We start from the raw sequence: 72,089 nt of genomic DNA, 5'->3' as shown, positions 1-72,089 counted from the left end.
GCAAAGACCACCGCTCTTGACAGAACATCGTTAAATCGCCCCTTTGCCGATGTAGGTCCTGAAATCTCTCCCCATGCGGATGCATTGGTCGTCACTATGGTGGTGGAAGGCTGGGAGATGAAAAGAGTGATGATTGATACTGGAAGTTCGTGCAATGTCATCACTAGAGGAGCTTTCGCCAAACTCATGATTGATCCAGTCCAGGTAGAGCCAACTGTGGTTGATATCCTAGGAGTGACGGGACACACTATCCAAACAAAAGGCCAAGTCACTCTGGATTGTGAGCTTACAGACGATGATCAGGTCTGGAAAGGCGATCTAGAATTTTCTATCTTGGATGGTCAGTTAGCCTACAATATCATCCTCGGACGACCCTTTATCTCAGAAGTAGCAGCTCTTATCTCCATACGCCACTTAACGCTTTACATCCCCACGGCCAAGGGAGGTGTAATGATTAGAGGTAGCCAAAAGGTGGCCCAGGAGACATATTCGGCATCACTAATGATTCGCCCCCAATCTAAAGAAGAGGATGAAGAGGAGCTCGTCACAATGGCCTCGGGCGAGACAGAAATGTACCTTATGGCGGATGAAAAGCAGGTGTGAATGGCTAAAGGGCTCAAAGGAGAAATTAAAGACGCAATCACCAAGGTACTCCGTGAAGCGGAGGATGTCTTCGCATGGAAGGATGAGATTCTCCCCGGAATTAGTCCAGACGTGATCACTCACAAGCTCAACATTGATAAAAATGCAGTTCTTGTAGCTCAGAAGCGGAGAAACCATGGCCTCGAAAGGCAGAAGGTGATAGAAGAAGAGATCACCAAGCTCCAACGGGCGGACGCCATTGAGGAGGTGCTTTATACTCAATGGTTGGCGAACGTCGTTCTGGTAAAGAAGGCGGGCGGATCCTACCGCATGTGTATTGACTTTACGGATCTCAATAAAGCTTGTCCCAAAGACAACTATCCTCTACCATGTATTGACATGCTCGTGGATGGAACCGCCGATCACGCCATGTACTCCTTTACGGATGTGAAGTCAAGTTATCATCAGATCCCTATGGAGCCCTCAGATAGAATCAAGACCTCGTTCGTAACACATCAGGCCACTTATTGCTTCAAAGTCATGCCCTTTGGGCTTAAGAACGCAGGTGCCACTTATCAGAGGATGATGAACAAGATATTCGCAGATAGTAAAAGTGATAACTATTCTGTCTATGTGGATGACATGATCATTAAAAGCACAACCGTGGAAAAGCATGCAGATGATGTGAAGGAGGTACTGGACGTACTCCGACGCCACAATATTAAGCTGAACCCGGAGAAGTGTACTTTTGGTGCGACGTATGGAAAATGCTTAGGGTTCATGATCAGCGAAAAAGGAGTTAGCCCAAATCCTGACAAGGTTAAGGTTGTCCTAGAAATGCAAGCACCACGGAACATCAGAGAAGTACAACGCCTTAATGGGCGGATCGTAGGCTTGGGCAGGTTTATCTCATGTTCAGCTCGCAGATGTCAGCCCTTTTATGAGGTCATCAAGAAGCAAAAGACGTTCGAGTGGAATGAGGATTGTGAAAAGGCCTTCGAAGGAATCAAGCGATTCCTCACGGAGCCGCCCCATGATGAGTTGACCAATGAAAGGTGAGGACCTTTACATGTATGTATCGGTTACGGATAAAGCTGTGTGCACGGTCATGATACGTGAGGAGGATGGCCAGCAGTTTTCGATTTACTATGTGAGCAAGGTTCTGAAAGATGCCGAAACCAGATATTCTAAGCTTGATAAAATGGCACTGGCTGTTGTCACCACGGCAATCCGCCTTAGGCCATATTTTCAGGCTCATACTGTGGTGGTTCGAACGAATATACCGATGAGAAAGGTGTTGCAGAAGCCGGACACTTCTGGAAGGTTGATGGAATGGGCAATCCGCCTTGGTGAGTTCGATGTGAGATATGAAAGCAGGTCAGCTTTGAAGAGTCAGGTCTTGGCAGACTTTGTGAATGAATTCACTGAAGAGGGGATTGATCATCATAAGCCTCCAATGGAAGAGTGGACAATGTACACCGACGCGGATGGAGCTGGCATAGGCGTTGTGATCAAGGGTCCTCAATACATAAAGTTACGGTACGCAGCAAAATTAAATTTTCATGCAACTAATAATGCTGCTGAATATGAAGCTTTGGTATTGGGATTGCGCCTACTCAAAGAAATCACTCCCGAGCGGATTGTGATCTATAGTGACTCCAAACTAATGGTCAATCAAGTAATCAAGAATTATGAGGCTAAAGAAACCAAATGGGAACTGATTCATGTACCCAGGGAGTCCAACACTGAGGCGGATCATTTGGCCAAAATGGCCTCTAGTGAGGAGAACTGGACAGATCCAGACTGTCCCTTCGAAGTTAAAATAGCTCCAGCCTTCGCTTCAGAGGAAGTATCCCTACTCACAACAGTAGAAGATGATTGGAGATCGTTCATTCGCCAATATCTGCTATGTGGAACTTTACCTGAGGATAAGGAAGAGGCACGACGGATAGTTAGAAGGGCGGCTTATTTCTCCATAATCAACGATGGCCTTTATAGAAAATCTTTCAGCCACCCTTGGTTAAAGTGCATTCTGCCGGAAGAGGGACAACAAGTCCTCAAGGAGCTACATGAGGGATCATGTGGGGCCCATGAAGCATCCGCCACCATCTTAAAGAAATCCAGGTTAGCAGGTTTCTACTGGCCCACAACCGAACTGGATGCACAAAAATTGGTAGAATCTTGTCATAGTTGCCAGATTCATGTGAATGAATCACATACTGCCAAACATCTCCAGAGGCCCATCATAGAAGGACGGCCATTCGCCCTCTGGGGAATAGACATCGTCGGACCATTCCCTCCAACTCGCCGGCAGAGGAAGTACGTGGTAGTGGTAGTAGATCATTTCACCAAGTGGGTGGAAGCCGAAGCTGTCTCCTCCATCACTGCAGAACGAATGGTGGAATTCGTCAAGGACAACATCGTAGGAAGATACGGTGTTCCGCATACCATTATCACCGATAATGGAACACAGTTCAACTGTAGCGAGTTCAAAACTTTCTGTGAAGAGTTGGGCATTCTAAACAGATTTGCCTCCGTTTATTATCCCCAATCCAACGAAATGACTGAAGTCACAAACCGGACGATCGTAAAAGGGATAAAGAAGAGATTGGGAGAGCATGATAAGAAGTGGGCGGATCAGCTGACGAGCGTTTTATGGGCTTATCGCACCACTCCTAGGACGACCACAGGAGAAACACCATTCGCCCTCTCTCATGGTGTAGAGGCTGTGATCCCAGTCGAAATACAGGTCCCAAGCGATAGAGTGGCCTTTTATTGTGAGGAGGACAACGGCAAAAGGCTAAGGGAAAGTCTGGATCAGGTAGGAGATCGAAGAGACCAAGCCTATGTACGCATGGCGGCGTATAAACAACGGCCGCCGTTTACCATGATAAAAATGCCAAGCTTGTGGATCTAAATGTGGGTGATCTTGTGCTCCGAAAGGCCGACAAAATCCAGTCTCGAGAAGGCAAGGGCAAGTTAGGGCTCAACTGGACGTGTCCGTATCAGATAGTGGACAAGATTGGATCCGCCATATTTAAAATTCAGGACATGGAGGGCAACACATTGCCGCGCACATGGAACCTCCAAAATCTCCGCAAATATTTTGTCAGAAAATGAGGTGTACACACGGTCTTGAGTACTCTTTTTCCTTTAGTAAGCTTTTTCCCATGTGGTTTTTCTTACTAAAGGTTTTAACGAGGCTCACCTATAAGACCTGCTTGCTGTAATAAAGCATTTCTCCCATTAATAAACATCATTTGTTCTATTATCTGTGTTCTTTTTAAAGTTTATTGCAGCAATATCAATATTCCAGTCTTAAAAAGAAGGGGGGCATCCAACGCTCTCCGCATTAACAAACTGTCGCTATCTCATAGCTACTTTTTCTCCTTAGACATAAGAAAATCTATCTTATGGGCGGATCCATCTCTGAGAGGATCCCAATCTCCGATAGAGTTAAAACGATCCTTGGACGTAAGGTCTTTACACTCTCTTACATATCCTTCCCAAAAAAGGATTCACAAGTCCTACGGGCGGATCACTTCACCTCAAAGACAGGTAGCAAATTGATCCCCTAGGCAACTTTACTTCCTTCAATGGAATAAAACAGCTTCTAACCTTCACAAAGGTTCATGCAATGGAGTACGGCTGGCCACCTACTCCAAAATAAATCCTAGATGCCTATATATTTACTTACGCTAACGTAATGGTAAAATAAATAGCTGCCATAAATGATTAAAACAAATTGTACTTAACGATTTTTTACAAATCATAAGTAAACAACTAAGTAATAATGGGAGCATCCTCCTTTACATTATCCTTGCTTACGGTGCTTGCCTGGGAAGCCTCCTTCTCCACAGCCTCAGATACGCCAACCAAAGGTATTCCACAAAAGATGTGGGACCAAGAGCAAGGGCGTTATCAGTGATCGGTTCTTCACCCGCCTTGGGGGGGCACTTCCTCAAGCTCCACTAGAGTGACATTAGTGGAAGGTTTGCTTTCTTCCATGGGTCCCTTCATCCATCTCCGAACATATTCGCGGAGGTATTCCTTAGCGTCTGACATTTTTTCATATTTGGCTACGTCTTTTGGTTTGGGGACGGCGAACTGCGGATCTATAAAATCAATCTCGGGATGCGCTAGGGAAAAGTACGCCATGAGCAGTTCGCCATAATAGAAGGCTTGCTCACCCGCCGTATATTCAGCTTCGCCTAGGGCGTCCTCATGGTTCTTGGCGTCTGTCACAATCTTTTCTTTTAGCTTCGCGATCTCTACGTCTCTAAGGACTAAGGCGGCTGTGGCAGAGGCAAGGTTCGCATTAGCAGAAGCAATGTTCGCATTGGCATCCGCTACCTCTTTCTCCAATTTTTCAATGGTTGCCTTATCCGCCACACCTTGAAGGAGCTCGGCCTCCATAGCACGTATGCGAGTATACATCTGTCAAAAACAAACAGTTTCGTTAAAAGAAAAGAGCAAAGGAACAACTTTCTCTACAAAAAGAAATCCTTTCTAGGGACTCACCATAAGGAGCTCCGTTTTCCCCTTTTGCGCATGAATGGAACCAGGAATTTGGTTCTGATTCCTTTGCACTTCGCCCACCTGACCCAGGGCCTCATCCAAGTCGTTTATGATGGATTCATTCTCAAAAGATCCTTGAGCGCCATATTTAGCGGACCAGTATCCGCCCATATCAGGCTTCGCCATCTGCACAAACATTCAAGGGTCAAAACTCAAGTCCAAAACTTGATGAACAGATAAAAATAAAAGGCAACTTACCTGTTCCTTCTCCCCTACAGGCATGGCGGACTTCATGGCATCCGCCATAAGCTTAAAACCTCCAGAAGCTGCAGGTTTCCTCCTTTTCAGTGGCGGCTCAACCACTATTTCCGCAGGACGTTTTCCAGTATCCTTTTGAGGATTCGCCACTTGATCTTTCTTACGCGCCTCAGCCTCTAAGAACTTTCTACGCTTCTCTGCAATAGCGTGATTGGCCTTAGATAAACCCCTGCCAAAGAAAACATTAAAGTAATCAAAGTTCAAGAAGAAATAACAGTTACCTTTGTCAAATTGCGCAATCTTGGAGTAAATGAACTGCTCCCCCTCTCGGCGAATCAACGGAATATCACTCATCATGAAGGCTAAAGCGTCTGCGTATGTCCATGCATCCGCCTTGATCTTCTTCATGAGCTCCGCCACCACTTCATCACTATCGGTCAATATTCGCATATCGCCCGCCATGTGTAAAGGCTTGGGATTCCAAAACGAGGGAAAACCCAGTGATTCGCCCTCTTTTATCTTCACATAGAAGAATTTCTCATCCCAGCAATGGACATTGGACATTTTGTCACTAAATGGCGAATATACTCCGAATTTGGCGAAAGTGAGATAGGATTCGTACTTCCGTTTCGAGGGTTTATGGAAAGCTCTAAAAACACGACCCGTATATACCACTCCTAAATTTGAGGCGAGGTAGCAGTCTAAAGCAATATCTAACCAACCGTTGGGATTAAGTTGGCTGGCCGTAATATCAAAGTAGGAGAGGATGTCCGCCATCATCTTTGGAAGAGGAAGTCGGAACCCTCTCTCCACATGACTGCAAGATACTGTTAGAAAACTGCTAAGCGGACAGGAGGGTCGTTGATGGGCTGTGGCTAACTGAGTCTCATAATTATTGATCCAAGGAAAGCGATTCGCCAGATCCATTAGATCCGCGGCACTCATACGCGACGGAGTAGACTCTGCTCGAGGGTTCTTTTTCCTAGGTTGGATTGAAGAAGAGTCCATTGTCCCCGGAAAACACCTAGACTTAACGGCCGGAGCGGTACCGGAGACAGAAGTAGAAAGAACTGGATTCCTAGTGGAACGAGTTTGGTAACGATTACACGCCGAGTTACTAAACCCAGCTAAATTGGAGCTAACCGTGTCCTCGGAGAAAGAGGAGTTCTCCGATGACGAAGTGGTCCAACTAAAATCAACTACTATTTCAGGGGAGGAGGTCGAATTAAAAAGCTCCGAAGTTGATCTAGAAGATGAAGAAGAACTCCTAAACATTCAGAACAAATCAAGTAAGAAAAGATGAACTTACATGAAATCGAAAAGCTTTGAACTCTGAAATTCCCAGGAAAAGCTTCGAGCAGTAGAGAAGAAAGTGAAGACGAAATGAAGAAGAGAGAGAAAGTAAGGGAGAAAGAAGGACGTCTTCTCTTTCCTAGGACAGTGCGCCCATTACACATGTCACTCCTCGATTGGCATCGAATAGAGTGCGCATTAATACCGGTGTTCATGACGGCGCGCGGAAGCTCAAAAGCCCTAAAGGACTTTAAGGGACTTTGGGGGGGGGGGGGGGGGCTTCTGATAACATTGAGATATTATCCCAAGGACCGAAAGGGATATTCACCTGGAGAAACGCCGTGTACAGATCCCTAAAGAAGATCCGGCGGGCGGATCTCCTTGATCCAGTTTGAAGGGATCCGTTGGCGAACCTAGGAGGCGAATCTCCTCATTCACCTGATTCGCCACTGTAACGGCTGAACGCCGACTCGGCCATAAAGACCATTAATGAGCTATCAATTAGCTAACCGCCAGGTTAAAGGTAACTTGTAACCGCCATTAATGGAGCATTAATGGAGACTTTCTAGTTGCTGAAGGTTACGACTTCCTAGCTATATATAGCTTACATCCCTAGGCTATCAAGGTACACATTCTCACATCCTTTGTCAATTCAGTTTGTTCCCTTGATTCACCTTACTGACTTTGGCATCGGAGCTTCCCCCCGTCGAACCCAACGACGCCCCCACAGGGACGGAAGTTGATCAGAATTTCTCTGCTTGTTATCACGGCGCGTGCAGGAGCATTTAATGAAGGGGCAATCAATTGCGCGCTAAAACCCAAAAGCGCATGCAGCGATCTAAAGGGTCTCTATGAGAAAATCGGGCACCTTTCATACAGCTGTCAACCACTCGTTGAGAAGAGCATGATCCGCTGAAATTCTCGTCTCCTCGCATGCAATACTCGGCTAATCTAGCCAGGGGGGACTACTTGATTCGAAATATCACTTCGGCCCAAGAGGCCCAACGGAGCCCGACCAGCGAAAGGGCCAGGGCAACAGAAGGCCCAAGATAATTCACTATAAATATACCAATGAAGGAAGGAAAGGGGATCGGGTAACTATTTTCTACCTCACTCTCATTTGATTAGAATACACTCTCGAACTACTAACTGTCTTGACCGTCGGAGCATCCGCAGGGACCGTTCCCCGCGCAGAGACGACCCCCGAAGAAGCCAGACCTTCCCAACGAGGATCCAGATCACTGTTCCGCATTCCCTAATTAGTTAATATAATAAAAAACCCACAGCAAGTTAAAAAAATATAACCCATAGCCAAGTAAAATCCGAAGCAATTGCTGCAAATAAAGCTTGCAGCAATTGCTGCAAGTCACTTGCATTGCAGCAAACCAGCTTGCAACGATTGCTGCAAACTGGGTTGCAGCAATTGCTGCAAAAAAAATTGCAGCAATCAGTTTGTATCAATCGTTTCAAATTGATAAATTTGACAACAAAATCAATAATAATGTAAAACAATTACCTTTGCCCATCCCATAAAAGTTTCTTTGTCGCCTGTTACCATTTTCTGTTCATCGTCCCAGCCAAAACCACTTCCAAATTTTTGAATCTCCAAAATATATGTAAGATGTTTCTTCATGACTTTGACTTTGGACTTGATATGTGGATCAACTCGAATATTCAAATGAGGCAATTTTTTGACCATTTCTTTCTCAATGTATGATAGATAACCTGTTTTGTGTCCTATGTCTACTTTCCAACCAGTGTTATTCATCTCATAGAGTGTATCAACTAGTAAATTCTCTTCTTCAGCAGACCAAACTCGTCTGTCTCTCTTCTTAGCAGCTAGTGTACTCATTTTTTTTTGTCATTTATCTTCAGGCATAAACACAAATCACAATACAAATAAAACATTATGACAAACTCAAAAGTTGCAAACAGAAACACATATCATAATACAAATAATCACTTCAAGCAGATATCAATTTTAAATATAAGTAACCAATTCAAACATATATCAATTCTCAACCAAGTCAGTCAATAGAATATGAAAACTTCCTAACAAAGTAAATAGTTCAATAATAATCAACTAGAAAAATCAAAAGTTGCATAAACAATCATCGAGACACCCAATCATTCCACATTTCTTGAGCAAGCTGGTCTCTCCATCCAGTCCATTGGCTTGATGTTTCTATAGCATCAATATTGCCTACATTCTGTTCCTGGGTTTGCATAAATTCATTTAACTGTTCTTCTAATGGTTCATAACTCATTTGTTGTCTTATGAGGTTGTGAATATAACAGCATGCTAATATTATGTCGGTATGTGTTTCAACTGAATAATACGATGGATTTCTTAGTATAGCCCATCGTATTTTCAGCAAACCAAAAGTACGTTCGATCACATTCCTTGCAGATCAATGCTTCATATTAAACAATTCCTCCTTCTTAGTTGGTGGATTTTTCCATTCTTGTAAATGGTAACGTTGCCCTCTATATGGAGCAAGAAATCCTTCACAATTCTTATATCCGACATCAACAAGATAGTAACAACCTATAGAAAAATGCATACAATGAATCAGAATATATTGATATATATAAATAATTATGATAGCAAATTACATTTCTTACCACGAGGAACCTTAAGTCCATTTGGTCTTGAAATAGCATCTCGAAGTATCCGACCATCTGCAGCCAAACCTTCCCAACCGGCTAATACGTAGATAAATTGCATGTCTGATCCACAGACACCAAGAACGTTTGTTGCAATATCATTTTTTCTAATTCGATAACGCGGCTTATCTATAGCACGCACATTTACCTTTACGCATGTTCCATCTAAAGCACCAATGCAATTCTGTAATTACAAAGAGAGTCATTAAAAATTTGTTAAGTTTCTATATCATTAATAAATTGATTAGTTCTAATTATTTTTACCTTGAACCATTTCTATCTTCCTTCTGTACAATTGTTGGAGATTAGTTGTGGGGTCTTTAGTAACACTCTCCAAAGCTTTAAGACTGCTCTTAAAACATTATGGAACTGCCTACTTATGGTCTCTTGTGATCGTTGAAAGTCAAATTTTATTTCTCGATTTTTCTCATCATAAGCAATTATATGCAAGAAAATGGCAACCATTTCTTCTACACTCATATTCTTAGTATCTTTTAAGCCACCAATGTCTCTCACCAAAGAGCATAAAACTCTAAAACAACGCCTATCCATACGAAGTTGCTCAATACATAAGGTGTCATTTCTCTCTATCATATTACTTAAATGTTTTGATCGAGATATTGGATTATACCAACAAGGCTCCCTAAACATCCTACGTCTACGTCTCTTAATCAAATTCCTCAAGATAAACATAACCAAACATAATGTAAGTAATATTTTCACTCTACGTCGTCTCATTAAATTCCACAAGATTAGAATTTCTCGTTTAGCCGGTGGGCGTGCCATTGCTGCCAACAAAATTATAAAATAGCTAATATTACTATATACCACATAAAAAGAATAGAAATTGGCACTACAACAAATACCACATAACATATAAACATTATAGCACATAACACATATCACATAACATATAAACACCATAACACAATCACATACTGTTTTTGTATTAAAAAAAACAAATTACTTAATACCTTATCCATATTGCCATCCTCCAATGCTTCACCAACTTTTGAATTGCCACTAACACCATGGTGATTAACATGTTGAATATAAATTTCAAGAAAGGCATCCGGCTTTGCCAACTTCAACATTCGCATTATATACTTATCATCATTATGAATTTCATCTATACCATCATCGAGACTATAACCCGGAATATTGTAAAATAACTTACAATCCTTAACAAATCCAACCTCTTTTGCCATATCAACCAACTCAAAATATAATAATCGATCCTTATCACAATTTCGAAAATAAGAAGCATGACCTCCAATATAAGTTAAAACACCTTCTTTTGAAAAGGCACCCCCATGATGAATTTTGATATTGACACGATCACTCATTCTGTGTTCAAATAATACATGGTTGATAGATAAAAAAATTTAAATGTAAGCACTTTAAAATAGAAATATAAAACAGAAAACAAACTCCATCAGAATATATTTAACTTTATGTTATCATTTTAATTGTTCATGAATTTGGAGTCTAAATATTCACATGATTATATATAAAGTAATTGTCTTATTCAATTGCATATTGTTTGAGGGTTTTTATTAGAGATAAGTTAAATCTCATTATATTTCAGCAATTTATAATGGGTTTTTATTAGAGATAAGTTAAATCTCATTATACATCAGCAATTTTGATACTTGTACAGATCTCCTTTAGATCTGATAGAAATTTTAAACAAGTTCTGTTAAATATTGTTGCTTTACTTAATTGTAGTTGTTTTGAACAAAGATATGCAAACTTGACTAACCAAATTTGGGTGGGTAAAAAATCACACATTCTACAGCACCCAACAAAATAAAAGAACAACAACACAAAAAGACATAAGAACAAAAATACCCATTATTAAAATTATTTTTACAAAAAACAGAAATTAAATGAGACTGGAGATTCTATGCAAACTCGTGGTTCTGCTTTTTATTTAATTTCTGTCTCATAAGATTTAATCAATTTTTGAATTGCTTAAACATCCATGGTGATTTTAATATGAATCTGCAGTATCATAAAAATTAAATTGATGAAAAAAGAAGATTTAGAAGGATAACATACCTGCCAGATGAGACGAAGCAGACCCGCAAACTAAAAAATTTGCAGCAACTAACAGTCTGCAGAAGCCATTGATAAAATACAGAAGCTTAATTGCAAGAACATGTGAACACAAAAGAAGTATAATGCAAAAATAACAGGGCTCAGATGAAGATGAAGAAGGAAGAATGAGAAGAATTATACATACCAGCTTGAGGAGAGGAGGTAGACAGTCGCATAAGGAGAAGAAAATGCAGCGGGAAGGAATAAAAAAATTACACGATGAAAAGGAGAAGAAAACGCAAACGCAGATCAGTTGCAATTGGCGGGAAGGAATAAAACACGATTACAGCAATTTGTAAAATGGAGGAGAGATAAATACTAATTAGGATAGGAGTGGGGAATTATAAAAATGAGCAGGGATAACTTAGTCTTTTCCATTTACCTTTTTTTTTTATCCCAGATCTAATACCAAGCCCCCCTATGTATAAGCTTGATAGGATAAAATCATTATCCCTCTACTTATCTCACTCTCTATCTCATAAACAAACAATGGATAACTCCTTTTAATTTTTTATCCCTATCCCCATTCCTTTATCCCCTCAAACAAACGGCCCGGCAAGGTACTTCTGCTTCTATTATTTTCAGTTTTTAAATTATAGTTCCCCATTGAATAATTGTTCAACAAAAATGGTAAATTACAGTGGATGATGCTAATGAAGCCATTACTGTGTTTTTTCTAAGAGAGGATGAAACAGAGAGATGGAGATGGAGATGGTGTTTAATAAGGGTAAAATAGGTATAAAATAATTGAGAAAGGGGGAAGGAGAGAGACATCCGGTTAAAAGGGGAGTCAAAGGTGGAAAAATTATGGTCAACGATGACAGTGGCATCGGTGTAACAAAGTGTAAAGTTCAATGGCCATATCGGAAGTGCAGTGACCATAATGTGAAAATGGGTATAGTTCAGTGGCCATTGGTGTAATTTACCCCAACTATAAGTAAATCAACGATAAAAGCTCTTATGTGGAACTCGAGTATGATAAAATTTCGTTGGAAAGCTCGGAATAGGTTCAATTATAGATTAATGAATAATCTTGATTAAGTACCTTCTATGCTTACTTTGTTTGTTACAAAGTAAGTCGTACTTTTTTTTTTTTACTATTGGATGATAGAATGTAAAATTCATTCAATTGTGAAAACATACAAAGTAACGCTTACTTTATAAAAAACAAAGTAAGCATAGTCTTCACCATCTCGATTATAATATTCATGAACATGTTAATGAGTAAGCTTTTTTTTTAAAAAGAAAAGAGAAGAATATACTATTTTTGTAAAACCGACAGCAAGCATTTTAGAACTTATAAAAGCGAACTGAGAATGTCGAACTATGGGCACAGATAAAGCAACATTCGCTAAATAATGTTCTACTATATTGGCTGGCCTTTTAAAAAATAAACATAAATCTCAGGATGATTAACAAGTAACATATGATAAGAGTTAATGATTGCATCAAATTCTAACAAATCTTACTTATTGGATCGAATTGTCAGAACTACTTCTTCCGCGTCCATTTTAATGATGATATCTAACCTATTAATTAATAACACCACCAATTTTGAATATTTGTAGAATTTGAAAAAGTTTATTTTTATGTCTAGAAAATAAGTAGGAAAATCTAGATACTTCAAGAGAGGGAAAATATCTAGACTTTTACGTGTAATGTGTGATTAATATTTAGAATCTAGAAAGTTTACTAGATTTTTAAGTAAATGTATGATTATTAGTTAGTTGTTTAAATGTGTGGTTAAAAGTGAATAACATGAAAAAAAATCTATACATGATTTTTTCATTTAGGAGTAGTATAAAGGCCTTTCGCCATTAGGTTTGTGGGTAACAAATACAATTAAGATTGAGATGAAATTTTTTGTGAGCGTGCGTTGTAAAAATAGCTTCTAATAAAAATAAAGTTTGTTCAAATTAAGTCATCCATATTTAACAAGTGGTATCAAAGCGAATGGTTAGGAACCAGTACGCGGTCGAGTACGAGCAGGCGGTCAGAGATTAGTTACCGAGTGCTAAAAGTTCGCGATCTGGGATCATGGTGGTACGAGATATTTTTAGCGCGTAGTTCGGAACTATGGAAATTATTGGTCGGTGACCAAACTTACTTGGTTGATTAAAGGAGATAACCAAGTCGTCATGGTAGATATATCTATCTCGGTAAGCACTCTAGAAAAACTCAATAATAATAATTATAGTACTTGGAGTACTCCTATGCAATTTTATCTGCTCGGCCAAGATTTATAGGACACTGTTAAAGGTAATGACACAACACCTCTGACGGAACAAAATAACCTTAAAAAGTGGAAGGTGAAGTGTGGTAAGCTATGTATGTTTTATCAATTTCGGTGGAGGATGATTTGTTGCAGCGCATCAAAGATGTCAAAACCCTCAAAGAAGCATAGGACACTCTTGCTGGATTATTTGCAGGACAAATAATGCCAAGCTCCAATAACTCGAGAACGAGTTACTCTCGGTCTCGCAACAAGAAATGACAGCGAATGAATATTTTGTTGGTCCCTTGTAGGGTTGCAAGTATAGTTCTAAGGGGGGGGGGGGGGGTTAGGAACTATTTAAACTTTTTCGCAATTAGGGCAGACTTCTTTTTCTAAGGAAAAAGGTTTTAACAGCGGTGCTGAGTAAATAGCAAGATACTGGCTTAGTCAACTGGTGACTGGGTCAGTTTCTTAGCTTGAGTCAGGAGATAGCACTTAGAGTCTATTCCTGAGCTCAGATATTCAACACGCACAACTCAACTTGACCTCTTTACTTGGTCAGTTTTTGGTTATTTTAAGCAAGCAATATATATAAGGAGTTAAAAGTAAGAAATACTTTACTCAGCAGATTTATCCAGGTTCGGCTTCTTCTAAGCCTACGTCCTGTCCCCGGAACACGTTTCGAGATTTCGAATCCTCTACTGAGCTCTTTAAAGGTAGAGCCTCAAACCTTTTACAATCTTAGCAACTGAGTATGACAAGAGTACCTTCCTCTATACCTCTACTCAATCCTAATCTCTCGCTGAGTACTATAACCGAGTACTCAGCCTCTCCTTCCTATCTCTAGAAATGATAAGTGTTTTGTCCTATACAATGATTTGCTAAGACACTTTAGACGATTGAAATAATCACTCTAGACTTTTACAAAAATGTATGAATTGTTGTGTAAGATTTGCTTTGCTTCTTGCTTACAGAACTTGTGTAGAAATTTGGTCAGCGTAATGGCTTGATCAAGTTCTGTATTGAATGAAGCTTCTGATGGCCCTATTTATAGAGACGTATGGGCATCGGTCATTTCGAATTTCGAAATAACCGTTGGAGGGAAACGACTTCCTGTCGTTGTCATCCTGACTTGCTCAGAGCTCTCGGCCAATCAGATTTGTGTATCTTCTGTCCTCGGTCAGCTCAGCAGACTGTCTCTCCTTTTATGGTAAAGTCAACTAGACAGCATACTGTGTCGTCTGAACTTTACCCAAAGTAGAAATACTTTGTCTGGAAGTTTTCATTAGCCAGCTGCTGTCTTGTACGCTTTGTCGAGACTACTCAGCAGCTTCATCTTGAAGTTGTTCCCGAAGGTCTTCTAGATCATTCTCTTGCTGAGTTGCGTTTTGTCCAAAGCGACAACGTTTTAACAAACGCGGGCCGAGTTGTACTGAGTTGTTTGACTTGGGCCTTGACTTCTGTATTGGGCTTGGGCCTTTTAATTCTTGTGTCTTATAAACATTTTTAACTCAACATTGAACAAACACATTAGTAGAATAAATCAAAGCATTTAAACTTAGTGTGTTTAGATTATGTATTTCAATTATACTTAAACAATTTTGTCAAATCAAAATTATGTGGAAAGGTGTTTCAACAAACTCCCCCATTTTGATGTTGGCAAAACTATTCAGCGAGGAACTTAGTATTGAGCTCCCCCATGATAGTTGACCTAGTATAACTTAGCAAACTCCCCCGTAAGGGTTGAGCTACTGACTTAGTTTTACTCTAAACATTTAACGGTTTGATCGAGTAAGTCTAAGGTCAGTTTTCAGATATAGGTCAGCTTATTCAACATATTCTATTTACTCAGTATTAAGTGGAAGGTTTAATCATTTAGAGTGCGCTGAGTAATTTGTTGGTTCAATGAGTGTTATAAGACAATGTTTTATAAACATATAGGTCAATGTCAAACATGTTATCAGCATTTGATTCAGTCAACAAGATTTATAAGTATTAAACATAGCTGATTTAATTGAAGATACATAATGACTCAGTACACAGTATAACATATATCATAACTCAGGAATAGAATTAAAGATGCAGATATGATATATTGATAGTAGTCAGTGTTTACACAACAAAACTTATAGATAAGGCATATAGATTACATTTGACTTAGTCTATACTGAGCTAGCCTATCTATTTCTTTTTCTTGTGTTGAGACTGACTTCGCTCATGCTGAGCTCTAGCTGCTTGTTCTTTCTCCCCCGTTTTGTCAGCATCAGGAGGAGGAAGTCTGAAGGCATCAGTTAAGACAGCTCGAGTCAGTTCTTAAGACAGTGCCTTGAGTTTCTCAGCGCTTTCATTGACGCCGTCAAAAATTGCAACTCCATCAGTGGATACCTCTTCGGGTATGTTGAGTTCAGCAGCACTGATCATGTTGACGTTAAACGCCTGAGCTTTGCCTTGCCAGATGAGTGCTTCAGTAAGACCAGAAAAGACTTGGTGAAAGGTCTTTAAAAGGGCGGTGTTGTAATACTGACGTTGAATATTGGTATGACGAATGTGGTTGAAGGTTTGGCGTGTGATAGATAGCATCTCATTCTGTTTCATTGCGTCAGTATCCATCTCTTGCTTATTCAGATTTAGCAAGCGAATAGCCTCACCAATTTGCTCCACTGAGCACTGATTGTAAGAAACCATTTGCTCATTTGTCTTGAGTTGCTCGGTGTGAAGCTGAGCAAAGAGCATCTTGATTTCAGATGAAGTGGCATAGTCGGTGTTCACAGCTGACAATTTCTGAACTTGTTGTTGTAAAGAGTTCAAGTGTTGCACAGTTGTCAGCTGGATCTCAGCCAGCTTGGCGATTGAATCCTGCTTAGCTTGCTGTGCTTGAAAAGAAATGATGACGTTCAGCAAGTCCTTGAGTCCCTTAACTTCGTTGAGAAGCTGAGTGACCAGGGAGAGCTGAGTAGTCTCAATAGATGAGGACCCAGCAGCAGCAGGAGTGGAATGTTGAAGGTCTCTGATCAACGTTTGCACTGAGTCAATTAGCTTTTTGCCGGACTCAGTGGCATTCAGATAGCTTTGAGAGCCTTCAGGGACATCAGTGTGACCGGAAGGAACAGGAGTGAAAGGAGTGACCTGGTCAGTGACTGGAATAGTGTTTTCAATCTGCACTTGAATTTTAGGTATAGTTGATTGATCAGCAGATAGATGAGTTGGAGAAGTAGTAATACGAATACTGTCTGTGCTAACGGGGGCAGAAGTGTGTGGAGTCAGCACCATGCTTGAAGAAATAGCATTCACAATAATCGGCTCAACCTGACTGGTTGAGGTGGCAGAAGCATTTTGGTCGGTATGTTCCTGTTGAGAAGAAACAGAGGCTTGCTTTTCTAAGGACGCTGAAGCAGTAGAGGTTTGTTGTCGTTTGAAAAATTTCAGCTTAATAGTAGAGGGGTCCTTAGTTGGCTTTGAAATAACAAAGTCAGGAAGAGTTGGTGGTGGCACAGGAGGTTCACTGACAGTCTTCTCACTGGCCTTAACCAATTTTCTTCTTCTTCGTGGTGGAGTGTTACCATGAGTAGCATCTCCTGAGTGGGAAGGAGAAGATTCGTGTTGCTCATCATTAGGCTGGTCAGCTTGCACTTGGACTTGATCAACATTGTGTTGGTCAAGTACTTGCTCTTCTTCAGCAGCATGCTCAGTCTCATGTTCGCTGGCTGTCTCCTCAGAGTCCTCAGCGTCATCCTGACCGCTGGCCTCTTCTTCTTCTTCTTCTTCTTCTTCTGTACTGTCACCATCAAGTTCTTCCTCAACTTGTGAGATGAAATGATCATCCAGTTGTACCTCATGTTCGTCATGCTCAGCTACTGTACCTTGACACTAGGTGAAGTGAGAGTCACCAGGTACAACAAAGTCTGTAGGTATGGCGTTGAGGGGAGTCAGTGTAGAAGGCTTCTGCTTCTTCTGAGGTTGCTTAGTAGTTTCCTCAGTTCCAGGCTCACCTTGCCTGCTTCGTTTCTCAGCTGACTTACCAGCTGACTTCTGCGTTTTAGCTGGAGACTCAACATTTTTGGAAGGAGTCTCAGCAGTTTTTCTTTTTCGGGAAGCTGGGGCCTTAGTCCTTTTCCCTTTCTTTGGCACAGCAGTTCCCTCAGCTTGCTGTTCAGCAGCAGCAGCTTTACCTTTCTTCAAAGGCTGTCCGAATTTTAATGCTCTCAGCGAAGCCGCTGTGATCTCAGATCCTCGAGTCTTCTCCTCTCCTTCAAGATCAACTTTGTGGTCAATTAGGATTCTGGTAATGATCGATCCTAGCCTCAGCGTACCAGAGCTGCGTAGGAAGCCAGTGACAAGAAAAACTGGCATATTGATTGGTTTATACGTCAGCATATGCCAGATGAAGCATTGTTCGAAGTTCGTTGCTGAGGTAGTACAGTTGATCTTTGGGTAGATGAAATAGGTCAGCAGATAATGAGCCATCTTCTGGTGCTGACCCATAGATGAAGCAGAGACTTCTCCTGAGTGACCCTCAGGTTTGCAGAAGTTGACCTCGTACCCAGTACCATCCTGATCTCCAGATCTTCTCAGCCTTGCTCCCTCAGTTTTTAATTTGAGCAGCTTTCCTAAGTAGAGAGGGTTGATGAAGATGGTTTTCTCTTTCACCACTGTACACAGATAGTCAGTGTTGTCATTTGCAACGCGGAGGTTGTGGTAAAACTCCCTTACCAGGTCAGGATAGGTGTCATCCCTAATTGAAAACAGCTCCCTCCAGCCATTTTGTGAAATCCACTCGCAGAAGGGTTGTTCGTTTTGTACAAAGGTTTCAGATACCCATATTGAGGGCTCAACTTTCCATTCACGGACGTTTTCGAAAACCTTTGAGTAGGTTCTGACTTTTACAGGCTTTTCCTGACCAGCTTTTCCTTTGCTGGGTGTTGGAGGATTTTTTGTAGGTTCATCGGAGCTAGGTTTAGAGTGACCAGCGCCGGAGATGTTGAGAGAAATCCTAGTCATTGTTGAAGATTTGAGAGCTTAGAGGGGTTTTTAGAGAGAAAGAATTTCTTTGCCAGAGAGTTCGATAAGTGTAAAGAATAAAAATGGGGAATTACCCATTATTTATAGAGGTGAGAAATGGATCTTATCAAATCCATGTGTCAGTTTTGCCTCGGGATTGTGAACCGACAATAATCCTGGCATTTATGACACATTCGGCGCGTACGTCATCCTAGGTGGCTATACGCGTGCTTTTGCAATTATTCTAACGGATATAACACTCAGCGTTTAGAATACTAATCGTTTGATATTTTGAGTGGTCAGTATTGCATAATGGGATGATTTCTAAGTTTAAGTTTAAACTAACTTACTCAGTGTGCAAGTTTACTCAGTATTTGCTGTTTAATTAATTTCAATGAGTACACAGCAAAAACAATCATTCAGCATGGTAATTCACTCAGCATGCATATTCATTTAGTTCAGGAATTTACTGAAGAGGATTAAACATACCAATAGCTTCTCTCAGTATGCTGAACTGCTCACGAGCCAGTGGCTTCGTGAAGATATCCGCAAGCTGTTCGTCCGTTGGGACAAAGGTCAGCTTGATCTCACCTTTGAGTACATGGTCTCTAATGAAGTGATGTCTGATGCTGACATGCTTCATTCTGCTGTGTTGAATTGGGTTCTTTGAAAGATCAATTGCACTTTTGTTGTCACATTTGACTTCAATTGTCTTCGTTTGAACACCATAGTCTTCAAGCTGTTGCTTAATCCATAGGACTTGAGCAACACAATGACCAACAGCAATGTACTCAGCTTCAGTGGTAGACAAGGCTACTGATGCCTGCTTTTTGCTGAACCAGGATACAAGACAGCTTCCTAAGAAGTGACATCCTCCAGAGGTGCTCTTACGTTCCAGCTTATCCCGTCCATAGTCAGCGTCAGTGTATCCAATGAGTGTGAAATCATGAGTATTGGGATACCATAAACCTGCGTTCACTGAGTTTTGCAAATATCTAAGGATTCTTTTTACAGCAATGTAATGAGATTCCTTAGGGTTAGATTGATATCTAGCACAGTAGCATACTGAAAACTGAATGTCCGGTCTACTGGCTGTTAAGTAAAGTAGAGAGCCTATCATACCTCGATATAATTTGCTGTGAAAAGATTGTTTGGTTTGTTTTCCAGCTTGGAAGGCGTGGCATAATTGATCTTTTTCAAATTTAAGTTCAGGCAGTTCCTCAACCAATTGCTTTCTTGCTAGTTTGGCCAGGAGGTCCATGCTTACATGACCAAGTCTCCTGTGCCATAGCCAGGAATTCTCTTCCTTTGATACTAAGCACACAGTTTTTGAAAACTTTTTCTCTAAGTCTAGCATAAAGACATTATCTATGCGAGGGGCAGTTAAGATTAACTCATTTGTTTTACCCTCGTATATTTTACATCCAGTAGCATCAAATATAACTTTTCTCCCATTGTCACATAGCTGAGCTACGCTGAGTAAGTTATATTTGAGTCCGCTGACTAGGGAGACAGATTCAATAGTAGGATTACCTCTGATGGTTCCTGACCCTACTATCTTACCCTTCTTGTTGTCTCCAAAACTTACGCTCCCTCCTCGTTTACGCTCAAACGTGATGAACTGAGTTTCATCACCCGTCATATGCCTTGAGCATACGCTGTCAACATACCACATCTTTGACTTCTCAGCACATCTCAGGCTTACCTGTATTGTAACTAGTTACTTTTAGGTACCCAATTCTTTTTGGGTCCTTGCTTGTTAGGTGTAACAGGTAAAGCATCATATTTTATTTTATGGCGGCATACATGGACAGTATGGCCATTCTTTCCACATAAGTCACAACTGACCTTCTGTTTAGGATGTTTCACTGACTTGTCAGCACCCCAGTGTTGAGCGTGCCAGCACACCTTAGTGGTGTGTCCTTTCTTCCCACAAAAGTCACACTGGACTTTTCGCTGGGGATTCCATCTCTACTGAGTACCTTGGTACTGAGTTCTCAGAGGACTGTTTCTTTTATTTGGAACCTTTAGTTGGTTCTGGATAGTTGTGACGTCCTTTCTTAGTTTCTTTGAAACTGATTGGACTTTAGAGACAGACTCATGTATGATCTTCATGTTATCATGCAGAGTTGAATTGTCCTGAAGAAGGAATCTGAGATCACTCAGTTTGACCTCTTCCACTTCGTCACAGCGCCTGCTGAGTGCTCTAACTTTCTTATTACACTTCTTGACAAGTGTGTAGAGATCACTCAGGGCATTAACCATATCATTTCTGAGCTGGGGAAGAGTAATTACCTCATTTGATTGCTCTTCGTCATCTGATGCGGCGGATAGGTCAGCATGCTCAGAGACGCATGGCTCAGCAAGTTCGTCAGCCATGAAGCATATCTTCGCTGAATCGGTGGCCTCAGTTTCTGTAGATGAAGACTCATCACTGTCGCTCCATGTAGCCACCATTGCCTTTTTGCCGTTCTTCTTGTCTTTCCTCAGTGTGGGGCAGCTTGACTTAATATGGCCGGTTTGATGGCACTCAAAGCATGTAATGGGCTTTGAGCTGTCCTTTTTGTATTTGCCGTCGCTTGAGTCAGCTTTATACTTATCAAACTTTCTATAAGGCTTCTTAGAGTATTTGTCATTCTTTCTGAATAGCCTTTTCATCTTCCTTGTGAACATGGCCATCTCCTCATCATCAGTTGAGCTCCCGTTAGTGGAGTCAGCTTTCATGACAAGGGATTTCTGCTTCTTGTCTTCAGATTTTTCCTTCACCTCAAAGTTTTTCATAGATATCTCATGGGTCAGCAATGAACCGATGAGTTCGTCATATTTGTAGGTGGTTAAATCCTGAGCTTCCTCAACAACTGTCTTCTTTGCTTGCCAGTCTTTAGGAAGACTCCTGAGTATCTTTTTGACTTGTTCTTCCTCAGTGAAGATTTTCCCAAGTCTCTTGAGCTCATTAATGATGTTGGTGAACCTTGCATTCATGTTTGAAATGCCCTCATCATTGTTCATCTCGAACAGCTCGTACAGTCTCATCTGCTGATTCACCTTGGACTCCTTTACTTTATTGGTTCCCTCGTAGGTGACTTCCAGCTTTTTCCAGATCTCTTGTGCCGAATCACAACCTGAGATTTTATTATATTCTGCAGCATCGAGCGCACAGTGAATCATATTGATAGCTGAAGTGTGATTTTGAAGCTTCTTAAGATCATCCTCTGTCCATTTTGCCTCAGCTTTTACAACTGTTTGGCCAGCCACAACTTCGACAGGTACAAATGGGCCTTGGACTATAGATAGCCAGACACTCATGTTTGTAGCCTGAATAAAATTTTTCATCCTATTCTTCCAGAAGGTATAGTTTGACCCGAAGAATAGGGGAGGCCTAGTAATGGACAGCCCCTCAGGCAGTATCTGAGTTGTTTGGTTTCCAGGGAGAAACCGAGTGCTGTTTTCGCCCATGGTAGGGATCAGCTCAAGGTTGTTAGACCTTTTACAGTGAGCTTTTAAGCTCTGATACCACTTGTTGGTCCCTTGTAGGGTTGCAAGTATAGTTCCAAGGGGGGGTTAGGAACTATTTAAACTTTTTCGCAATTAGGGCAGACTTCTTTTTCTAAGGAAAAAGGTTTTAACAACGGTGCTGAGTAAACAGCAAGATACTAGCTTAGTCAACTGGTGACTAGGTCAGTTTCTTAGCTTGAGTCAGGAGATAGCACTTAGAGTCTATTCCTGAGCTCAGATATTCAACACGCACAACTCAACTTGACCTCTTTACTTGGTCAGTTTTTGGTTATTTTAAGCAAGCAATATATATAAGGAGTTAAAAGTAAGAAATACTTTACTCAGCAGATTTATCCAGGTTCGGCTTCTTCTAAGCCTACGTCCTGTCCTCGAAACACGTTTCGAGATTTCGAATCCTCTACTGAGCTCTTTAAAGGTAGAGCCTCAAACCTTTTACAATCTTAGCAACTGAGTATGACAAGAGTACCTTCCTCTATACCTCTACTCAATCCTAATCTCTCGCTGAGTACTATAACCGAGTACTCAGCCTCTCCTTCCTATCTCTATAAATGATAAGTGTTTTGTCCTATACAATGATTTGTTAAGACACTTTAGACGATTGAAATAATCACTCTAGACTTTTACACATGTATGAATTGTAGTGTAAGATTTGCTTTGCTTCTTGCTTGCAGAACTTGTGTAGAAATTTGGTCAGCGTAATGGCTTGATCAAGTTCTGTATTGAATGAAGCTTCTGAGGCCCTATTTATAGAGACGTCTGGGCATCGGTCATTTCGAATTTCGAAATAACCGTTGGAGGGAAACAGCTTCCTGTCGTTGTCATCCTGACTTGCTTAAAGCTCTCGGCCAATCAGATTTGTGTATCTTCTGTCCTCGGTCAGCTCAGCAGACTGTCTCTCCTTTTATGGTAAAGTCAACTAGACAGCATACTGTGTCGTCTGAACTTTACCCAAAGTAGAAATACTTTGTCTGGAAGTTTTCATTAGCCAGCTGCTGTCTTGTACGCTTTGTCGAGACTACTCAGCAGCTTCATCTTGAAGTTGTTCCCGAAGGTCTTCTAGATCCTTCTCTTGCTGAGTTGCGTTTTGTCCAAAGCGATAACGTTTTAACAAATGCGGGCCGAGTTGTACTGAGTTGTTTGACTTGGGCCTTGACTTCCGTATTGGGCTTGGGCCTTTTAATTCTTGTGTCTTATAAACAATTTTAACTCAACATTGAACAAACACATTAGTAGAATAAATCAAAGCATTTAAACTTAGTGTGTTTAGAATACGTATTTCAATTATACTTAAACAATTTTGTCAAATCAAAATTATGTGGAAAGGTGTTTCAACATATTTTACTAAAGTTAAAACTTTATGTAAAGAAATTTCGAAATTGGATCCTGAAAATAAAATCACCAAAACAAGAATGAGAAGGATCATAGTCCATGGGTTTCGTCCAAAATTTAATGCGCTTGTCACAACAACCCGTGGATGGGCTTAAGAGCCAAATTAATTTAAATTAATTAGAAAATATTTTGGCTAATTAAGAGGCTTTAGATAAACAAATGTCTAAAGTCTCAGTCAATGATGAAGATAAAACTCTTTTTAGTAATAAAAATAGCAAGGATCTAGACACCGCAAGATCGAGAAATGGCATAAGGTTCAAACAACAAGGCTGGCAGCAAAAGCCACAACAGATACATCCATGTTACCACTCAGTTGTCTTTCCCGAAAATGGTTATAATCAAGTGGCATTAATCAACTCATTAAAAGCTTTAACAATCGAACCTAAATAATATATAATTAATACATTCAGTGGCATTGAATACAAAGCTGTTCGAAACACCACCTTGATGGTTACAGAATCCCATATAAATACCCCAACATTGAGGTATTCAAGGTACACTTATTGATTCCTTATTTTTGTACTTATAATTTATTCTCAGACCATTACTGACTTAAGCATCGGAATGTCTCCGACCGAACCTAACGACACCTCACAGGAAAGAGCTCCGGTCGAGGAATTTTTCACAAGTTTTCAATTTCATACTTTAACTGGTCTAAATATCATCCATAAGTATTATTGTATTTCAAAATTTTAACTTCATCGTTGTTTTTGGTTGTCACTCAAACTTATTTAATTATAAGAAGGTTATGTAAGGTTGAATGATCATGTTTAACTATCCTTTTGTTTTGACAAATTCTAGCAAGCTCCATTCCAACTATTTTCCACCAATGAAATCATCACACGTTTTAGCGAGATGAGCCCAAATTGGATTTCTGTTCAAGTTCACAAGTTTCTTTTTAGACTATAGAGGTAATTTAAATATAGATCAGTATGCTGATTAATTTTCATTTGAGGGCGCATATGTGTTTGGTTTCTGAAATTTAAATATAACGATCAATGATTGTTAATGTTTTGGCTCCTTTTGACATGTGTAGTTATATGTATGTGCTCACTTGATTTTTGGCTATTTGGCTCCACTATCTTATTTTTTATTATTGCTAAATATTTTGACACTATTTTTTCTTCTTTTTTCCGTTTTATAACGAGTGAATGTAGATTTGAATATTTGAAGAATGGTGGTGGCTGGAGGTTGATAGTATAAGGTTTTTAATGTTGTAGAATTATTCATTCTTTCTATGTTAATTTATCAAAATGAATTTCTGTATTTGGGTTGTAATTCTTTGGTGGAGAATACTATTATATGGTAGAATTTTATAATACGGTTTTCACACGAAATTATGTTTTCTTAATCTACAAAACTATTGTTTTTGCTTCTTTTTTAGGAACAAATAACAATAATTCTCAAAAAGTTCTCATTAGTATGATTAGTTTACAAAATATTGATATGTTTATATTTATCTTAAGAAAGATAGAAATGCAGATTAGTTCTTACTTTCTACATAAATCTCAGTTTTTTTGTCTTTCAAATACAGCTTTAATTTAGTTTAGGGTCTCGGCTATAAAATAATGTAATAAGTCTAGCATGAAGTTCTTATAGTTATACTTATAATGGTATACAATTTCCATGAAAACATTGAAGATGATGAAGACCTTTACCTCAACTACACATGTTGTAAAATTTGTATTACCTATACATACAAAGATTCTAGACAAAGTAAGCATACTCGGTATCTTTCATAAATTCATTAAATGATGCAAAACCTTTATAGGATGTCAAATTCATTAGATGATACAGAACCTTTATAAGTTTGATAACATGGGTTCAGAGTCGGTCCTGAAATTTTATAGGCTCTAGACGAAATAAGAGATAAGGACGCTTAATAAATAAAAATGTATATAAAAGTCTAAAATAAAAAACTGAACCCATTTTTAGACGTAAAATATCATATTATTTCGTCATTTTTAGCCATGAATTGGTATTATAACTATATTTATAATAATAAAAACTACTATATGTATATATAGTGAAAAAAAAATTGGACCTTTCTTGGCCTTGGTCCTGGGTGGCCGCACTCCTAGTTTATGCCCAGGGCTAGCCTTGCATGGGTTTCTACTTCAATCGAAACTGTTAAAAACATCTCAATACAGAGTATTTGTAAATATTTGACTTTTTTTAGTAATTAGTCAACTTCCAAGAATTGCTAAACAAATAATCTTTTTTTAGGTAAAATTATACAAATAATCTGATTGAGAATGTTTCACTTCTTGCAGAAAAGTTTTGAAGAAATTAAGAATGTGCTCAACTTTATTTTCCTTTTTGTTTTATCACAATATGATGTTACAACACTATTTCTTCCTATATATTGTATAAGAGGGTGTTTGTTTCAGCTTTTCGGAGAAGCGTTTAGCGTTTCACTCCAAACCGCAGGAAATATAGCGTTTGGTTAGGTATATATAACCGCAACGTTTAGCATTTTCTTTAGAAACTGCAACGTTTTGGAGCGTTTCGCGAAAAGCTCCTATTTGGAGCTTTTCATAAACAGCTGTTTGTAGTTATGTGTTATTGACAAAATTATCCTTTTTATTTACACAAAATATGTTTGTTTTTTTAATATTATTTATATTTCTACAACATAATTACCGGAAGAACAAGGTTTTATTGCGTTCAATAAATTTTTTATTTTTTATATAGATTATTTTTATTAATTTGTGTAACACATTTTTTTATTTTATAATAGGATAAGGTGCAAAAATACTCATAACATTTGTAGTTAGGAGACCCTTAACGTCTAAAATTGTGCAATTATACCCCTAATGTTAGCAATCAAAAGCAATTTTATGGACATTTTTTCACATTTTTCCTTTTATTCTTTCATCGCTGATTAATTTAAAACATGTCCATTTTAGACATTTTAAATCCGAACAGCAATAGTTCAATATAATTTTACCAAACACTAGTAATTAAACAGCTAATAACAAACAGCTAACAGCTTCCTGGAACTGCAAACAGCTAACAGCAACCGCAACAGCTATTAGCGAACAGCTGAACCAAACGGACCCTAAATATACTAATTACTATTATTTATACACCATATACAAAGGACGTCCTATTACATCTCTAAAAGATGTCTTATTACATAATTTTTAAAAAAATCAATACTATATTATTTAATGGGAAAAGTATAAAAATAAAATGTGGTTTGAGTGATTTTCAAACATAAACTACGTGGTTTAAAAGTTTGCAAAATTGTACATTGAGGTTCATTCTGTTAACAAAGGCAGTCCAAACTAACTAATGGTGTTAAAAAAAATCAAAAGTTAAATGGTAAAGTACTATTTTGATATTTATATTTATTTATTTTATAAATTAACCTCCTTATTATATATTTATCACAAACAAATCCCAAAACAAAAACAAAATATCAAATTCACCATATTCTCTTTCTCTCACATCTCTTTTTAATTTATTTTCATTATCTCTCTATCCACACTTACTCTCCCTCTCTATTTTCTCTCTCTAAAAATGCATGGAAATAGATAAAGAACAGTTACAATAATAATTAGAAACAGGCCAATTGTCGATACCTCTTATTTCTTTTCGTGTCACCAGACTTCTTTTCCTCATAGCCTTCTTCACTCCCTTTCCCTATTTCTATTCCCATACCTTTCTTGTTCGACTTTCCTATTACCTCTTCAAGCCTCTTCTCTTTCACACTTACCACAACTTCCACTAACTCACTTTTACCAACCCCAAAACCACTCTTAATTCATCTTCTTTACCAACACGTGCCAAATTGGACCTTTTGACAAGCAGCATACGCCTCACAATTTAGTTAACTACAATTTATATCCTATTTCTTTTATCCGTACACTCCCAATATTAATTATAAACTTTTTTTAGACACATCCAATTTAATGGATGTACATCTTTTCTCCTAAAAACACAACAAAGTTATACCCACTATAAATGCTCTTAGAATCTTGCAATCACAAGTACATTGAGTCTTAACGCTTTTTGATAATATAATTGTACACCCTTGTGATGGGACCTCTCCCCGGACCCTCGCTCAGTGGGGACGCGTAGTGCACCGGACCGCCCTTTAATCAAGATGATAAATGGGAAAAGTCCCCATCCTAAATATGAACCCCTAAACCCAAAATTATAAACCCTGGAACCTTAAAATTTATCACAATGCATCATTCTATTGGCTCAGCTCAAGCAGGACATGGTGCACCAGGTATATCCTAAATTTTCCCATACAAGAAGATGAGCAAGTTCCAAGATTTTCCTTTAAATTAATGGAAGAGAATGCCCCCAAAGTCCAGGTTAATGGAGAACAAGACGAGTACAAATGCAAGAGTGCTTTTTAAAATAAATAAATAATACATATATATACCATATTAAAATGCGGGAATTGCTCGTGAGCAAGCTATCTACAGAATTTTATCATCCTCAGCCTTCACTTCAAACACAAGCTTGAAAATAAATGGAGTGACGCAAGGTCTAACAGCAATAGCATGGATTTAAAGTATTACACAACAACTAATGGCACTTGGAACTCGGTAAATCTTATACAACTCATGCCTAATCATTTTCTGGGGAAGCCATTAGCTGAAGCCTTCCTTCTGAACTGCAATTACCACTATAAATCCTCTCTTCTGCCAGTAATGAATGCAAATCACTCCCATTTGCCAAGCTGTTGAACTCTACTGCTTTAGATGGCATGGTTGGGTAGCGCCGTTGGCAAAAGGTCATCAATCTCTTCACTGACTGCAAGTATTTCCGGGTGGTTTCATCATTCATAATGTGAGCCACACTGTTGGTGTAAATCTTTTCACGGGCTGAACGTTCATGAATACCAACCATAGTGACTCCAATTGGCCATGGTGCATTTCCAATTGCCATCTTAATATAATGATCCATTGCAGCAAGGTAGTCTCGCTTCATGCAGCATTCAACAAAGAGCATCAACGCTCGACGAATATCATCCGGAAGGACCTATTTAAAGGTGACATATGAATGTATTAAACTTCACACATATCTATACAGCACATTCTCAAATATGAAGAAATGAGGAAGAAACAGGATAAGCTGTTTTTAGATAACTTCATGTGTACGCATGCATATGCACCATTCGCTTGTCTCAGTTATGTTGAGGATAATGACTTCAAAAATATGTTTACTTCAATTCTGGGTGGTGTATCAACCTGACCTTAGTTCAGGTGCACCACCTTCCCCTACAAAGGTGGATATGTTGATGCATGAAATAAATTTCAAATTAATTACTAACTCTTCCACAATCGTAATTCATAATGAAAATTCTAAATCTAAAGACTAAGTTCAACCAAACCCTAAGTTAATTAACTAATAGTATAATAACTACATTTTATCAAGACTAAATTCTCCATTTGCAGTATTTCTAAACTCTTCAAAATGGAGCAGCGTTTTTTTTTATATTGTTCTTTGCGACATTTCTATCTTCCAAATCTTCTTTTTTATTTAGTTTTTTTTATTCTAATTTAGTTTCAGCCGTAGATCATATAGATAGGCAAGGGTTGAGATTAAAACATCCTATTTTTAATTTGGAATACTAGGCTCAGAAAGGCACAATCGGAGACGCACTTCTTGGACAGAGCCAGCCTTTTGGCTTCTCAGGCAACATGCCTGGAGCCTAGGGGCATTTCAGCCCGAGGCATGCAATATGAAAACTTTGACAATTAATCTTATTCTAATGGCAGCTTAGAGTCATCTCTAACCACATCTGGATACCACAACTTACAAGTTACAACTGCAAAACTACAGGCATTTTGTCAAGTATAGCAACTATGAAAAATAAAAGGAACATCAAGGATGAAGATGCAAATATAGGCTTACAACCATCAGTGTAAGAAAAACCAGAAACTTATTACATTTAGGTGATTAGTAGATCGAGGAATCAATATATGTCCTCTGCTGCTCTTTCCAAATATAGATGGGAGCCTTCTATATCCTTGCTGAGTTATTACATTTTGTTGATAAACAAGACATTCTTGATTTTGAAGAATCTTTGTAATGTAATTACCCCTCCTCTCCCCCCTTTATATCTTATTTATGAGACTATTTTAGAGGTTGTCATTTTTTACTAGCCAGCTTATCTGGATCACGACCACACAAACTTCACGTTAAGTTGTGAGCATTCTGATATCTTTATGTCATCAAGCTCCAAAAGAGCTTGATGTCGTTTATTGCATCTTGATTTCCAATACCATTGTAATTCTAACAGACTTGCAACTTCCCTCAATTGATGAAAAATCGACTAGTGAAACAGAACACGCAAGATGCCCAATTCTAAAATATTAGTAAAAAAAGAGAAACTATAAATGCAATGCCAATTCTAGAGGATATTCTCTTAAAATTATGAATAGAGGTCATTTAAATGCTAAATAACATCAGCCTCTCAAGTGTTTATTGAGTCTAAACCATGATTGACCAAAATAGTACCAATATTTCACCACCACTGAGCCTAGTTTGACCAAATAAGATAGAACAAGCCAGCTAGGTGATATTAGAACAATAACACTTTTAAGATCCAACAATATTAAGTTGATGATGGATACATTTCCCTGAAAAGTATAGCCTACTACTCCATTATGTGATTCCCCTATCAACTAATAACACACTGGATAAGTAAGCAGCTCAATGCGGCAATTAATTACAATAATATAGAATTGTTTTATCAAGCTCTGATTAAAGTAACATACCTTTTTCCTAAGTTATTTCCTAGTGCTCAAGTTTGAGAGAGAATTTGTTCAGCGATATACAAGCATTGTGTTGTGCAACCGACCTTCCATAATTTACTTAATTACATAAAAATTACATAACTGGAAGCTCGATATCAGTGTTTAATAGGAGGCAATGTAAAAATTATTGCATTGAAATATTGACAATTTGAGTTCATAAAAATTTATTGCATTGAGATATTGACAAAATTCAAAGCCATTATCAATTCAAATAAGAAATCACTCACCTTCTTCCTGCAAAACTTGAACAGCGGGTTCAAGTACCTCGCGCACTGTTTAAATGTAGCGACCATCGACTTTCCCTTAGCCGTCCGTTTCTCTGCTTCAGGCATCTCATCCAGCTCCTGCTTCCACTCATTCAACAGCCGTTTGAAAAAGACCAAAATCTTATCCTCATCACATAACTCTTCAAAATTTGCCTTCATCCGCTTCAAATCCTTATCAGCGTCCACCCCACTGGAGCCACCATCGGCACTCAGCTCCCCCTCTCCATCTCGTGTCTCTCCATCCTCTCCCCCGCCTTCCTCCCTGTTCTTTCTCTTCCTCTCGCTAGGAATTCCATTCTTCTGCAGTTTCCTGAGCTCCGCAATGTCCCGCAGAAAGTCATTGGTCTGCCCTTCAGTCATGTCACTATCGACCTCGAACATTCCCGTTTTCAAGACGTACTTCAATCGGTCCAGGCGGGCGTCATCGTCTTCACCAAATAGAGTAATGGGCTGTTTTAGGAACCGGAGGCGGCGAATTACCTCTTGTTTAGGGAGGACGAGGTTGTCGATATTTTGCTCATGGGTTAGGGATTTGGACGTAGTGGCTGTGGAAGAGGAGATGGTAGCTGATGAGGTAGAGCTGGCAGCGGCCGATGAAGATTTAGTGGAGGTTGTTGTGTTGGCCCCGGAAGCGGTTTGACGTTGAGCTTTTGCTTCAAGTTCGCGCTTTTCTTGTTCGCGGAGTTTTTGGATTTCTTTCTGTTGGATTTCTGATCGCTTGAAGAATCGTTTGCCGCCGGTGTCTTCGGCTAGGGATTGACGTTTCCTGAGTAGTTCTTGCTTGAGGAGATCCATCTATTCTAGGGTTTTCTGTAGTTTGCGATGATGAATCCGATCAAATTCACTGATTATGATTGAGAACAGTCGAACCGGCCGGGTTGGGAACAAACAAAGTATTCGTATCCGGATCAAACCAATAGGATACTTTTTTTTTTTTTTTTTTTTTTGATAAAATAGGATACTTTTTTATTTGTTGGGATAAGGGAAATTTTACGAGCATCTCCAACCCTCACATGTAATTCCCTTCCCTTCCCTATTCCTAATTTTTCTTTTTTTAATCCTTATTTTTTCCCAATCCAATAATATAATTTATTCTTTAAAAAAAATATTCTCTTTTTTATTCCATTTCGCATATATTATTTATTAATATTATAATATATTTTACATACATTTTTATTATTAGTTATTAACTTTATCAATTTACACTAAAAATAATTCTAACAATATTATATATAAATAAAAAAACTTATACATTAAAATATAAAATATATAAAATATAATAATTACTAATTTTATTTATTTACTAATATTAAGAAATACTTACACATTAAATCGAAATAAAATTAAAAACAAACATATAACAACGCGTACACATTAACGGAAATAAAAATATAAACCAACATTAAAATAAGACATGGATCATCGTTCATAAAGTTAAGTCAATTTTTACCTAATTGGCTGAATTAGAATGTTCCTCCCAAAGTTAATAATAATAATAATTTATAACCTTAATAATAATTTATGTTTATCTAATTTTAGTAATTCTATTCTATTTATTAATTTTCAATATTTAAATTTTGCATGATTTAAAATTAATATACATTATTTATAATACAATTGACCCAAATATAAAATAATTATACTTATAAATAAAAGCCAGACATTTTGGACAAATCTAACGGTTTGTGTGCTAGCTGGAAAGCTAATTCTCTTTCCCTTGCAGGTCGCCTTACTTTAATCCAGTCTATCAACTGCGCTGCTCCAAATCACATCATGCAAGCCTGTAAGCTCCCTGAGCCGGTCCTCAACGACCTTGATAAAATTAATCGACGTTTTATGTGGGGAGAGTCTGGGGATGGGAGGAAGATTCACCTGGTCCCTTGGAAGGAAGCCTGCCAGCCTAAGAGCAGGGGGGGTCTTGGTATAAGGCAAGCTAATGACAATAATAAAGTCATGTTAATGAAGCTTCTTTGGAGAATGTGGCAATCCCCCTCCTCCCTTTGGGTTCGTCTTCTGTGCGGCAAGTATAGGAAAGATAGAATCTTTGGTGGCCCGAAGGAGAGGGTTGTCAGCTGTTCCTTCCTCTGGAAAGGGCTTAGTGCTGTTTTTGCTGAGTTCTGTACGGGGATTGGCTTGGAGGTGGGTAATGGGAGATCCATTAGTTTCTGGTATGACACCTGGATTGGTGACAAACCGTTGATTGAGGTGTGCATCGCCCCTCCGCCGAATGATCTCCTCTCCTGGAGAATTGCTGATGTGGTGGACTCGGAGGGAGACTGGATCTGGTCTAAGTTCGACTCCTTTCTTAGCCTGGAGACCCTCCTTAATATTAGAGGTGTGAAGATTAGTAATCAGGAGGAGGATAAGGACAGACACTGCTGGGCCTTGACTAATAATGGTTCTTATTCTTGCAAATCGGCCTATGAAGCTTTTACCCCTAATAGGACTGATCCTCCTTTGGAAATTTGGAAGTCCATTTGGGCCCTCAAAGTCCCCTACCGCATTAGGAGTTTTCTATGGCTGGGAGTCAAAGACAGGCTCCTCACGAATGCAGATAGACACAGAAGGCACTTGGCTGTATCTGGTGCCTGTAGCCATGTGGAAACCTTATGCCATGCTTTGAGGGATTGCCCGAATAGTAGAAAGGTTTGGGAAGGGGTCCTTCCTCACCACATCCTTCCTTTCTTTATGGGGTTCTCTGATATTGACTGGTTCTCTGAAGGCGTTAATGGGAATTTGTTGGCCAGTATGGAGCACGGGGCTATTCTCTTCGCTATTATTTGTCACCAAATGTGGAAATGGAGGAATGAAGAGTTATTTGCTGAGAAGACTGTCTTTATTCCTGACCTCCGGTTTTACTTCTCGAAAAAACTCTCTGTTATTACAAAGAGTTTTGAAGGAGAGCCCCTGGTTCACCCCTCCCCGGTTAAAGAGGTCCAGTTAGTTGGTTGGAGGAAGCCCAGGGAAGGGGTTGTCAAGTTGAATACGGATGGCTCCTGCCTTAGTAATGGCAGAATTGCTGCTGGTGGAGTTCTTCGGGATGCTGGTGGCGCCTGGCTGGCTGGGTTTACCCATAACTTAGGTACGGGCTCCTTCTTTACTGCAGAGCTCTGGGGGATCTTGTCTGGCATTAAACTCGCCATTCGCATGGGTGTTAAAAGACTTTCGGTGGAGTCTGACAATTTGGAGGCTATCAACAGGATTTCGGATAGACAGGCTGTTTGTCTTAAGAGTCAGAATCTCATTAAAGCCATCTTGAGGCTTCGTCCTGCCTTCGATTCTCTTAGCTTCTCTCATATTTATAGGGAGCAAAACCGCGTGGCGGATCGCTTGGCAGCTGCTGGGCATGGGGGGATGTTAGGTGTTTCTACCCTTTCCGTTCCTCCTTCTTTTCTGTTACCTTCTCTTCTTGAGGATAGGATTGGGGTCAGTCTTCCTAGACTGATCCCGGGTTAGGTTTTTGTTTGTTTGTTTTTTTTTCTTCCCTTCTTACCAAAAAAAAAAAAATAAACACTAAAATTAAATTATCCAACTATCAAATAATACCATATACAAATGAATCCCTACAATAAAATACAACTAAATCTATTTCTAAAATATATATCAAATAATAAAAAAATAATAATATTAAAATAATGGTTCCCATTAAATGGGGAAGAATCAGCGTCTTCCCCATAAAAAGGTCCAACTCTCCCTATATCAGCATCTCCAATGCTCCAAATGGGGAGCGTTGGAGATGCTCTTAAGAAGCACACCTTTAGCAATCACACAAGCAATATCAATCAATCTATGATGAATACCGAACGAAAAAATGAAATTTCTGGTAACGTTCACATGTACCCTAGTAATTAAGAGAATTTGGTCATTAAATGTTAGGTCTAAGACTTATCAAATCTAAGTCTTAAAATATTTTAGATCTCTACTTTAAGATTTTAATCAATCTAGAGTTTAACGGTGAATAACTAAATTAAGTTAATCATCAGGTTGTGAATACTACCGTCTAAAAGAAATATGAGAAACGGAAATATAAAAAACATATAGTAAATATTAAAATATAGGAAATATTTATATATATTAAAAAAATATAATAAATATAATAAATATAAAAATAATAATAAATATATAAAACAATTATTGAATGAAAACATAAAATTCATAAGTTCCATAATTATAATTAAAATAGTCTAAAATAATGATAACTACAATAATTAAATTATTTACTCCATATTATCAGTGGCGAATACAGGATTGTTCTGTAAAAAGAACTTTTTTTTTACTAAATCGAACTTGTTCAATTTTTTTTTTTTTTGTATATATATGTGTTATAATCAGAGTGGTCAAGAACCAATGTTTAAGTACTAATCTAAAACTTTTCAGAATTAAACTATCTTGTGTTTAAGATTCTTAACATGTAAAAAAATATTGTGTCTAATAAAAATATCGGATTTAAGGGAGGGCCTAATATGCCAAAAAAATTAGAAATTTGGATTTAAGGAGCATCTAACAGATCCAAAAAAAATTTTGGATTTAGAGAGCACCTAACAGGCAAAAAAATTGAAATTTTGAATTTAGAGAAAACCTAATAGGATCCCGATCAATTTTAGAGTGCTAATTCAGCACCTGATCCAAAATTCTTGGAAACAGTGGGACCAAAACCACCACAGTCTCAAATTTTATGGAAACAAAACTACTCGTGGTCATGGTGGTTCCGGCAGCCGAAAGGGCTCGGGCCCTCCCTTGTCTCCGCCGCTGCATATTACAACTTCTTTTTTCAACATTTCCATTTACATATTCATTAAAAAGAGCATTTTCATTTACATCTTCATTAAAAAAGTATGGACTCCAACTCTTGTACATCAAAAGTGAGATTAGCAACCTCAATAATACCTACATCATCCAAAATTTCAAATTCATCTCCAACAATATCCAACATTTTTATCTTTTCATCATTAATATACTCAACTCATGGTTACTCCCTTATAAAAGAGGGAGATTGTTATTGAATATAAACCAAATCTTCTGCACACTGTGGATCAATATATTCCTTTTAAAAGAATGAATAAATAAATAAGTACTCCAATTCCGTTCAGAATAAGAGGAGGAATTAGATTGTCCAAGCAATCTAAAAGCCAACTTTTGAAGTAAAGGGGCATTTGAACCAAAACATGCTCACCAACTTTAAGGATCTTGATCGCACCTACCAGTAATTGAATCCAAATCTCCAAATGATCCAATTTCAAGAGAAAAATTAGCAAACTCGTCATATGCTTTTCTTCGCTCTTCATCATAAGGAAATATTCTTTCAAAAATGTTTAAGTCTTTCAGCAAATACTTTTTGATCCACATGAGGAGTTGTTCTACTTACTCCTTCTGCAATCCATCTTTCATTATAATACCTTCTAATAACATCTCAATATTATCCTTGAGGCAAAAGTATAATAATAAAAGAAGGGAAGGAGTCTCCAACATTATGTCGCGCCATGTGGATCATAACAAGATACGCCATAACAAGAGTTGAATGAAAGAGACCCGCCATTATTCCTCATACAAGCGTACATTCGTCTTGACGGTTCCAAGAATATCAAGGGTCATCTTTACAACCACCCTTAAATAGGAATAAATATACTTAAATGGCAATTAATAGCCTTTAAAAGGAGTAATGACATGACTGTTCGAATGAAACATCATTAATGCCAAAAGATTACAAAAATCTATATAAATACCCCAACTCTGAGGTATTCTAGATATGCTTACTAACTCTCACAAAACTCTTGTTAGTTATCCTTATTATTCCTAAATTCTATACTAACTTTGGCATTAAAATGTTCCCCGTCGATCCCAATGACATCTCACAGGGAAGATATTCCAGCTAAGGAAGTTTATACAATTATCAACTAGTGCAGTGAGTGTGAAGCTCTGAGTCAAATAGAGTTTCACCATGAACAAAATGACATCTGATGGACTACAAAATCCTCCTACTACTAGGATTCCTATTATACCCACTACTAGGATCCTTGCAATTCCTACCACGGGGAATTCAACTGTATCTACCACACGTAATTCTATGACTTTGCCATTCCATTTAATGGTTTCTACTTCTCATATTGTCATAACGGAGAATCTAGATGAAACATCCCCTCGCATGTTCCTTAATGAGGTAGGAGGTTTTGTTGCCGCCAATATGAGCCAAGAGGCAGGAAATCGCTTAATTGTGATATCCGGCGACATTGCTGACACACTTGCAGCATCTGCCCAAACCTAAACTCGTCTCTTATGAATGCACAACCTGGAAGTGTGTTACACGAATTAGGCAACGAACGTCCAATCTCTAGGCTAAGTGAGCATCTCTACACTAGTGCACCACCTATCCTCAAAAGAGGTGAAATCTTGGGATCCATGCCACCATTCTCCTCTTATATGCCTCATGGAATGAGGAATCCTCCACCCACCTGTAATGTTGAGTCAACAACAGAACAAACCATATTCATTGATCAATCTGGCATCTTGAGAGAATGATTCCTCAAAGTTCGGATATAATTGTTGTTGTTTGATCCAATTATAGGACAAAGACTATCGTAGAATTCTTATTTTTATTTTTCAATTAGGTTTATAGGCATTAATCAAACTAACATTTTTAGCTTTTGCTTGGTTTGATTTCGTCTTACTTTAAAAATCAATTGAAGTTTTTAGGGAAACTATAGCCATAATACATGTTGATTTAGGTCAATATAGGATGAATGTACTATTTTCTTTCTCATATTAAAATTTTATTAACTCATATTTATTAGATTAAGTAATCGTTATCTTAATTTTTGGCCACGATTGCGACCACCCATGTCATAGTCGAGGTATGAAAGGGAAGAAAAATAAATAAAATGGTACTTTTGGCCACAGTTGCGACTACCCTTATCACGATCGAGGTATGAAAGGAACGTTACATATAAATTAAAAGCAAAATAACGTGTCTAAAGTTTAAAGTCACGGTTGTGTCCAACCATGGCATGGTCGGGACCTCTTAAGCGGACACAAAATAAAATATATTTATAAAGTCACGACCAAGACCACCCTTATCACGGGCGTGACTAGCAAATAAGTTAACAAAAACGTAAATTTATATATATATTTGTTAGATAGTATAAGTTTGGGAAAAAGGAAATTTTGTACTTAGAAATGGATTGAGACCGAAGATCAAAAACATGCGTGCTTTCACCCGTCTCAAATGCTTCATTATAAAAATTGCAATACAAGTCGGATGAATAATCACTTTTATCCTAGCTAGTTTGATGTTTTGCGTATAAATTTACCTTATGAGATTTATCTTTTGGTTTAACTAATTTAAAAATGTTAGTGGAAATATATTCTATTTTTAAAGATTGTTTGAAAGATAAATTTGATGATAATTTTGCTCGGGACTAGCAAAAACTTAAGTGTATGAGATTTGATAAGCCCAAAATATACCTAAAATAGCATGCATAAATGTATTAAAATTCATGTAAAATATATATTAACTATATCATTTTGGAAAGATTTCACGTTGGTATTTGTTACTTGTGTGCAAGGTGTTAATTATTTGGAAAAATGCAAATAGGAGCTAAAATGGAGTAGAAATGAGTAAGGAATCAAGTTTTCAGTGAAAGACGCGTATGAGAATCAAAAGTCGCGTCAGAGATTTGAAGCAAACAACAAAAGAAGAAGAAGAAAAGTCTCTGTCGCAACCGAGATTACCAAATTCTCGATCACGACACGCGCCCAACAAGCCAGCAACGCACTATTCCTTCCTTCCTCTTTCCCTTATCGCGGTAGAGATTCCTGAAATCTCTACAGAAACAGCAAAGTGTCTAGGCACAATTAACATGTTTTAATTTCCAAACGACACATCCTTTCATCCGGATAGAGGAAACTCTTCACCAATGGAAACGTCTCTTTAACACACCTCTTGGACAATTATAAATAGAGAAAGAATTCAGAGTTTCAATGTTGTTCTAGTTCAGAATTTTGTTAGAGATATACTTGTTAGACAAAGTTACAAGTTGTACAAATAGTTATAGATACAAGATACAAATTTTATTGTTTACATTAGAGTTTACTCAAGTCGAGTTTATGCTTCGTAGACAATTGGAAGATTGCTATTTCGAGGATTCAGTGAGAAGAACCAGTATTGGGGGCGATCTATAGTTTGACAAACCTACGAAGTTGAGTAAAGAATTGACAACCCGAAACTCTTCCTAGTCAAATGCCATTCAAACTTCTTCTTCTCTGTTAACTTGAGATGTTTCAATTCAAACTAATGAATATCTTTTAATTCAATTCCATTTTTACTGTTATTTCATTCTAAAGTTTGATCTGTCAAGCGACATTCTTTGAGAAGTTCTAACGGGTGTTTCATGCAAAATATTTTATAAAGATCTTGGTATTTTTCATACAAACTTGTTGGGCACTTAAGCAAATTCGGATTTATATTTGGTCATTGCGAGAGATCGATTAATCGGATATAAACACCGCATTTGATTAAGGTAATCAATCAAAAGTGAAAGGAAAGATTGATTACAGTTCAATGCTTTTAAATTGAGTAAATTGATGATTGTTATATCTTTCTAAACAAATCAAAGTTATAAGTTGTGTTTTCGCTTAGTGTAAATTAGCCTTAAAATGAACTTTAATCTAAACATAATTTCTATAAATTGTAATCTTAACTATAACCAAAATTAGAATCAGAAACACTTTTTTAAACCATTTAATAATTTTTCTATTAACCTCGAGAAAACGAATTTAATTAGAATTATAAGTTTTTATTATCAAAACGTTCCATGTGGGATCGATATCTTTTTATTACTACATGCGATACCGTGCACTTGCAAAAATCTCGCAACAGAGTGATTATTTGATTACATCTTATGCAAGTTTATGGGCTAACTGAACATTTTATACAAGTTTACGAAGCTATCGGAACATTTTAAAAGTTAAGAGGGGCAATCAAATTTTTGGACAAATTCAGGAACCAAATGATGTATTAAGCCTTCTTTTAATGATGACAAAAGCTGAGGTAAAATTAATACTTAATACATATTAAAAATCAACAAGCCTAAAACTAATAATAATAGTATAATAGGAAAATAATTTAAATTACAAAAATGTTAACAAAAATGGATAAATATCGAGAGCTCGTATTTTGGATTTACGAGAGTCTGAAATCAGTCTGTTTTCTGTTCGGTTTTTTCACATTTTCACACTACTTAGATAAGGAGTCGTTTCTAGATTTTTTTATTGGGTTCCAGTCTATAATTCCATAAGACGCAACATGGGTCCCAGTTGCAACATGCTGAGCAAAGGCAACTATAATTTCATCACGAGGATCGGAAAAGTTCGTGCTCAGACCTCCGCATCTGTATGTGCAGCCTCAATATATTCCTCTTTCACTTTATACCTTTGAGTAATATTTAGGAATGTGAGATGGGCTGGGATTGACCGAAAGAAACCCAATTGCCGAGCCAAAAAATACAGAGCATACAAAACTAGCCCTATAGATGGTGCTCTTGAAGCCTTATCCAAAGAAAGTCTATGATGAAGCTTCCTAGTCACACAAAACACTCTCCACCATTGCATTTCCTCAACATTATTGGCATAAAAATAAGAGCGATCATAAGCGGAAAAAACGACTCATCACGTTTATTAAACAAAAATAAGTTGTTTAAAGAGGTTGGCACTAACGTCCTAAAAAATCTCACCACCACACCAAGCTCCATATCAGAAAAACTATAACAAACATCAATGCTAGTATAATATGAAGTACCTCCAAGTGTCTTAGTTGCCAACGGTGGAAAATAGGCAAAACTCCAAAGCTGGAGCAACTATAAATCGCCACGAGGTTTAACAAATGTTTTGCCACTCACAGTTAGTGCTAAACGGTGGATATTCGAAGCTAGAAGCATTATACCCAAAGTTATTCTTTGTCCCGGCGCTAATGCTTTGGCAATAGTAAAAATATATGTGGTAGGTCGGCCCCCCATAGGCTCAAAAATGAAGTTGCTTAACAATATCCGCAGGAAGTAGACATGATCCTCATTTGTCAACTCTTTCAAGGCTGGTTTCTTGCTAATCAAATTCGAATACTTTCCAACTTCCTTCAACATTCCGCATCAGTTTTAACTCGACAAGGAATCTCCTCACCAAAAATTAGCAATCATGTGAGAGCTACAACATCTCTCAACGTGATGGACATTGGGCCAAAAGGAAGAACAATCGAATTGCATTATGAAGACTAGAAATTTAAAGCCCCTTCAAGCATTACTTCACTGAGATGAGCTTCATGTTGGGTCAAATAGATGAAATCACAAATAGTTGTTGCCTCCCAAATAGCTATGTATTTCTAGCTTCTTAATTAATTGTTTCTATTCTTCGCCAAAACGAGGAAAATTAGAGTTCTCTCGCTAGTGTTAAATTGGTATGCTTTGCGATGAAGCACCAGTTCTTGATTATTAGAAAAAAGAGATGCTGATTGGATGATGAATTTCACATAGATATTTTTTTGGATCATCACAAGTGTAATATGCCTTTTATAGACATCTGAAATATCTTATTTGAGGACTATGTTGGGTCTATTCTAAGTCGTAAAATTCAAGTATATGATGATTTTCTTTTTCTTGTGTTTTGATTTTTTCTGAACTTTTACCCCTTTGCTAATCAAAAAAGAAGAAAAAAAAAACTATTATAACATTAATGAAAGGAGTTTACAGTGAGAAGAGACAAAGTATAACAAGGTTAAAATCGGAGAAATAAAATAGGAGCATGTATTAGTATATTTTGTTTAAAAAAAATATAAAAAATATAAATTTAGCTCAATGATTATTGAGAGAGAGCGAATGTATCTATAAAACTGTGCAATCTTAAATTTAACATTATAGTATACGGTGCAACTTCAAGCCTTATTACCAAAATATAAGTTTTTATTTTTAACGTACAATTTCATATTTTGACTACTCTCAAACTTCGAGCATTCTGGCCACCAAAATAAGATTGTAATCACACATCTTCTGTTAATAGAAAAAACTCATCTTCTATTAATGAGTTTTGAAATTGTACCATAAATGTTCGGTTTAAAATTGTACTGTTTTGTACGTTAACGTTAAGGCTAAATTCAATCTCCCTTAATAACCATAGAACTAAATTTATAGGCCTAATACATCCCCAGCTCTTCCAAGTTATCCAAAAACTGCAACTCACCTCATGAACTTCAAAATGTTACAACTAACTCCCTCAACTTATTTATTTAGAACAAATAACCCATCAAATGCCACATGGCAACGCCTAATTGGCAGCGTGTGATATTAAGGGGTTAGTTGTAATGTTTTAAAGTTCTAATCACGCGCTACCACATGACATTTAAGTAGTTACTTGTTCCAAATAAGCAAGTTGATAGGATCATTTGTAATTTTTTGAAGTTCAGAAGTCAATTGTAATTCTTGGACAATTTGAAAGGATAAAGTTGTATTATACCAAATTTATACCTTAAAAATAAAGAAAGAAAAAGAAAGAAATACGAATAAACCAATTCTTTTCTTCCTAGTGATAAAGTTTAGAGAAGGATAAATAATAAAAGAGACTAAGAGATGAAGTAAAAATACTTAATCTCTAATAAATTTTATCAATTTGATGGGACTGAAAATAAAAGTGTTATACCTTCAATTAACTTCTAAAAGCTCTTCGTTCCTAATAACCTTCTCCCCAAGAAGAGTTACATAGCTAACCTTCCGTTATTAACTTAAAATAATAATCTCTCCAAACAGATCATAAGTGTAGGGACACAACCCCCCAGTCGCCGGAACCACACCTATCATGGGTGGTCCGACACCCTGTCTCTGACAAATTAGGGTTGAGAGTTCTTTAATTAGCTCATTGAATTTGTATTTAATTACAAAATTCAACTTGATTAATATATAATAGGAGATAAATTTCCGTAAGTTCGATCAAAACGGTGTAACCTTACTTTTATAGTTCAAATCTAGTTCAATTTTGAGAAGTTTTACAGTCGGTTTAAAACCATTTAGGAAACATGAAACTCGTGATACTAATCTAATTGCATTTTCTTTACAATCAAGTTTGAATTACATAAACCATACATAACAGAGCCAAAAAATCCCTTTAAATCACTGGGTCTTCCTCAAACTACCATATGTATCTTCAACACCGTTAGTCACTCTTTTCCTTCGTTCAGCAATCATATCTGCATATGTCTGCCATGCCATCAACAAAAACCCAAGTTAGCAATTCTACTGATGTTATATTCCCAACAGATTATCCAATGCCCCCTACAGCTAGAAATTTCTCAAACAAGATTATTTACTTAGAGCATGCTTCTTTGAGCATAGATACTCAAGTATAGATTTGAGTTGAAATTGCAAAGTAAACAACATGATTGAGGAGAATATCATCTCTTCTACCAACATGCAAGCTTTACATATTTGTGCCTGTTTCTCAAACAAGATTCCCCAATTTATGGACAACTTAGTAATGGTTAAGCATTCAGATTCCAGAAAGACACGGGCACAGCCCCTTAATAGAACTGATATTATTGAACAAGACAAACAACTTTTGCATACATGGGACAACCCTCCCTCCCAGAGTAAGCATCAACTAGTGCTGTAAATTGTCAGCAACCATACGTTCCGCAACTTAATACCATATGTTTTATTGCTTAAAACATTTGTACTTCAAAAACTACATGGTATATACCAAATACTCCAACCTTTCAATAGTTAGCAGACAAGCAATTAATAAAAGCTCAATAACAATGAGAAAGAAGGGGAGAAGCCATACCTTAGGATAAGAATAGAGGAAGACGTACCACCAGCTGCTTATTAACAATGAAACTAGAGTTGTAACCACAACTGACTGCAAAATCAACCAACTGAAGGCAATAGCTAAAACTCCAGTTAGCGTTATTGTCCACGGCTGACACCTAGTCAGCAACAGAAGAAAAGGTTACTAAACAAGAGCAGATACAAAAGTGGTGTACTCAAAATGGAGTGTACATTAGTACTGACTTTTAGATTTGGCACAACTTAAAGTGATCTATTAAGAAAGAGTTCAATTTAGATACAAAGAAAATTTAAGCCATGAGGCCCCCTTCTCGAGCATCGATTCAACAAGAGTAATTTACTAATGTCGAATTGAATTTGCATTGCAGGTTTGATACTGACAACATATCCTTGATATAAGAATTTACAAAATTTGCTTAAAAGATAGACGGGAAGAAAGGAACTTTGACAACTGAGCCATTAGAACCATAAGCAAATCTTTGATGCAACACATAGACTAAATCATAATTATAGAAACAACTAACAAGTACACTTATGAAAAAGCATTTTCAGAAATCTCTATTTTCAATCCTCCCAAACACTATAATGCCTTAGTCATCTTCAATTTGAGAATTTAGGGACCATGGAATAGCAAAAAAACACACAATGCCTTTGTTGGAGCTGGTCTTCTCAGTACTAAGTAGCAGGTGATCCATTGGCTACCCCGATTAAGACTGATCAAATCTTGTATTTCCAATTACAACCAAAACCTTAAAATATGTAGGAAGGAAGAGTTAGGGCATACCAGGAAGGCTTAGTGTCCCAAACAGAGTCGTATTCGAGGGAGAGATTGTTAAGATATGAATCCATATCATCAATTACGCCATTTTCATCGGAGAATTGAGACTGATTTGAATTCCCTCCAAAAACTAGTGTTTTGTCTCCAATCCTGGGGGATTTGAGAATATCGGAGGATACACAGGACCATTGAGTGAGTTTGGGGAGATGGGTTCTTGAAAAGAAGCGATTGGGTCTCAGCGTAGAAGAGAGGGAGAGAGGAAGCAACAAAGATAAAGTTGCCATTCCTGTCTTTCTGAAATATCACTAACAACAGAAGTTTTTAAGTTTGGAGTTCCCCTCTTGGCCGGGAACACTCACTTTTTATCTCCTTTTGTCTGTTGTCGTTTTATTTAGAACAAACTACCAAAATAGACCTATAGTTTTTTTAAAGTATCAGTTTTGGTATAAAATAGTAAAGTAAAAAAAAAAAATATCAATTTAGGTCTGAGAACGGATTGGATACGGCATTCTTATTACTCTGTTAAGTTCTGATTTCTCCCTCCACGTACAATTGACAGAACTTAACGGAAAAATATCAATGACATGTCTCGTTCCATTATCGATGCTTAAATTGGTACATTTTTTAAACGTTAAGCCTATATTACTGTTATTTTAAGGTACCAAAATAGGTCTATGATTTGTGGGGAAGTATCAATTTAGACTCTATGTACAAAATAACACCAATATATGTTTAACGTTTAAAAAATATATCAATTTAGGCCTCGAAAACAGATTGGACACGTCATTCTGATTTCTCCCTCCACGTACAATTGACAGAACTTAACGGAGAAATATCAATGACGTGTCTCGTTCCGTTATCGAGGACTAAATTGGTACCTTTTTTAAAATGTTATGCCTATATTGGTGCTATTTTAAGGTACCAAAATAGGCATATGGTTATTGGGAAGCAGCAATTTAGGCTCTACGTACGAAATAGCACCAATATATGCTTAACATTTAAAAAAGTATCAATTTAGGCATCGATAACGGATTGAACACGTCATTTCTATTACTCCGTTAATTGACAGAACTTAACGGAGTAATATCAATGACGTGTCCAATCCGTTATCGATGCTTAAATTGGAACATTTTTTAAACGTTAAGTATATATTGGTTCTATTTTGTACGTGGAGCATACTTCCCCAAAAACGATAGATCTATTTTTGTGGGAGTATTTTATCCCATAAAACTTTATAATTTCATACCTGAAAAACCCAACAACCATAAGGGAAATTTCCTATGTATTTTTCATCATTTCCAAAATCTGCATTTGCATCTGTTCTATCTAGAGTATACCAAGATCTTGGACTTCTCTTTGGAGATGGAAAACATGAACATTTAGTACAAATTATGAAGCATTAGCAGGGGTATATCACACTTTGGGCATAAATCATCATTTTTACCCATTTTCATGATGATGCATTGAAAGTTATGAGATTTATTCTTATACTCATTTATAAGAAAGAAGCAAATATCTCAAATGAAAATACAAATTTGCCCAAGTTCCTTCTTCTTTTTCTTAAGCTGGGTAAAAGGGATTGCCATAACTCAATATCATAGAATAATAATAGTTTTTATTATCTTTTCAACAAGAATCAACCCTTCATGGGGAAGTCTCAACCTTTTACAACACTGCAAATACTATACATGCTCTAAACAGGCTGCTACTTGTTTTCTCCATTCATGTAATAGTTTCTATCAGCAACAACTATTTGCTGGTTAAATCTCACAGTATTACAAGTTATCACAATATCAACAAGTTGAAACATTAAGGGGTGATTAGCAAGAAGTTCCTATATCCCCATAATAGATCTTTTGGCACAGAGAACTAGGAGAACATGTTAATCCTTGTTTAATTTGACTCAGACAAGAAACATGATACTAATATAGAAAACAAAACTCAATTGTTTGGTGTCAAATGGCAAGCATGTAAAATTGCATCTCTCCTGTGGGAAATTCAGACCATAAAGCACTTAAAGCAAATCATTAAACACATAATTGAATTTAACATATCTCCAGGAAGTAACTGCTGCAACTTGATACAGTTTTATTCATTCTTCCAAGCATACAATATAAGTGAGAAACCAAGACCATGTAATTGGTAATCTCCGAATCTCTGAGAGTAAGACCAATTCAATACAGAGGGATCAAAAACAGAGTGAGTGTTCCATAATTTCTCTGCAGATAGGCAAGTTTGGAACATGAAAACAGCAGTGCCCATAGCATTACCAAACAACCAATTGTGAACATCCCAGAAAACTTCAATCGGAAGCCCATCAACCAATATGGTACAATTTCCTCTAAACTTCCACTTAAGTCTCTTGACCTGCATCACCATCTTACTATCAATTCGGATCACAAGACAAGGGTCCTTAAGATCAATAGTGTCACACTCAATTGTTATGTCATGCATCTTCCCCTTGTCAAAAAACTGAGCTTTTGCACCATACCATTTCTTTCCAAAAATGTGCTCTCTTTTAGCAATAAAGATGGCATTAGCATGAACTGGGGCATCCTGAATCTTTTTGTATGCTTCTTTCTCCATATCTCCAAGGAGTAAAACCATTTGTTGATTAAACACAATAGCCACATAAAATCCTTCTAAGGGTTCTGGCCCAGAACCAAATTTGGAATTTGAGAAGTCCCAATATATATCAATTTTAGAAGAATCTACCTCTAAATTCTTGCACCCTTTTCTTTTAGAAAACAGCCATGGTTTAACATCGACTTTACATAGACACTGATTGGTTGAATCATCAATTGCAACACTAAGACCTTGACCCATGAGATTCTTAGTCCAAGTAACAGTAATTAAGCAAGAACGACCAAGTAATTTACATTGATAAACACAGGTGACTAAATTCTGCGCAGCTTTAGTGGTGCTTGAGGATGAGGAATCCGCTACTTGAACTCCACTTTCACCAAAACAAGAAGGGAAATCCCTCATTACACCAAAACAACGAGAAAGAAAACTCTCTCTCTCTCTCTCTTTTAGCTGCGTTAGAAACTCGAAGTTTCCAGAAGAGAAATGTAAAGTAGCGCAAAAATTACAGTACCTCAATACTAAATCAAAGAGGAAGTGAATAACCCATGATCCAGAAAGTTGAAAGTCAGCATCTTTACTAGGCCTCAAAATGATCTGGGTGTTCTTCCCAAAGGTGGATATATGTTTGAGAGAGTTGAGTTGAGATTTGGTGGAATTGGTAAAGCGTGCAGTCAGTTTTGTTTTATGAAAGGAATTAAGGAGGAAAGAGAAAGAATTAATAATGGAGAAAGCGAAAAGGAAAGAGATATACTTAGAGAAAGAAATGGGTAGAGAAGGTCACATGGGGGAAGAAGAAAATTGTAGAAATTAGAAGAAAACAGCAAAGCTGGACGTTGGCTGGAAAAAAGGACCGCTTATTATACCATCTACGTTATTATTCACATCAACCCAACCCATGACTCACCAAATGAATACTATCATTCTTACTTATTATTATTATTATTATTATTATTATTATTATATCCCACTCCTAGAATTCTATTTACTCTCTATTTACTTTTTAATTTTCATTTTATTAATACTTTTTTTTAGTGAGAAAGATCGGCAATATATTAATTAGGTGGATTTGCATCCACAGAAATTACATCAAAAACTCAACCAGGCATAATAGTTGTAAAGAAATCGTTAGAAGTGGAACAGACTTGCCTAGCAACTAAGTGGGTAGTCTCATTCGCATAACGAGAGGCAAAAGAAATTTTAAAAGTAGGATATTGACTAGGATAGCCCGACAATCCTGAATCAAAGAACCAACTCAGACAAATCTAAAAAAGATGAGCTAATACCATCCACTACCAGTTTTGCATCTGTTTCAAATTCAACTTGGTTAAAGTTCTGACTACCCAACCAAAGCAAACTGGTACGTACTGCAAGGATCTCGAGAATTCTAGAGTCTTTGATCCCATGAATGACGTTGCTGCTACAAAACAGGAATGATCCCCATTCATCCCGAACCACTGTGTCCAAACCACACATATTTAAAGTAGCAAACATAGTCGCATCGGTATTGCATTTGATAAAAGTCGTGAGCCGATGGTGTCCAAGTCCTAACAGCAGCATGGTTTTGTCCGGGTCTGGGTAACGACGTCTGTGCGACTACCCAGTCGCGGTATGCGTCAATGGTCCAACGTCAGGTCCTGTCCGTCGGCCACCACTCCTCCTTCTAGAGAACTCGGTTCCGATGCTCCCAAATAGCCCGCAATGCGCAGCACGTGCAGATCAGCGAGACAAAGTCAGTAACAGTACATTCCCTTAGCAGCCAGTCACCAAGTCGTAGCCCGTTGAGAGAATGAGCAAATAAACCCGCTATCTACCAAAAATTACATGCACACGAGCAAACAGTGAATAAATGTTCATCTGTCTCATCTCCGTCCACACAGACTGGATAAATGTCAGGGATAGGGACTCTTCGTTGGATCAAGTTACTCCGTGTGGGGAGACAACCCGAACAGATTCTCCAAAGAAATAATTTGAGTTTAGGTGGGATTTCCAGTTCCCATAGCTTCCTCCAACCCTCCTTATTAGAACAATCCCCCACCCCACAATAGCCCACATGGTAACCAGATTTCACAGTATAAACCCCATCCTTCGTCCATTGCCAAACCCACTCATCCTTACCAACTCTATAGGGTAAAATGATGTCTTTAATTGATAGGGACTCATCTTCATTAAAACAACCCTGAACGTTGGGCATATCTCAGCTTCTACACTCCTCTGGGATCAAATCTGCAACAGTTAAATTATCCATACCAGGGACCACAAATGAATTTATGCAAAAATGATCTAAATTAGGAACCCAATGGTCCTTCCATGCATTGATAGACATACCATTACCAACTTTCCACCTGACTCCCAATATGAGGATCTCGATGCCACACCAAATATTTCTCCAAACCATACTAGGATTATTACCTAATTTGGAGAATAGTAAGGACTCATTAGGAAAATATTTAGCTTTGAAGATTTTACCCACTAAAGTATTTGGAGATCTAAGCAGTTTCCAACCCTTATTACCAAGTAAAGCCAGATTAAAAGTGTGTACGTCCCTAAACCCCATCCCTCCTAGATCTTTTTACAAGCATAGCTTTGCCCAGTCAAACTAGTGTATACCCCTTCTCTAGTGTATACCTGTTGAGCGATTTCCGCAAGTGCACGGTATACGCTTGTAGTAATAAAAGATATCGATCCCACAGGGAACGTTTTTTTAACAAAAACTTATTTTGAATCGGTTAAATTTACTTATAAGATTATAGTAAGGAAAATCGTTAAATTGGTTTTGGTTTTGAAATTGCTAGAATGAGAATTAGATTAGAGTATGAAAATGTTAGAAAATATTCTGATTTAAGAATGAATTTGCAAGACAGGAACGCTTAGTACTTTTTAGAAAAGTAAACAAATGTATTTGTTTGCATTAAGCAAAGAAAACAACTTTAAACTTTGTATAAATTATAAAGATGAAATAAATGACGGAACCTCTAATTTTTAGGCTTTGAACGCAACAATCCTCCTAACTGGTTTAGATTGCTTCTTTAACCAAATTAAAACTCTACCGAGATAATAATTTGTCTAAGTGTTCAACAAAGTTTCCTTGTAAAGATTTTGAATTAAACTACGTTTTAATGAAAACACCAGCATCAATCCACTTCGGATCCTTTACCAAAGTGTTGTATAAAAATCTATCGAATAGAACGGACTTTATTAGATGAAATATAAATTGATACAAGTTTACAGAGAACAAGGAGCATGGAAACATTCGACGACTTGCAAGTGAACGGGTTGTCAATCCTTTCCTTGGGTTTCGTTAGAGTTTGTCAAGCTCAGGGGCGGATCCTCTACTCAATCTTCTCGTTGAATCTTCGTAATAGAGACGGGGTCTGTCTACTACCAAAATGTAAACTAAATTGGAACAATGTCTAAACGCTACTGTATTTGTTATTATTGAATAAACAATGTGTGTACATCATATTGTTTTGAACAGAAATGAAATCTAAATTCTGAATCACTCGACTCGGAATTTCTGCATAAATTCTATACTAATCTCTTTCTTCTACATATCTTCAACTCTTCATCAACTCTTTATTTATAGATGTTGAAGAGTCTTGATTGAAGTGTCGTGTCCGCTGTGAAGGATCGTATCCGTTGTGAAAGGACGTCTTTATCCACCCGAACGAACGCGTTTCGTCGAAAACGAAAGTGTGCAATTTGGCTTCTACAGATTTCTGCTCTTACCGAGAATATTTAATTCTCGGCCGAGAATGGGGGAGCATCATTTTGGTCTTCGAACGAAGGGAAGGAGGAGCTGAAGGGAGCGTGTCGCGACCGAGAATTGGGGAAGCCGCGGTCGCGGCACAGAACTTTTTCACTTCTTTGGCTTTCGTTCTCGTCCTCGATTTGGCGTTATTAATTTTCGTCGTCTTCGACTCCTTTTGTAGGGTTTTTCTTTTTTTTTTATCCTTTTTCACTCCTATTTGGATGTTACCAAATATTTATGTACCTTGCATGAAAGAAACATATTCGAGAGTAAAAGTATTCTAAACAGATATAAACAGCACAAATTCATAGCAATATTGATGTAATTATTGATGATATTTTAGGTATATTTTGGGCTTAACAAATCTCCACACTTAATCTTTTGCTAGTCCCGAGCAAAATTTCACTGAATTTATTCTTTAACTAATCTCGTTTATGAAAATAAAACATATATCTCTGTATTACCTTTTGAATTAGTTAAGCCGAAAAGACTTACTTCGCATGGCAAATTTATACGCAAAATATCAAACTAACTTAGTATAATATACGATATATCATTCGTCTTGTATCTTTGTTTTAAAACTGAAGTATTCGGGACGATATAAGCACGCATGTTATTGAGTCTTTTGTCTCAAGGCATTTCAAAGCACAAAATTTCCTTTCCCAAACCTAAACTAATATATGAGATATATTGTATATTTAAATAAGTACTTAGGATTAATTTATTTGCTTAGTTACGCCCGAGATAAGGGTGGTCTTGATCGTAACTTTATACGTATGTTATTGCTTAGTGTTTGCTTAAGAGGTACCGACCATGCCATGGATGGACGCAATCGTTACTTTAAACTTAAACACGCTTTTTTTTGTTGCTTTTAACGTTCCTTCCATACCTCGATTGTGATAAGGGTGGTCGCAATCGTGGCCAAAAGTAAACGGTACTTAATTTTCTTCCCTTTCATACCTCGATTGTGATAAGGTTGGTCTCAATCGTGGCCAAAAGTTAAGAATTCAACTAATTGATTAATTAATATGAATTATAAAATTGTAACTTGGGAAAAAGAAAGATAGCACATTCATCCTATATTGACTTAAAATTCAACATGTATTATGGCTAAAGTTTCCTTAAAAACTTCAATTGGTGTTAATGTAAGACGAGATCAAACCGAGCTAAAATTGTTAGTTCAATTTAATGTCTATAAACCTAATTGAAAATTTAAAATAAGATTTATTGTATCATGAATTGCATGATATAAAATAGAGATTTGAAATAGAGAATTTATTTAACTAAAATTCATTCACTTGAGACAATTTTACTTAAAATCGTATCGGAGATTTGTGAAAAATTTGAAAAAATATTACCCGTATAGAAATATTTTTTTTCTAACGATAATGATAACCTAAACAAATAATCATATTAACTTATGATTAATTTATAAATATATGAAAAATGTCAAGTTTATGAAAAGTTTATGAAAAATAAAATGTGTTGCAATATATGTTGCATTTGCATAAAAATTATTCGTTGCATTTGTTATTTGTGCTAAAAACTAAAATGATATATGTATATCTCATCCCACACTTAATTTGGACCATGTCCTCATTGGTGCGAAAATCGAGATATCATGAAAAATAAGCACGAAATAAAGCATACAAAAGAAAGATAGAATAGTAGCAAATAAAACATTCAACCTATGCATGAGGCGGGGAATCCGGAGGTGTAGGTGAAGTTTCCACATTTCGGCGTCGGAAAAATGAAAGCATCCGAGACCGAGTAGACCGATGCTCACGCCGCAAAAGGTTGAGGTTGTCATTCATCACCATGTTATTTTCTACCAAATCATCAATTCTTAAGTTCATTTGACGATTGTTGGAATTGATTTGGTCCAAAATCCGCCTAAGATCAACCGGATCATCATCTTGAGGTGCTTAGGGTTGTGGTGGAGCCGGTGGTGCATCTTCCTCGCCTTCCGCCTCTCCTCCGCCTTTGGTACCTACATATTGAGAACTTGAAGCGCCGCCACCCATAGTACCACGAAGATGGACAATACGGGAAGCATACGAAATAAAGACGGCGGGACCTTGCGGAAGCAATAAATGAGCCCGCTCAAGAGCCGAGATGTCCAAGAGTGGAATATACCCACGGTAGGTGGACATGTCATAATCTACCAATTCACCCCGTTCTCCCAACACAATAGCGGTTGTTAGACGAGGTGCCGCGGCCTAATCTCTCGGGCGGACCGGGGGGTGGACACCTCATGGCGACGTAAGCGGTGATTGGCGCCGAAAGCAACCAATCGTGGAATCAAGCTGCTCGGTAGGACCGGAGCTCGGAGATATGGAAGAGTCGCCACCCACGAATGGGAAAATGAACACCGATCCATTGCGGGAGACCGGTGTGGGTTCGGGAAACTTAGGTACGAGCCGAGAAGGCTAGCTCCTTTCTGGAGAAAGGCTACTAGGCACCCCGACATCGCCCGGTTATGAACCACCGGCCTCCTACTCAGCATGTTAGGCGATAACGGACTAATCGTATACTTCTTTAAGTTTAAAATTCATTTGAAACCTTTTCTTTCTCTTTTTAGAAACCGTTTTGAGCATATATTATTGAAAAGAATCACCCATTTACACCAGTTTAATATTCATACAAAGAGAGGGGGGAAGAAAGAAGTGATTTAGTTACAACGTGATTTACATGTCGTGTTGCGTGTTAATTCTATGCTAACTTATTTCCCCAAAACGAATTTATTTTCATGGTTCGTACCTTAATCGCCGTTGGAACGATGTAGGTGCGTTTTAAAACCCCGTTTGATGAAGTTCACCCGAATTGCCGTTGGAACGACTCGAGTGTTTGAAAGCATTTGAGATAAAAACCTTTGATAGGAAAACGTGGTTAAACATACAAGTCAATTTTATTTTGTACAAATCATTTAAGAAAACGATTCAAAACTTCATTATTTACAATGAAAACGATTTTAATTACAAGGTTCGCTTAATCCGTCGTTGGAACGGACTGAGGTTTTAAAGCGTGATGTTTTGGGAAACGATTTTGAAATGTCAAGAAAACACTATTTATTTACATTAGGAACTTCTAAAAACTCATTAGTTTAAATAATTAAATTGAAAACTCTTTTTGTGATTTATTTTCCCCTTTTTCCTTAGTGGATTCTCTACTTGTTATAATTACAATAATAAACATATTTAAACCAAAATTCACTCCCAAATAAAGCTCATTTGAAACATGGACCCCTAAATGGCCCAAAAGCATAAAGAAAATAATATAAGCATATATATATACATTTTAATCCAAAAAGGAAATATGAAATAAAAGTTAATGAAAAGAGACTATATAATACATATATGAAAATACTAAATATAATACATTTATACTTTAAACATGTGAAAATAGTAAATAAAACTCCTAGATAAGAAAATAACATTTGTCACCAAAATAGTTTTATTTGATAATAACTAATATAGCCCAAATATCCCAAAACTATATATATACATAACTAATGTAATTTTAAATGTCAAAATAATATCTATTCATCCACTAATTAATCACTCCCAAAACACCCAAGTAAATATTCTTTTAAAATGAAATTCCTTACCATTTAAGTGAAGGAAAAAGAAAAGAAAAGATATATATACATATACTTATATTTAATAAAAAAAATGATATATAAACATCCCAAATAATTATAGGTACCGAATATCTAAAAAATAGTTTAAAAGTATATATTACATAAATATATATATGTATACCAAGGATCAAAAACTTAAAAGTTGAGAAAGAGGGACTAAAACCGCATTTTTTACATTCCAGCAGATTTACCGACGGAAATTCCATCGGTAAACAGCAATTAGTGACAGAAATGGCAAATTACAGCAGCACTCCAATTATTTCCAGATTTATTCAAAAGCTTTAAATTAAATCTAATTCAATCGTTTTGGATTTCCGAACTACCAAAAATGGATCATAGTCAATAACGGACGTTCCTAAAACGACGTTTTTATTTTAAAACGTTATTTGGAAATTCTTTAAATTACAACTTATAATTACAACGTCTTTAATACCCGAACTACCTTTTTATCGGATCACGGTTCGTATTGGGATATCAAAACGAGGTTTTTTATTTTAAAACAAAACCAAATTTTATTCAACACGAGACAAAAATTAAATAAATACGCTAAATTAAATAAAACGTGATAAAATAAATGAATAACTAAATAAAAACTATAACATAAAAATGAATAGAAGAAGGATAATACCTTAAATTCGGTATCTGACAGTCGAAGCCGATTGATTCCACGAGTCGTGATTTTCCGGTTTTTTGTGTTTTTTAGTAAAAATTTAACTTTGGGAAAATTTGGATTTTTTTGGGAAAAAAAATGTTTTCTCCAAAAAATTGACTTTCTCTCTCTAAAAATGTTTAGAGTGAGAAAGCTCCAAAGAATCTCCCCCTCCCTCAAATGCATGGGGATCCGTGCCTTTTATAGGCAAACGGATCCCCGGCGGAATGGGCGACGCCCAAAAAGAATCGGGCGTCGCCCAAGGGGGTTGGGCGGCCGCCCAACCTCAAGTTGGGCTATCGCCCAATAGCGTTGGGCGAGCGCCCAACGCAAGGTTGGGCGCGCGCGCCCCAACCGCCGTTGGGCGTTCGCCCGACGTCGGTGGGTGCTCGCCCAACGGCCGTCGGGCGCGCACACCATGCGGCCGTCGAGCGTGCGTTCCGTGCCGTCGGGCGCCCACGTGTCGCGACCGTCGAACGCGCGTTCCGCGCTGCCGGGCGCACACGCCCCGTGGCCGACGAGAGCGCGCTCCACGCCATCGGGCCCGTGCATCGCTCGGACGTCGAGCGCGCGCCACTTGCGGTTGGATGCGTGCATCCGACGGACGTCGAGCGCGTGCCCCGCGCCGTCGAGCGGGCGTCCGACTGTCGTCGACCGCGCGTCGTATGCCGCTAAGCGCTCGCACCATGCCGCTAAGCATTCGCGAGCCACCCCATTGGCAACAGCGACCCGCCATAACTCTTTCTTCCTTATTATGTACTTATCATTCTTTATATATTTTTTGTTTTTCAAAACTTCCGGAATCAATCGCTTCAACCGTCTTGTTTTCAGGTTTTCGTCACAGGTCCTCCGACTCGGTGTCTACAGCGGTGATAAAATTACAGAGAGGGATTTGAATGGTAGTAGCCCTCGAGGCACGGAACAAATTATCAAACAGAATACCAATGCTATCAACCCGCAAGCCTTTAAACAAACTATTCAAAACAAACAAATCCCGAACCTGAATCTTCGAACTCTCAACACGACCAAACAAGGAGAAACTCAAAAATTTATGAAAGAAGAACACACAATTGTCCTTAATCAACTTGCTTGAGGTGTTTTTCGAATTAAAATACTCCTGGTCCGAAAGAGTTTGCCAAAAAGCATCATTATCAAAATCCTTAGGCTTATCATAAAAATCAGAAGTAGGGAAACCAAACATGTTTCCCATTGCTTCATAATCAATGGTGTAAGTGGTACCCTCATTCCTAAAAGAGATTGAATTTTTCTTCTTGTTCATGGTCAAAGTGACCAAAAACTCCACCACATATTCATTAATACGGGGAAAACGCATATTAACGAATTCTTGCCAACCCAAAGCCTCAATAAAAGCATCAATTCTAGTGGAGAAATTCAATGCTCTTACCGAATGGAAGTCTAGGAAGTGCATGTCCACAAATTGGCGATCGACTTGCGAAAAATATTTGAAACGAGCGGCTTCCTCCTCCGTTTAGATATCGAAATAGGCCCCGCATCGAACCCGAAGGCGATTAGCTTCCGTTACAATGGGCTTGTGATCAACACGCTTAGTTCTAGGCATGTTAATGGTATTTAGGGTTTGAGAAGAAGAAGAAGAAAAAAAATGAATTGAGAGAAAGAGCAAAGCTTGAAGATGAGTTTGGGAGTTGTAATGGTAGGTGTTTGAATTGAAAAGAGTATAGAAATGGTAATGAATAAATTGGGAAGAGTGAAAGTTGTTTTATGGAGAAGAGTTTGGAGTAAGGGATTGGGTAAAAAGAGAGGTGATGTGAGGTTTGTGTAAGAGGTAGGTTTATATAGGGGTAATGGGTAGATGTAGAGGTATAATAGGAATAGGAATAGGCTTAATATAGGTCAAAAATCGGAATCAAAAGGGCCTGCAGATCGCGTGTCGCGATCGAGAATGGCATAGCCGCGGTCGCGGCACGCGAATTTCAGAGAATATTTTGCTCTGAATTCGGTCCGTTTTTGCTGTCCATATCGAGAATTGGTCAAAAATGGCTATTTTGGTGCCTTTTGACTTGGTTTGTGCAATTTTGTCGATGAATTGTGTCCTGAACTTAATAAAAACTGTCCCTGTATTTAAAAACTAAAATAAATGACATTAATTGCAAGGAAAACCAAAGGTTTAACCTTAATAAATTGAATTAAAAGGGAAATAAATGGTATATGAAGAATTAATGAAACTTAAATGCTCATTTATGCATACAAGTTAAAAGAATCATATTAAGTGCATATTAAGTTCATATGAATATATATTAAATACATGAATTTAATCAATTGAAAGGATTGGGAAAATTTAATGTATTAAACTCAACGAATTAAGTTTGTGAAATTGGATTATGCGTTAGAATAAGAAATCATATTAGACTAATCTAAACATTTAATTATTGTCATTTAACCAATATTTGCAACTATTAGAAAATAAATGAACAAAGATAAAATAGAAAAGTGAATTTATTAATCAAAACACATATGTACAAAATAAACAATTTAATTACAAAAATCAGAAAAATATGTACAAAACAAATTTGAAAAACCTAAACTTCTCTATATATTCATCCCTATCAAGCGGGATTTATATGGCCCTATAATGGTCAATTTTTAACTGCACGAAAGCTTGACGTTCCGGTGCAGAAAGAAAATGCGGGCCTGCACGAAAGACACGTTTTACGAGTCCTTCGAACTCTAAAAACTCATAGTCTATCGTCGGGAAGAATTCATCATCACTCCAAAGAACATCAATGGTACCCTTGGTACCGAGAATTATTCCACAGATTATATTGCCGAACCCAATCTTTTTATCCTTGGATCGAGAAGCGGCGACAAGACCCTCCATCAGAATTTTTGAAGAATCCACTGCATTTCCCTAGAATATATCTCCAAGAACATATAGATCTGTGTCACGGACCACACTACTAAATGTGCGAGCGAACAAACTGTGACACAAGAATTTGTGTAAATACAGCATGTAGTTTGAGTGAAAGGAGTGATTATAGGCGAGTCTAGGATTGAAACGCCAAAAACCGGTAAGCATTCTCCAAATATCCGTGGACGTCATGTCTTTTCCAGGATGACGTTTGATGGTATCCTTCAGGGGAAAACCAAACCAAGCATGCAACTCGGGATAGCCGAAAGTGAAGATTTCGCCATCTCGACGAAAACTGAGACGTACCCGTCGTTTATTGACGAAACGAACGGTACAAAAGAATTCGAGTATCCAGTCGCCTATTATAGGAAATCACATTTTGGCGAATTTTGTCCACCCTAAGCGTTCCAAATAGTGGCTCATGTCATCGCTAATTCCAAGTTGAGCATTAAGAAAGTCATCCATATACAACATTCTAGTGAAGAATTTGTAACGGAGCCTCCAGTAACGCCTACCTTCGTCATGATTGAAGATAGGAAAAGGCGCCCCATATTGTTTGGATAAGTCTGGGCGTTTGTTGCTTGAAGCAATATTTTGCTTTGAGGTTTTGTGTTTAGTAGGCATGGTGTAGAACTAAAGAAACAAGGTTTCTGTTACTTAGTGAAAAAATGGTGTTTAAAGAAAATCAGAAATTTGATCTGACAAAGATGAAAAGATCTGAACAGAACCAAGATCCTTATGGACGAATTTATAAGATTTTAGGACGAAATGAGGTGTTGTTTTGATGCGAAAAGGCATAAAATTACACCCTTCGAAATTGAAGAAACTTAAGTTTTCGTTTATGAAAGGGTTTGTCTGCAGGTTGAAGATGAATCAGGCCTAATAGTGCAGGAATAACGCGTGTCGCGATCGAGAATTCCAAATTCTCGGTCGCGACACGCTGATTTCCTTGCGGAAATCAAGCGTCGTAACCTATTCTCTGATTCACGGTAGAGAATTAATTATTCTCGGTAAGTTCAGAAAAACCCTAACCTATTTGGACAACTCTGAAAAAGAGGATTCTCGGCAGAGAATTGTCTGAAACTTTAATTTCGGTCTAATTTCCTAAAATCAAATCTAAAACCATGAAGTAAACATATTTTATGCATTTAAATCATAACATTAAGTCATCCAAGCATAAAAATGGCATTTGAAAAAAATAAAATAAAATAAAATAAAATAAAATTTAATAAAAATGAACAAAAATATAAAAAGAAATAAACCTAAATAAACTGTGTAATAATTAAAAAAAAAACTAAATAATAAAAAAAACTAAATGATTTATACGTCAGATAATCTTGTTACGAACTCAATTCCTATTTGTGAAATATTTTCGTAATAGATTTTACATCGATTACCATTAACTTTGAAACGAACTCCGTTAGGACCTTCCAGTTCTAAAGAACCATAATCGAATGTTTTGACGACTAAATACGGTCCTATCCATCTGGACTTAAGTTTTCCTGGAAATAAACGAAGTCGTGAATTAAATAACATCACTTTATCCCCTACATTAAAGTGTTTGACTTTAATTTTGGCATCGTGCCATTTTTTAATTTTTTCTTTATAAATCTTTGCATTTTCATAAGATAGATGGCGTAACTCATCTAACTCATTTAAATCGAGCAAACGTTTCTTACCTGCTTGTCGTAAATCAAAGTTAAGTTCCCTAATATCCCAGTAGGCTTTATGTTCTAATTCGACTGGCAGATGACATGCCTTCCCATACACTAAGCGGTATGGAGTCATTCCTATTGGTGTTTTAAATGCAGTACGGTAAGCCCATAACGCATTATTGAGTTTAGAAGACCAATCTTTTCTTGAAGATGAAACTATTTTCTCTAGAATCCATTTGAGTTCTCTATTAGATATCTCCGCCTGACCATTTGACTGAGGATGGTATGGCGTAGACACGCGGTGGCGTACTCCATATTTTTTCATAAGCGTTTCAAAACTTCGGTTTATAAAATGGGTACCGCCATCACTAACGATGACTCTAGGACAACCAAATCTACAAAATATATCGTCAAGAAAACTAATGACTACTTTAGAATCGTTCGTCGGGGTTGCAATTGCTTCAACCCACTTTGAAACATAATCAACGGCAACTAATATGTAAGTTTTACTAGAAGAAGGGGAAATTACAGAAAAATTCTTGATAAATCTTCTGTAAAAACCGGCATGTCCTAAAAATGATCTTACTCCCTTAACAGTAGTTGGAGGGGGTAATTTTTCTATTACTGAAGTTTTTGCTCTATCCACTTCTAATCTTTTTTCAGATATTTTGTGACCTAAAACAATTCATTCGTCAACCATGAAATGAAATTTTTCCCAGTTTAATACCAAATTTGTTTCTTCACACCTAGACAAAACTTTATCCAAGTTTTTTAGGCACGAATCAAAAGAATCTCCATAAACTGAAAAATCATCCATAAAAACTTCCATGATATCTTCAATGAAATCATTAAAAATCGCAGTCATACAACGTTGAAATGTTGCAGGTGCGTTACATAGACCAATGGGCATTCTCCTATATGCAAATGTTCCATAAGGACATGTGAAGGTCGTTTTATCTTGGTCATCCGGGTAAATATATATTTGAAAGAATCCGAAGTAACCATCTAGAAAACAGTAGAAAGCATGACCAGCTATCCTTTCGATCATTTGATCAATGAAAGGTAGAGGAAAGTGATCTTTCCTAGTTGCTTTATTAAGGTTCCTATAGTCTATACAAACCCTCCAACCAGTGGTGGTTCGTGTAGGTATTAATTTTCCTTCTTCATTCCTTACAACTGTTATGCCTCCCTTTTTAGGTACACAATGGATTGGACTAACCCATTCACTATCCGAAATAGGGTAGATGATTCCATTGTCCAGAAGTTTAGTAATCTCATTTTTTACTACTTCTTTCATATTCGGATTTAGGCGTCTTTGCCTATCCGCTTTAGGTGGCTTATCTTCTTCTAAGTGAATTCTATGCATTACAATACTCGGATTAATACCTTTTAAGTCTGAAATTTTCCAACCCATACTTCCTATCCTATTTCTAACAACTTCTTTCAATTTCTCTTCTTGAACCTGTGTTAACTTGTTAGAGATAATTATAGGTAGAGAATCGCCTTCGCCTAAGAAAGCGTACCTCAAATGACTTGGTAATTCTTTAAGTTCTAATTTAGGTGGAACTATAATCGAAGGCGGAACCGGTCCATCTTCTCGAATCAAAGGTTCTGGGTCCTTATCTTCTAGTTCCTCACTCATTATAGGTTCTATTATTTCTTCTTTTTGAACAATGTCATTAACACATTCTTCAATCAAATCAAGTTTCATACAAGCGAAATCTTCCATAGGATATTTCATCGCTTGGTTCATATCAAACTCAATCTTATCATCTCCTATTCGTAAAACTACTTTTCCTTCCGACACAGCAACTAGAGCACGTCCCGTGTTCATGAACGGTCTACCAAAGATTAGCGGACAATTAACGTCATAAGCAAAATCTAAAATAACGAAATCGGTAGGAAAGATAAATTTGTCAACTTTAACTAAAACATCCTCAATTATACCGTATGGTCTTTTAGTGGTTTGATCCGCTAATTGCAAAACCATATTGGTACGTTTGATATCTTCTTCTAAGCCTAACTTATTAAAAATAGATAATGGCATCAAGTTAATGCGTGCTCCTAAATCACAGAGACAACTGGGAAATTCAATATCTCTCAATTTACATGGAATGGTAAAACATCCGGGATCTTTGAGTTTTGTGGGCAAATTACTTGACACAATTGAACTACAATCTTCAGTTAGTGAAATGGATGAAATTCCTTCCCAACTGATTTTCTTTGAAATTAAATCTTTGAGGAATTTACCATAATTGGGAATTTGCGTAATCGCATCCATAAACGTCAAATTAATATGCAAATTTTTAAGTTTGTCTAAAAATGTTAAAAGTTGTTTGTCATAGTCCTTATTGCAGACTTTGTGTGGAAAAGGTGGTTTGGGTACAAAAGTTTTTGTACTAGAGTCAGTTGGTGCATCTTTTTGATTTAATGTATCTTCTTTGGACTTTGGTAAATCAGTTCCAAGTAAAGTCGAATTTCCGGGCATTTCCGGACCTAAGTAATTTTTCCCTGAACGAAGAGTGATAGCCTTAACATGCTCTTTCGGATTTTCTTCCGTATGGCTTGGAAGACTTCCCTCTTTGCGGGATGGAATTGATTTAGCGAGTTGTCCAATTTGAACCTCCAAATTATGGATGCTAGATGATTGGTTTTTAATAAGCTGATCGAATTTATTCTTGATCCGTTTAAAACCATCGTCGTGATTACTTATTTTTCCGCTCATAGCATCAATAAATTTGTCGATTTTAGAAGATAAAGTTCTAATCGTATCTCTCGATTGATTTTGATAATTGGTGGTACGATTTTGATTAGCATTAGCATTATTATTATTATCTTTCCAGTTAAAGTTAGGATGATTTCTCCATCCAGGATTATATGTATTGGAATAAGGGTTATTGTTTTGATTTTGCCCTTGGACAAAATTTACCTGTTCAATTTCGCTCATACCTTCGTAATCCACATCCGTTTGGATTGGCTTACCATTAAGATCACACGGTGCCATAAACCTATCAATTTTGTGCGATAAGGCAGAAAATTGGGCTTGCAACATCGCAACTGGATCAAGATTCACTATACCTTTAACTGATGACGTTGCTGAGGATGATGGTTTCACTACTAGTACGTGTCCACGTTCCGCGGGCCACATACTGCTGTTAATTGCCATTTCCTCCAAAAGTTCTCTTGCTTGGGCAGATGTTTTCTTCATGAATAACCCTCCAGACATAGCGTCCAATGAACCTCTAGTTGTAGGATTTAGTCCATTATAAAACGTTTGCATTAAAAGTTCAGCGGGCAATTGGTGGTGTGGGCATAAACGTTGAAGTTCTTTAAAATGTTCCCAAGCCTCATAAAGAGTTTCATTATCATTTTGAGAAAAAGATGTTAACTCTTTAATGACTCTTGCGGTTTAGATTGCTTCCTTAACCAAATTAAAACTCTACCGAGATAATAATTTGTCTAAGTGTTCAACAAAATTTCCTTGTAAAGATTTTGAATTAAACTACGTTTTAATGAAAACACCAGCATCAATCCACTTCGGATCCTTTACCAAAGTGCTACATAAAAATCTATCGAATAGAACGGACTTTATTAGATGAAATATAAATTGATACAAGTTTACAGAGAATAAGGAGCATGGAAACATTCGACGACTTGCAAGTGAACGAGTTGTCAATCCTTTCCTTGGGTTTCATTAGAGTTTGTCAAGCTCAGGGGCGGATCCTCTACTCAATCTTCTCGTTGAATCTTCGTAATAGAGACGGGGTCTGTCTACTACCAAAATGTAAACTAAATTGGAACAATGTCTAAACGCTACTGTATTTGTTATTATTGAATAAACAATGTGTGTACATCATATTGTTTTGAACAGAAATGAAATCTAAATTCTGAATCACTCGACTCGGAATTTCTGCATAAATTATATACTAATCTCTTTCTTCTACATATCTTCAACTCTTTATTTATAGATGTTGAAGAGTCTTGATTGAAGTGTCGTGTCCGCTGTGAAGGATCGTATCCGTTGTGAAAGGACGTCTTTATCCACCCGAACGAACGCGTTTCGTCGAAAACGAAAGTGTGCAATTTGGCTTCTACAGATTTCTGCTCTTACTGAGAATATTTAATTCTCGGCCGAGAATGGGGGAGCATCATTTTGGTCTTCGAACGAAGGGAAGGAGGAGCTGAAGGGAGCGTGTCACGACCGAGAATTGGGGAAGCCGCGGTCGCGGCACGGAACTTTTTCACTTCTTTGGCTTTCGTTCTCGTCCTCGATTTGGCGTTATTAATTTTCGTCGTCTTCGACTCATTTTGTAGGGTTTTTCTTCTGTTTTTGATCCTTTTTCACTCCTATTTGGATGTTACCAAATATTTATGTACCTTGCATGAAAGAAACATATTCGAGAGTAAAAGTATTCTAAACAGATATAAACAGCACAAATTCATAGCGATATTGATGTAATTATTGATGCTATTTTAGGTATATTTTGGGCTTAACAATACCCCTTCTCCCTTCAGGTTTCATACCCCACCAAAAGGAATTCATGATTTTCTGCAGATCATCGCAAATGGATTTAGGTAAGAGAAACGTGCTCATGCAAAATGTAGGTAGAGTATGTGATACTGATTTCAATAATACCTCCTTCCCTGTCTGAGACAGAAATCGAGTACCCCATCTAGCAAACTTCTTCCGGAGCCGATCCAACAGGAAAATAAAGATACGTCTCTTAGACTTACCAATCAGTGAGGGTAACCCAAGATACATACATGTATCCAGAAGGGTGTCCACCTTTAGAACCCCCTCAATTTCAGCTTTTAGGCCCACATTGATATTGTTGCTAAAAAATATCCCAGAATTATTTAGATTAACTGCTTGCCCCAACGCCTTTTCATATAAATTTAGGATATTGACAATTTCCATAGTCTCTCTTGTCGATGCCCCGAAAAATAGGAAGTTGTCATCTGCAAAAAAAAAGGTGGGTAACCAACAGGGCCCTTCTACAAACCTTGCAACCCGTAATCAAATCTCCTTCCTCCGCCTTTTTAATCAATCGGGATAGTATTTTATGCCGAAATATAATTTTGAATAAATTTTTTTTATTTTATCATATAATTTCAGTTTTAATATTTATTTTTAATTATTTTTAAATGATTATTTTCTTTTTAAAATCTAAAGTTTATATATTTTCTTTTATTAATTTTTGATTTAGTTTTTTTATTTCATTGTCTTTTGATTCTAATGGTTGAATTAATTGATTTTAATTCTTATAGTTGCATATATTAGTTTATTAATACAGAACATGTTGGTATAAAACTTAAAAAGTGTCACTGTTGGAGAGAGAAAACTCCAATGAAAATATTAAGGTTTTTATTAAAATAAATATATTAAATTGCTATCTTTTACTGTCAAAAGGTTGCATATGGCAACAAAGAGTAGTTTATCAACTGGTTGATACCTATCAACCAGTTTGCACTATACTCTCTCTACTGGGAGAGTATGATGCAATGAGGTATAATGAATGATTCGTTATACCTTACCGGAGATGATTTAGTTCAAATCAAATTTTAAATATAACTCAATTTTATTGATACATTTTGACAAATTAGACTGAAATTCTACAAATTTGAGATATAAAAAATTGATTTTATTTTGATTTCATAACTTTTGAAACGAAAGTGTGAGAAAAAATAGATTTCTACTTTTTGAAATGTAAAGAGCTCTTACACAGATTTATACAGAAAGTTGTAATGCCTACCACTAGTTTAACTAATCATGCTATTTACATGAGTTTGAATCTAATGAGCTAAAATTTAAAAGAGAAAATCAATGGTTGTGATCATTCATCATCCAATGATTAGGTGAGAATCCTTCCTAGAATTTGGTGAGGATTGCTACCGTGACCATAAAAGATCTTTCTAAAATTCAGTGATTCATCATTACTGATTTGCAGGGGAATGATTTCACTTAATTTGTTCGGTTTGTTGATCTATTCTGCATTGTTCATTTTCTAATATTCTTCCTCGTATTGGTACGCAATGTTTTGTGTTGACACACATCGCTTTGGACTAGCTTTGTGACTCTACATTTGGTGGCTGGTAACTTGTATTTTGGTGATGCTTCTCATTACTGTTAGAGTTGTATAAGGATTTGAATTTGTTACCATTAAACCTTTTATTCTAATTCACTTTTCACGTAAGATTTATTGATATCTAATTTTTCTATGTACCATTTTTTGGCTATCGCAAGTAAGATTCTGATAGTTGTGAACTTTCCATAGGTGCAAAGGTCTATTTGAAATTTATGCCTTCTTGTTGTGTGAAGCCTTTTGCTACCAACCTCACTTTGAACTTGTCAATGCTTCCATCAGATTTTTATTTAATGCGGTAGACCATATGTAGCCAATGGGTTTCTTTGATGGAGGTAGGATTATAAGTTCTCATGTGTTATTGTTTTCCAGTGACATTAACTCTTTATCCTTGGCATCTTGCTACATAGGTTCCTTTATTGCTTGGGCATAAGATTTCGCTCTGTGTGATAGGTAACATTAATTGAGAATGTTTATTTTGTGGCTGATAAGTTTGTGTGGGAGATATGATTGTTTATATAATGTGGAGTAGAAAGTAATTGTAGTGGTATTGTATTGGTTACTAAGGCTGTGTGGTAATCTTGTAAGTAGGCAAGTGGACATTTATTTCTCAGTGATTTTTGGTAGGTGGAATACTGTTGGGTTTTGAGGATTCATGTGTTTTGATTCTGAATCAAAATGTACCATCCTTAATAAATTTTCGAGTAGGTATGTTAAATGGCGGTGAGGGTGGTTTTTTAGGAAATTCTTGAGGATCTTCAAGAAGGGATTATGCAATGCATAAAGCTCTTCACCACTACAATTTCAGAACATTGTATTTGAATTAGTGATAGAAGGAAAGACATATTAATAGAATTTTACATTTCTAGAAAAAAATAGAATAAATGTTGAGATTGTAGAGTTTGAAACCCTTAACCCTTGGTTTGTACCCTAGAAAGATACATTTAATAGCTCGTTTTGTAAATTTGGTTTTGTTTCTATCTAGAGTGGATGCATAAGAAAGGCAGGCAACAACCTTTAGATTTGATAGGTCGGGTTTCTTGTGATATAGCTTTTGAAAAGGGGTTTCTAAAAATCTATTCAATAAAAAAACTACATGAGTGATTGCAATTGGTCTGAAATTATTAGGCGTGGAACTTTGGAATAGAAGATCTCTAGTTGTGTTAATAATATTCGGGTCCTTTCTCTCAACTCCTCCATTCTTTTGATGAGTTTTAGGGCATCTGGTTGATGAATAATCCCATTCTTTTATACAATTCTAGCATGTGGAACTCTAATCCATTATCTAATCTCATCGTCTTGATTGGTTTCTAAAATTGTGTGTTAACATGTCTGCAAAATTGTTGCAGAATAGTTTTAGCTCCAGCTTTAAACTTCATTAAAGAAATCCATATGTATGTACTATGATCACCAATGATAGTTAAGAAGTAATGATCATTAATAAAGTTTAAGAGGCCCCCATATGTCAACATGAAACATCTGAATTAATACTTAAAAGGTAACTTTGTTTGTTTTGCTCTTTGGCATACATAACAAGGGTTAAGAATACTAGTATTACATATAAGAATTTGGTTCTTCAATTTATCCATTTTTTGCTTTGATGGATGACCCAATCTAAGGTGCCAAAGGTGTTGGTTTGACACGAAAGTAGAGATTAACTCTTTATCATGAAAAAATAGAAGTTTGTGGTAAATGATGTTTTAGGTGATATAACCACCATATTCCTTAGCATAGCCAATCATCTCCCACTTGGTAAGGTCATGTATCACACAATGCTTGTTTTTCACTATGATGCACAAATAATTACTAGTTGTAAGCTTGCTTGTAGAAATTAAATTGTACTCAAACACATGCATATATAATACATCATATAAGATAAGAGTTGGAGCTAGAAAGACTTCTCCCATGTAAGTAACAGACATTTCATTACCATTTGACAATTGAACCTTGTAATTTTGTGTTGGCATATAGGATGCAAAGACCTTTAAATGAAATATTATGTGTTTGATAGCTTCTGTATCAATGATCCAAGTTTCTTATGTTGAATTAAATGATGAAGTGCTTAAAATTGTACCAGATTTCTCAACCTTCGCACCGAGATTTTCAATATTGCCTTATGCGCCTTTGTTGATGATTGAGGTAAAAATGCCATCAATTGTTGATATTAACCTTAGTAAGCACGTATTGATCTGGAATTGATTGTTGCAATTGATGTGAGCTAAAATCTGATTGATCTTCCTAATCCGAGTCTGAGCCATATTGATCATATTAAGCTGTATAATTCATTTTAGAGGTGTTTTGCTTGTTCTTGTATTTGTTGTTATAGTTTCATGGATAAATATGCTTCTTAAAGAAGGTATCCTCAATGTGCCATGGTGTACCATAATAATTACAGATAGGTGGGTTCTTTCTATATGTCTTTTTATGGTTAGATGTGGATCTCTTTCTATTATTTGATTGATATTTGGGTTGGAAATTTGTATATTAAGGAAAAGATTAACTTTTACTGTTTTTTATTGTATGGTTAAGTTGTCTTTCATGTTATATAGTGAGTGAAAATACTCTATTCAGTGGATGCAAATGTTCCATTAGCAATATTTGAGAATACATTACACTATAGTTTCATTTAACCCTTAGAGGAAGTTTATTTCCTGATCTGAATCAAATTGATCTTTAAGAACTTTGAATGCTCCACAACCGCATGCTGGTTTAGAGCTACATTTTGAAAGAGGCCTGATTTTCATTAACTAATCATGTAGGATCTTAGGTCTAGTGTGATAATCTGTAACTTTAAGTTCTACTTGCTTGAAGTTGTGAATATCTTTTATTAGCTCTAAAATCCTTAAAGAATCATTTTGAGAGAAACAATCATGAATTCCAAACATCAGATGTGTTATCAATCTATATAATGCTCTGTGATATTTTCTAGGAAATAGCGAGCAAGATTCATGACATAAACATATTGTTACATCTTCGTGAGACTAAATAAAGTGGATCATCTACAGCTGAAGCTATGATTGTGCCATCAACAAGTGAGAATTTGTTCTTAGATATGAGAGCAACATTTACTGATCTGGATCATTGATGATAGTTTGGTTCAGTCAGTATGTGAGAAACGAGATTCAAAATTGGTGTTTCATTTGCAGGTAGGAAGCATGGACTACCTAGAGTATTCCTCTACACAAGGAGAAAATACATTCTCCATTGGATTGAAGAAAGAGCTAGTAGAGATATCCTTGCTTTGATACCATCATAACTTTTAGAGAAAAAGTGTGAGAAAAATATATTTATATTTTATAAAATGTAAACCCATGTACACATTTATACAAAAAGTTATAATGTCTGCAGCTAGCTTAACTAATCGTGCTATTTACATAAGTTTGAATCTAACGAGATAAAATTTACAGGAGAAAAATCAATGGTTGTGATCATTCATGATCCAATGATTGGGTGAGAATCGTTCTTGGATTTCGATGAGGATTGTTGACTCAATCAAGAGGGATCATTCTAAAATTCAGTTCTTCATCATTAATGATTTGTAGGGGAGTGATTTCACTTGATTTGCTGGGTTTGCTGATATACTCTACAATTCTCGTCTGATGTATGCTTCCTCGTATTGGTATGCATCGCTTTGTGTTGATACGTAGAGATTGGACTGACTTTGTGACTCTACATCTTGTAGATGGTAACTTGCGTTTTGGTGATACTTCTCTACCTTTAGAGTTGTTTGGGGATTTGAATTTGTTATTGTTAATAAGATCAATTTCTCAAAATTTATAAATTTAAAAAATGAGATAATGCCTAAAAATCGATTTGAGTTAAATTAATCTTGAATACCAATTAGGGGTCAGTTTGACCCTTAATTCTTATGCTACATGTTACCATTTAAATGTTGCCATTAAAAAAAGGATAAGTTATCAAAATAGCCTTAAATTTTTAGAAAAGAGTCAATTTTGTCTCACGTACAAAACAATAGATTTCAATCCCAACATTTGTCAAATGGTACAATTAAAACCTTCACTATGAGAAATTGATACATTTGATGACTGTGTCGTTAACCAATTTACACCTAGGTGTCACATATTTCATTTCCAATATCACTTTCATTTTTTCAGCATTACAAATTGACAAACATTGTAACATCTGACGTATCAATTTCTATTAGTGAGAACTTTAATTATGTGATTTGACAAACGTTAGAATTGAAATGGTGTTATTTTGTACTGAAAACTAAATTAGTATTCCTTACAAATCTTAAAACCTATTTTACTACCTTAAAAAAAAAAAAAACCTTTTTATTACATTACATTTACACACTCTCATGTTGTATCTCTCTTCTCCTATTCAGGATAAAAAAGAAAAAAATATATATAATAAAATCTATTGCCCATAATTAGGAGGATCATATGGGGCCTCAACTTTAACAGACATAACACATGCATTAGAGTGTTTTTGATGAATAAATCAAAACCTTTTAAGGCCATAAAACCCCAAAGCCAATCTTAATTACTTTGTGTTGAAGTTCCAAAATCATCTTTTCTGGTACATGAAGACAGTTTTTATTGTATTTGAAGGAAGAAATTAATTGTAAAAAATGAAAAGGAAAAGGAAAATTAGGAATGAAGCTTGCAATCGGATTGGATTAGATTTGAATTAATCATTTCTTTCTCTATTATTACCATCATTTGCGTTTGCTCTTTCTTTGTCTTCTTTTCCTATATGCAACATTATGATTATTATTTCTATAACTATCATCCTTAATTGGCTGGATTTCTAATTTATTTTATAAGATTTTTCAAATCCAATATTTTTTTTTTTATATTGTACAAGTTATGGAAAGAGATTGCTATTAATGTAGCATTTTTCTTTTGTAAGTTGCCATCTCTGGTAATGTATAATTCCATTTTGTTGAGCATCTTAATGAAATTAAGATTATGTAATAGACTATTCTATGTGCAATACATGCAAGAATATGAACCACTTGAGCTCTCGTCTAAAAAATTGATTTACCTCTTTAATTTGTAAAATGTTGGATTTGGCTCAAGGGTTCGATTATTGAATTGGTCTTCAGAAGTTGACTTGCGCTGGGGTATGCCCTCTTAGATTAACTCTGATGACAAGTTATTAAGATTGTAAAGAAAAGCACTAAAATTTGAATGTAAAAGTCTGTCCTAAAAAGAGGAAAATACTTTTTATAAGGGTCCCAATGAGTGAAAATACCTTGCTGCCATAGGTAAACTGGTGGTTGTAGGTCGATGTAAGGAGAAAGGTCTTTCTGGATCCATAGAGGGATAAGCCCTTTTAAGAATCTCAAGTCCATTTAAGCTTGAGTCTTTAATTTAGAGGATCTGTAACAGATGTCTCCCTATATGTGTATTTCGAAGCATTACATGTGAGAAAAAAAATTAAATGTTCATTGTTCGATGTGCGTTTCCCAAGGGATAACCGTCATTTACTGAGTGATGGATGATTGTGATATAGTCATCATTTCCTAGTCTCACATGCTCCTACTTTACTTGCCTATGGTTAACCGCGTGTTTTGCACTTCTCAGATACTTCCTCATATGCCATCATGAACAAGAAAATTCAAAGGATGGAGGGCATGTTAAACAACATGATTGCTCTGATAAAGAAAAATCTCGCCCCGGAAGCCAAAGTTCAAACTATGAAAGCTAAATATGAATTAGAAAGAATGGCCATGCTAAAGGCATAGAATGAGCTAAGTGAGAAACATGTCATTTTTTGGCTCAATGTTGGCAAGACATGGTGGATCTAGAAGCAAAGAAGATTGGATTAAAGGAACCATTATGCCTAACAGGCTCAAGGTTATGGTCTCAAGGTCTAAAATCATTTCTCTTCTTAGTATCCGAATCACGGCTTTGATATGTCAACTGTGATGATCTCTTCTAACGAAGAGCTAGTTAGGTTGAGGGCGAAGTATAATGTTTTAGAGATGTGATTCAGAAACTGAATGTAGCCTTTAATTTTTATCTCATGTGCTTGACATGGTCAATAAATAAAAAGTTAATGAGCGAATGTTCTACATCCCTCTAACTTTCATCTAGAACTTTAGTTCTTTTTTCTGTTCTACAAATTCCAACACAAGTTCAAAAGACAATGCCTCCAAATGTAAGTAGTGAGCCAAAAGAGGTAAGCACATTTGACTCCAAATCTAAAACCCGAATTCCTTTTAAGGATGTTGATGGAGTTGGCAGTCAAGCTAAGCCTTTTGTTCCTAAGCTACCTTTTTCCTAAAGATTGAAAAAGGCAAAGCATGATCGCAAGTATGAAAAATTTCTAGAAATTTTTGCTAAACTTGAAATTAACATTCCTTTGGCAGAGGCATTAGAGGAAATGTCCTCTTATGCCAAGCTCTTAAAGGAAACTATTTCAAAGAAAATGAAGGTGGGGCAAAATGAAGTAGTAGCTTTGACAGAACAATGTTCCACCATCATTTCACACAAGTTACCTCCTAAGCTTAAAGACCAAGGGAGTTTTACTATTCCTTGTAGAATAGGAAATTTACACATTATAAAAAGCTTTATGTGATTTAGGTGCTAGCATATATCTAATGAAGTGATGACCTAAAGCCTACTAATATGATGCTCCAATTAGCGGATAAGTCGATTGCAATACCTAAATAAGTGATGGACGATGCTCTAGT

The 72,089-nt window shown here is 36.9% G+C and overlaps 3 protein-coding genes and 1 non-coding gene across 4 annotated transcripts; 1 reads left to right on the top strand and 3 right to left on the bottom strand.

Moving 5' to 3' along the window:
* Nucleotides 1-27,883: 27,883 nt before the first annotated feature.
* LOC136218274 (uncharacterized) lies at nt 27,884-31,517 on the bottom strand. The gene is made up of 2 exons (XM_066005066.1): nt 30,546-31,517; nt 27,884-28,537 (listed from the first exon to the last, which is right to left on the bottom strand). The coding sequence occupies exons 1-2, from the start codon at nt 31,377-31,379 to the stop codon at nt 28,124-28,126; spliced, it is 1,248 nt and encodes a 415-aa protein (XP_065861138.1). The 5' UTR covers nt 31,380-31,517; the 3' UTR covers nt 27,884-28,123.
* An 11,025-nt stretch (nt 31,518-42,542) lies between these two features.
* LOC136220467 (uncharacterized) lies at nt 42,543-44,526 on the bottom strand. The gene is made up of 3 exons (XM_066008280.1): nt 44,184-44,526; nt 43,398-43,539; nt 42,543-42,814 (listed from the first exon to the last, which is right to left on the bottom strand). Exons 1-3 carry the CDS (start codon nt 44,459-44,461, stop codon nt 42,728-42,730), a joined length of 507 nt encoding a protein of 168 aa, XP_065864352.1. The 5' UTR covers nt 44,462-44,526; the 3' UTR covers nt 42,543-42,727.
* Nucleotides 44,527-45,772: 1,246 nt separating this feature from the next.
* On the bottom strand, nt 45,773-47,618 carry LOC136218273 (uncharacterized). Its single transcript, XM_066005065.1, has one exon. It carries the CDS (start codon nt 47,163-47,165, stop codon nt 46,266-46,268), a length of 900 nt encoding a protein of 299 aa, XP_065861137.1. The 5' UTR covers nt 47,166-47,618; the 3' UTR covers nt 45,773-46,265.
* Nucleotides 47,619-62,638: 15,020 nt separating this feature from the next.
* Nucleotides 62,639-62,745, top strand: LOC136221185 (small nucleolar RNA R71). The gene has a single exon (XR_010684968.1). It is a non-coding gene; the product is annotated as a small nucleolar RNA R71 (small nucleolar RNA).
* The last annotated feature ends 9,344 nt before the right edge of the window (nt 62,746-72,089 follow it).

Source organism: Euphorbia lathyris, chromosome 2 (assembly GCF_963576675.1).
Source record: "Euphorbia lathyris chromosome 2, ddEupLath1.1, whole genome shotgun sequence".
NCBI classification, from domain to species: Eukaryota; Viridiplantae; Streptophyta; class Magnoliopsida; order Malpighiales; family Euphorbiaceae; genus Euphorbia; species Euphorbia lathyris.
The sequence above is the reverse complement of the archived record's forward strand: the minus strand, read 5'-3'. Positions and strand labels throughout refer to the sequence as shown.

Bases quoted from the DNA above. Each gene is read 5' to 3' on its own strand.
- LOC136218273 (XM_066005065.1), bottom strand. From the start codon at position 47,165: ATGAGGGATTTCCCTTCTTGTTTTGGTGAAAGTGGAGTTCAAGTAGCG.
- LOC136220467 (XM_066008280.1), bottom strand. From the start codon at position 44,461: ATGGCAACTTTATCTTTGTTGCTTCCTCTCTCCCTCTCTTCTACGCTG. The intron at 43,540-44,183 runs GTATGCCCTAAC...GTTGCTGACTAG, and splicing joins TGGGACACTAAGCCTTCCTG to GTGTCAGCCGTGGACAATAA. The intron at 42,815-43,397 runs GTATGGCTTCTC...ATGGCATGGCAG, and splicing joins TCCTCTATTCTTATCCTAAG to ACATATGCAGATATGATTGC.
- LOC136218274 (XM_066005066.1), bottom strand. From the start codon at position 31,379: ATGGATCTCCTCAAGCAAGAACTACTCAGGAAACGTCAATCCCTAGCC. The intron at 28,538-30,545 runs GTGAGTGATTTC...ACCTTTAAATAG, and splicing joins TCAAGTTTTGCAGGAAGAAG to GTCCTTCCGGATGATATTCG.